We start from the raw sequence: 72,089 nt of genomic DNA, 5'->3' as shown, positions 1-72,089 counted from the left end.
CAATGTAGTCAGAATACTATTTAATGCACTTTGATATATTGGTTTGTAAGTAGTGCATAGTTTTGGGTTTAGTCTTGTTATACATGGATTATTATGTGGCTACATTATTTTGGGTAAAGAGGATTTTCCTTGAGTCAGTTTTGAAGATTGGGGGGCCCACTAATGCTTCAACAGCCAGACTATCCAGTGATACAGATGGACTACAGGTCTTGTGTGTTTTGCCATGTGGAAGGACTTTAAATAACGGACAATTCATAAAGCCAAGACTTTATTCTGGAATGCTGCTAATGTTGAAACTGATGACCCTTCTACTAGTATGTTGTTAAACCTAGTGTAACTCATGTTAGAAAATGTTGGCGTAACATTTTTTTTTTTTTTTTTAGTGGGGGAGGGTGTTGTCAGCCCATATGCTTTTAAGTATGTGCACCTCTGATCACAGTACATATATAGATATATTGCAGTTTATCGAATTGCAATATATCGAATTGCAATACTGCTTTTATTGTGAAGTGAGCGGTGTGAAGTGAGCGGTGTGAAGCGAGCGGAAGTCACTGGGTAAACCCGTGTGCGACTTCCTAGCTTTCTTTAAATACGTGGCCCACAGCGTTCTCAGGTGAGAATTGCTGGGCTGTAGTTGTCGGCTAAGGCTTCCAGACATGTAAGTGTTTCACTTTTTAATCTTTTGCACACTAAAAAACTTAATCCAAATTTAACTTAAAATCTACACTGTGTTTTTCATAGGGGACCGACCTGTGTGTACATCTGTGACATGAAAACGTGAAAAAAAAAAAAAAAAAAAGACAAAGAAGGAAGTGCCGGACTATTGTTCATTCTAAGGGTGCAACAGAGATAGTGTGAGCTTTGTGACACGGTGCTGCTGGAAGTTGTGATTGCTTTTAAGTGCATGGGAGCAAGCTTAACTTGGACACTTGCGATCTCTGATCCCAGACTGCATCAAGAACCATTAGCTAGCTGGATCTTGGTCCAGATTTTTATTTAATTTTTTTGTCAGAAATACAAAAACATAGTATTACTTTGTTTTTACTTTTTATGTAGGTATAAGCTGATAATTTTTCTTGATTTACTATAAGAATTATGTTGCATTCACTGTACCTCTGGTTTACAGCACATTCAGAAGCTTGAGTCTACAGGCTGTTGCATTTTGCACCTTTCTGTCCTTAAAAGCATTTGTTATATCTGAGCGTTCTTAAGAATATGACATAAATTTAATGTGGTCCAGCAGTGGCCATGTGTAGAAAGTGGAAGTGAAGTCACCCGGCCACCGACCACACTGATCAGGTTGAGCTCTGGCGATTGACTCAACCACTACTTAATATTCCAATTCTTTGTGTTAAAGAAATCTCCTTGGTGTCTTTCACAGTATGTTTTGGCTCACTGTCCATCTGTACTGTGAAGCCCGATCCAGTACACTTTGCTGCATTTGGCAGAAAATGATTAAAAAGTAAGTCCCTGTATAAATAACTCATCTACTTCTGTCTGCTGTCACATCATCAGTAAACACCAGTGACTAAGAGCCATTGGAAGCCATGCATGGCCATGTCATTTGACTGTTTCCAACCCTACTACTCCATACTTTTTTCTTGCTATTCCAAAACTTGTCTGTCTTCTTTAGATTAGGCCTGTCTAACATCGCCTTCCTTTTCTCGAGGCGGATTCAGGGCTTGTACCTTGTGGTGGACCCTCTGTATTTGTTCTCATTAAATGTTCTGGTTAATCCAGATCAAATCCGACCCTCGAGAGCTACCCCCCTGCCGATTTTAGTGATTACCTGATACAACACACTTGATTCAAATGAAAAGGTTCTCCAGCAACTTGTCATCTTCTGCACCTGCCTGGTAATGAGCCATTGATTTGGATCAGGTGTGCTGCAGCGGGGAAACACTAAAACCAGCAGGATGGTATCTCTCAAAGGCTGGAGTTGGTGTTCCCTGATCTAGAAAGTGATACAACGTGAGTGTTCTTCATTAAGGTGAAAGTTGTGATCAGGCTTTTCTCCACCACATGGAAAGGACTTGTGATCCCCCACCGCTAATGTTTCTGATGGGATCCAGGCCTTTTTGAGTTTTCAAGCTTACCAGTAAACATTTGTACCACCTCTTTGCTGGATTTCTTATTTCAACCAAAAAATGGTCTGCTTTACTTGCCAGAAATCAGCTTCCACCTCCATATGCTACACTGGAATCACCTCCAGACATTTTACCTGCTTGACCAATTGTGGATAAACCAGAAAGTAGCTCATATAACCCATGAAATGGCACTAGTGTCAACTGTCCAATTACCATTGGTCCCTTGAAAAGAAGTGCTACATTTTGAAGAGCTGCAATTTATCAACCTTATCTAATTTGTTCTTTTTATCTCACTTAGTTGCACCGTTGCCGTGGAGATTATCTCTCTGACATGTGGCAACGCAACAATAAAAGAAACTTAAACTCTTCTGTATACAAAAGTATTTTCAAGTCAAACGTGAGGCGTTCTGTCTGACAGCTAAAGCTGAGCTAAAAGTGGCTCTGCAGCAGGAGAATGATCCAAAAAAAACACAGCAGCAGATCTACAAGCAGAAACAAAATCATGGATGTGCTGCAACAGCCAAGAAAAAGTCTGAAAAAGTTGTCCATAAATAAATGTTGCAAACTGGAGCAACACTGTAAACCTTGTAGGAGGAGGAAAACTTACAGAAAATGATTATCTTACCTCTTGCTGCCACTTGGTGTCACCAGTCTTCCATGTTTCCTGCTAAGAGGAGCTTTGAGGTTAACTGTGGAGAAAAGTGTTCATCTGCCACGTTGAATTGGTGTGGATTATATAGGATCACTGGTTTCTGTTTAAAATTAAATTATGATACATGAATAATAAAACTTGTCAAAGTTCCCACCAGTGCACAATAAACAGTATTTCCTTGCACTGATCTGTAGCATTAGGATTGGTGTTTCTTTTTTCTGTAATCATAAATCACTCCATTTCAATAGATACTTTATGGGTCAACATTAGCATGAGTCACATCACACCAGCATCATGAAAGTTTCCTCTTATGGGTCAGTTCAACAGTTAAAGTTTGCATTCTGGGTTTTTTTTTCAGTTGTGAGGAACGTCTTGCTTCTATTATGTAGACTTTAACCTGCTTTAAAAGAAATACCTCCATGTTATTTATGCATGTTTATCCTCTAAAACAGGGCTGTCTGGCTCCGGTTCTCCTGTGGCTGCAGGTTTGTTGGTGTTTTCCTGCTCTTACACACCTGATTGTGCAGCACTTACTGGAATCATTTAATTTGAGCAAAGTGTGTGGGAGTAAGGAAACAATGAAAACCTGCAGAAGTGCAGCCCTTGTGGTCATGCTTCCTGTTAGAACACTGAAGTATCAAAGCTGGAAGTGTGTTTGCATGCACACTGGCACTTGGTTTACATGGGTTTTTGAAACAACATTTAGCCCTTTAATGCATGTATTAATAAAAAAAATTTAAAAAAAAAAAAAACAAAACAAAAAAAAAAAAGCCACATTTTTTAAAAATCCAGTATTTTGTCTCTACAGACACATGCAATGCAGTTTAAAAATAACATTTTTAAGGGATATTTACTATTTATTACCATGCATTATGTCAAAATTATTAGAATCTTCTGCTTTCTGGTATTTGTTAGAAGACAAGGATCAAGTTGTCAATGACACTTTTTATTTTAATGTCTTCTTTAAAAATAGTCATAAAATAAAACATAATCATAATTATATATTATAAATATGATATAAAAATGTAACAGTATAATTTTCTTTTCCTATTTATCACAAAGGCAGACTTGAGTTATTACAATGTATACATTTATGTTCAATAATGTCATATAGTTATTTATTCTTCAGTGAGCGGTAATGTATTGGCTGACTGAAGTGGTTCATTAATAAATATAACATCTTAATTCATGAATATGCAAGAAAAAAACTTATATACATATATGTATAACCAGGATTCTAGTACAAAAGATTATCTAGTTTCCCATGACTCAAATAATCTGTAGGATAAATCCTTGTTTGCCAACAAACAAAAAGTGAGAATAAATATATGAGCTAATCAAGTTTAGTTCATTCACCCAAAAAATTCAGTCTTGAAATGAGTAAACTACAACTGTGCCACCCTTTTGTCTAATTGTCTCATTTTGCTTTCATTTCCATTATTTTTCCACTTTTTGAGTCAAATCTCAGCGTACAGGCGTGATAGACGTGAGTAGCAGCCTTGCATCTAAAAATAAACTTCAGTAAAACTGACAGCCATGCACCTCATTAACAGTGATTTGATGGAATGAAGTTCTGAAGGCTCTCCAGTACCGTACAGTAAGCCATTTGGGAGATGTGATATGATCTCCCAGTCTGTCAGAAAGGAAACCATCAGTAAATATTTAATCAGCAATTCGGTTCGCTTTTCAAATATTCATGAAATCTAATCAACCTAATCACGGTTTGATCGTTATTTCACGGCATAATGAAACTCCCCGCGTGTACAGTCAAGCGTGGCCAAGGTGGCTGACTTTACGGCGTTGTAACCATTACACACACACACGCACACACACACACATGCAATGCAGTTTACAATAAGCTGACGAAAGAAGAACCGAGAGAGAATTTGCACAAACTAATGTTGTGTCAGAGAAGTTTAGAAATTTTCCGTGAATGCATTTAAATAAATAAAGGATGAAAGAAAAGAGAAAAATGAAAATAAAGAACCTGCAGCTGTATGACAAACTTTATTAAACATTCTGAGCGTATACAGATTGTTTTCTTAGAAAATTCAGTCTGTGTCTGTGGGGATTGGCCCAGTCAGGCTCCCACCTTCGCCTGCCCCCTGGCTCACATGACCTTGCACCTGACCTTGAAATCCTTGCTGGTGGTGACCTTTGACTTTACGGGCCTGGCCGAGTCACTGTTGCTCAAGCAGCCTGGCCCCAGGATGGTCCCCTGGTTTCTTTTTTCCATTGAGTTCTTTGAGTCACTCAGTTTTACCCTTCCTCTGAGACCATTGTGTTGTGGGAGACCCTTCCAGTAGCTGATGCACCATCCTTTGGTTGTCCATCATGTCCAATGATCACAATCCTGCCTCTGCTATTTATGAGTCTTGCCGTGGCTTTAGAGTCCATTCCATGATCCACACTGAACAGGTGGATCCACAGACTGAAGGTGTAGATGCAAGTCTTGCTCCGTCAATCACCACAGTCCTCCTCAAGTCCACACCTGCTGGCTGAGACTTTGCCAGGTGGAGCAGCAGTGTCTTCCAGCTGAGTTGGGTTCAGTATGCGTTTATTCATCGGGGTTTTTAGTTGGTCTTTATTATTGCCAAGATGTAAATGGCTGTAGATTACTCTTCATGGCATTTTTTGGCATCCCGATGACATGGCCCAACGAGCATAGGTGGTGTTACGTGGCTGTGGCTTCCATGTACTATACAACACAGCCCTCAGGTCCATGGAGGGACTCAAACCCCTCCACCACTTTAAAACCCTACTATTGAATTCAACAGATTTTCTCACTTAGGAACACTTACCGACAGCTAATTCAGTATCCATCTTGCACTCTGTCTCTTCTCTGAGCTCACTCCAGCCAATAAAAGTCAGTGTGAGGTTAACTGCTGTCTTATCTCTTGCTTTGCCACTTTCTTTCTTTTGTTCTTACCTTACCTCTGATAATGTCCTCTTGGGTTGCTGATTCGACCACTGTGCTCATTTAAAATGGCCAGTGCGTTGATACCCAGTCGCTAGCATATGACATGGTACTGCAAAGCGAAGCATCAGATCGGAACACACCTGACTCAGACTCAGACAAAATCTTCACATGACTGCTAAAAACACATTGATTTGAATCAAGTGTGGTGCAGCAGGGACACTTGGAAAACCTGCAGCACACCGGTCCTCGAGGACCAAGATTGTGGATCCCTATGCTACAAGACAATAAGAGTATGCACAGTAAATGTCATTGTGCCGTTAGAATAAGCGAGAAGCAAAGACCTTTAAGGTCAGAAGATTATGTCGTGCTTCTTTAAGGTGGTGGTTCATAGAAGTACTACAGTCCAGTCCTCACTTATATTCACAAGATTTGGGTTGTGAGCAAAAGAATGAGACCACAACCAGAAGCAGCTGAAATGAGCTCCTTTTGGAAGGTGGTGTGAGAGATGGAGTGAGGAGCTTACGCATCTAGCAAGAGCTTAATGTGAATCTATTCTCCTTCTGTATCAAAAGGAGGTTTGAGCATCTGATTAGAATGACTCCCGGTCGTCTCCCTTTGGAGGTTTTCTTGACACATCCTACTAGAAAGACACAACAAGGCAGATCCAGGACCTGCTGAAGTGACCATGTGTCCTTTCTGGCCTGTTCTTATCTACGTGTTGCTTTTATGGCAGATTGATGTAATCTTAATTTCATCCTGCTGTGCATCTCTGGTGTGTTTTTGAATAACAATAAAGTAATCTAACTTTAAAAGACAAAAAAACCTGCCTGGACTGGAGGATCTGAACAGGCATGGTACTAAGGCAGGATGAGTAGACTATTCTCTGGGGAAGCTCAGATCTTTCATCGTGCAGGAAGTTGTTGGAGATCTAAAGCAGTCTGAGACAAGAGAGTGTAATGAGGTCTGCTGGCGGAGCATCGAATGCTGGAGACAGCACAGAACATAACTAAGACATCTGAGGCAGGAAGCAACAGGAGGTCACTGAACACGCTGCCCTCCATCATGGACAATCCATCCCAGCCCTCCACTCTATGACTCACTAAAAGGACAGCAGGGATTTATTCAGCTCTTACTAAAAAAAAAAAACACGAGAAAATCATTCCCATCTTTTACCATCTCATACTTTGCTCCTGTGTTACAGGTGAAGCCACCACTGCCACCACATCCGCTTCCAGTGTTTAACTTTACATTTATACATTTACACTTTACCATAGACTGTATATGAAAGATTGATGAAGCCTTCGGTGGTAAAAAGTGACGCCTAAGCGGAAGTGCAGAAAACTGCAGTCCCCCCTTCATCCACTAGGGGCTGCAAATCAGAGCAAATCCCCATAGACTCCCATGTTAAAAAGACCAACTTCACAGCAGAAATAAACACGTTTACAGCCTGGTACAAAAATCCAGTTTAGGTTTGACAAGTCAGGTTTAATTTCATGACAACTGTAGGGGGAGTAAATTTTTTTCTAACTCGCCCGTTTAAAACAAATTTAATCTCGAAGTTTGTCATATTTAGGGGCGTGTCCTTTTGATTGACAGGTACCCGATCTCCCGCTTCAAGTAAGAAGAATGTAAAACAACTGCGGTTTTTAGCCGGTTAACAACGTGACTTAGCTTTAGCCCGCTTACCTCCGTTAGCTGATTAGCTCCTGTTATCTCCCGGTTAGCTAGGTTAGCTCTTAGCTACAGGCAGCAGGGAGTTTGCTGGATGTCAATCATCCACCATGACGCTCACAGCCCTCCTCTCAGCTCCACCTCTTTGTCCACATTTGTATTGTCAGGGCGAGACGATGTGCATCCCTCTGTCAAGATGGCGATGGTAGGAACTGCCCACTGAGCTTTAATTCAGCTCTTCAGAAACCTACGGGAGATGTCACGCAGGCTCCGTCCATCTTTTTTATACAGTCTATGTACTTTATGTTTATTCTGTTGCACTAGGGTTATGATTAGGGTTAGGGTTGCACCACTACCTATACATACAGGTATTTTCACACCACGTCTGTACACAGCTGTGTTTTTTGCACAATGATGCATAATTTCTGCTGTACTTTACTGTTTTTAATGGACTATTCTGTGGCTTCATAAAGCATCTTCATATTTTACTCACCATTCAATCCTTTTTCCAGCTGTGGATGGAAAATCAAATAGTATTTTCATTTTGTTATTCATGCTGACTTAGTCAAGTCTTCTTTTACTTTGTGATAGGACATATCCTGCCTGTAGCCTGATAGCAGCTGTGATCGGCACAAAAAATGTTCAAATATCAACCTTTTAATAGTACAGGGAAAAAAAAGTCAATTCAGTCATTATGATTTGAAAGCTCCTGATGATTAATTATAGTAATTATGATCACATTTCATTGTAGACCAGTTCGGTAGATGTCTCATCTGCAAAAGGAGGACTTAAAACATTATCATCTGTGCCCTGTGTTACCTAAAAATCTCTCAATTGGCTTCTATTATTTATTTATTTTTTTTTCCTGTCTGTAAAGCGTCTTGAGATGGCATTGCTGTGATTTGACGCTATATAAATAAAGTTGAATTGAACTGAATCTCAATCTGTATTTTATAAATACATGAAACAGTCACAAATAAAGAGTATAAAAAATGCAAACTAAGATCATGTCATAGGCTGCACGGTGGCGCAGTGGTTAGCACTGTGGCCTCACAGCAAGAAGGTCGCTGGTTTGATCCTTGGCTGGTTTGGTCAGTGGCCTTTCTGTGTGGAGTTTGCATGTTCTCCCCCGTGTATGCGTGGGTTCTCTCCGGGTACTCCGGCTTCCTCCCACCTTCCAAAACACATGCATGATAGGTGAATTGGTCACTCTAAATTGCCCCTAGGAGTGAGTGTGAGCATGAGTGGTTGTTCGTCTCTCTGTGTGTGGCCCTGCGATGGACTGGCGAGCTGTCCAGGGTGTACCCTGCCTGTCGCCCAAAGCCAGCTGGGATAGGCTCCAGCTTCCCCGCAACCCTGAATTGGAATAAGCGGTTCAGAAAATGAATGAATGAATGAGATCATGTCATGCTCACATATGGCTGACCCACAAACATGTAGGAACTGATAATAGTGCAGCAATAAGAAGATAATCCCTCACTGGCTTTGCAGCCAATGAGCACTGCTTTAACTGGACAGCACAAACAATAGCAATCCCAAATATTAAGTCCATCATGCAGATTGATATTAGTTTGTTTCAGTGCTATTTTAATGACAACAATGTAATGGGTCAGATGTATGCAAGGCTATAAATTGTACTGGGATTGTTTCATCTTTCTCCAAATAAAAACATCATAAGAACAAATTGAAACATGCTATCATCTCTTAAAACAAGATATACTGGGATTAAAAACACAGTTTAAAATCATGCAAATGAACGACGGGCTGGAAGACCGCAAGAACTGAGGCGCCAGATGAGAAAGCAGGTAGTAAACCTGCTAACAGGAAAAAGTTTCTGAGATGATTCAGAAATGCATCTTCATTATTCTGTGCATGCAGAAAAATCCTCCTTGCAGTCCAAGCTGTCTGACAGAGCTTCAGAAAATGCCCCTCAAGGCTGCAGCACCTCTTTACAGAGGAACACTGAGATGGATCTAATGTACAGTATAATGCTTGGCCCGAGGAGCGCACAGGGGAACCGCTGTGTCCTATTTGCTGGGATGTTGAGCTCATTTTGGAGAGCACTTTATTCTCCCTGCCCTGTGGGATCTTAGCCACAGGCTGAAATACAGTACAATCTGTAAAATCTGTTTTTCATCAGACACAGTAATAGCCTCTCTGTTGTGTCTGCTTGATGCTGAAGTATCACACCTACTTTATCTCACCTTATCAGCTTGAATGTCTGGAAACGGCAGGAGGAGATGCAATACATGTTATTATTTTTGTCACATTACATCAAATGGTTGCAGACATCATGAAGCTGCAGGTGCTTCTTTTTCACAGATGTGTGGACACTTTGTAGTGTTATTACCAGCTCTCCGCCATCCCCTCGGCATTGTAATGAGATGCACATGTTAGAGCTTTCAGGCTGTCTTTTTATATTTTACATTTCCCTTGAGTCCTGAAACGGCAAAAAAGTTAACTAGTTTGAGACAAATGTAATAATAACTTGTAAAAGTTTTTTTAAATGAATGCTTAGAGGATCTTAAAAAGTAGGACCCACATTCATCAGTATGCCTCCAGTCCTCTCTAGCCCTGAGGCTAGATTTTTTTTCCCCAGTGCAAAGAATTAAGGAGGACAATTTAATCCAGAATCTTAAAAAAACTGTAGTCATATATCTTAAATGACATCATCCCCGGTGCAAAAAAGTCTCTTAAATCCACAAAACTGTTCCTTTAAAATCAAAGTTGGTTAATATTTTATGTCTCTTTTTTAATATGAATTAAAATAAATTTCTTTCAATGATTCTCTTTTTTTTTTCTTGTCTAGAAGTTTTACAGTTGTCTTTGAAGTGACTTGAACTATCAAATTGTTGGTTTTAATTAAAACATAGACATGTTGTTTGCATTCAGTAGAGTAAATACTTCAGTTTCACCTCTTCTAAAGATAGCCTGACTCATTAGCTCTACTATTAAGTGGATGCTATAGTCCCAGAGCTTGTTTGCTGTGGCAGAAAACATTTGGGATATATATCTGGTCTTTTGCAGCAAGTTCCAACTAGTGTCTGGTCTAGGTCAGAATACAAATTAAGATTAAATAAAATGTAATCCAAGTTGCTTGTTTTAGGCTGTGGGCAATTCAAAACTATGAGATAATATTTTGATTCAATCATATTAGGTCATGAGAGTAAAAAGCAGTTCACCCAAATGATATAACCTCTGAGGAAACCATGGCTGCTTAGCAAACATGGCTGTCCACTCAGTCATGTAGCTGTTAAGCAGGGGGTGTATTGTTTTTAAAATCGTATTAGCATGTAAAGCTAACCTTAGCTTAGCTTGTTTGCATGCTAACTCTATTTGGTTACAGCCATAGACTGTATGGAGCCTCCGTGACGTCATTCGTAGGTTTCTAAAGAGCTGAATGGAAGTTTGGTGGGCAATTCCCATCGCCATCTTGGCAACTCCGACCTGCCTCCAGATAAATGCTAACTGAGCTTACCCTGAGCTAACGAGCTAATGGAGGTAGGTAGACTAAAGTCACGCCGGTTGTGCTACACCACAGGTGTCCAATCTTGGTTCTTGGGGGGCTGCTGTCCTGCAGGTTGTCCTGCTGTGAAGTTTTGTCTTTTTAACACAGGAGTTTATGGGGATTATTTACCTTTTGGAGCCCCTAATGAATGAGGGGGGAACTGCAACTTTGGCACTTTCGCGTTGGCTTCACTGAACCAAATATATTTCTTTCAATGATTCTTTCTTTTTTTTTTTTTTTTGTTGTCTAGAAGTATTACAATTGTCTTTGGAGTAACTTGAACTCTCAAATTGTTGCTTTTAATTAAAACATAGAGACATTGTTGTTTGCATTCAGTAGACTAAATACTTCATACTACCTTCAGAGGTAGGTAGACCAAAGTCACGCCGGTTGTGCTACACCATGAGTGTCAAAACTTGGTTCTTATGGGCTGCTGTCCTGCTTGGAAGTTTTGTCTTTTTAAGATGGGAGTTTATGGGGATTAACTCTCTTTTGGAGCCCCAAGTGGATGAGGGGGGAACTGCATTTTTGGCACTTTGGCGTTGGTTTCACTGAACCACTGGTGGTTAAAACATTGGTCTAAAACATTGGCTATTTAAGGTGTACTCTGAAGTGGGAAAATACTTTAGATGAACATTATTAGTTTATGAAAGAAACAAGAACTTCCAAAAAGAAAAGGTCTCTTCTGGAGCTGAACATGAGTTTGAAACACAAGCGCAATTTTCCATTTCACTCAAACCACAAATGAGCCACATGGTGGAGCTTGACTTGGCGATCACCAGAGTCAATTAGATTCATCAACTGTGAAATGTGATGATAAGAAGAGTAAAATAATGGCAGGAAGCACAGAAGCACACATGATTTCAATAGCTTACATGTAACCCTGTCTGATTATCAGTTTAGAGGATGTGATTGGCAGGGATTAAGTAGAGGAAAAGAAACAGTACATGGCAAGACTGTTATTTTGCATAATAATGGAATTTGCATAAACTATCATAAATACCATCAGGTTTAGTATCAGATGCTTGTTCTAATCAATAAGTAAAACAAAATTAGTTTTTCATAAATGAGCTTTGTTGTGGTTCAAAGTACATTATTCATGTTTTTAATACTGAAACATACATTTCTGTCACTTCTCTTTATTTTCTTCTCTTCACTTACATTATTTTAAAATTTGTTTCCCCAATTTTCATCCTGTATTTGAAATATATGAAAAGTTCAAATTTACCCTAAGAAGAAAGAAATAGCAAGGGAAACAGATGAGGAGGATTACTTTGACGAAGAGAAAATTATAACATGATAAAATTATAACATGGCAACTTCTAGAAGACACCCTTATATTGTCATGATTTAGTTTTTGTAGCAGTTACTGAATAAGGGTAAAAAATTATAAAACAATTACAGTTTATGTAGTACAACATTCTTAAAATTGTGTGTGTGTGTGTGTGTGTGTGTGTGTGTGTGTGTGTGTGTGTGTGTGTGTGTGTGTGTGTGTGTGTGTGCGTGTGTGTGTGTGTATATAATGATATACATGTGATCTCTGTTCTATGTTTGATTATCTTTTGCTGGCATCTACATATGCAGTTTGAGAATGCAATAAAAATGTTCTTCAGGGGAAAATAAAGTGTCTTGCATCATATCAGAGCTCATAATGTTATATAACTTTCTTTTATATCACACTGTATCCTATCACGCTGTAAATAAATCCACATACACATTTCCCACTGGGAATAGTTAAACTGGTGCAGCGGCCTCAACAGGAGCATATTTAACACAGAAGCAGATAAACTTCATACTGTGACAATAATTAGAGAAATTATTGAAAAAAACAATCAATAAATTAGAACCATTACTCATTACATTTAATTTCCAGATTAGGGGATTTCTGGGTGATTTATTTATTTTACTCACATTTTTATTTAATTTTAGGCCTTTTTTTCTACTGTTTTACTTTCATCAAGGCAAAGAAAGTTTATTTGTACATCACATCTAATGTACAAGGCAACTGAAAGTGCTTTGTACATTAAAGCATTACAGCAGGGTGCAGAAAACATTAAAAAAGTATATTAAAGAGACATTAAAGAAATTAAATAAAGAGTGAGAGCTAAAATGCATAAAATAAAAGTTACACACTGAAATCCTGATGAGTCATCAGTCCTTTAATCCTCCAGATGTTTAAGTGATAAAAGGCGACTTCACAAGTTTTTTATGTTACTTCTACATACATATGCAATGACACTTTTATTGTTTATTAGTGACATACTGGGCGACAGCAAGGGGCGGGGACCCTGGCGGTCCGATCCCCGGCTGCAGAAGCTGGCTCTAGGGACGTGGAACGTCACCTCTCTGGTGGGGAAGGAGCCTGAGCTTGTGTGCGAGGTTGAGCGGTTCTGGCTAGATATAGTTGGACTCACCTCGACGCATGGCTTGGGCTCTGGAACCAGTACCCTCGAAAGGGGCTGGACTTTCTTCCACTCTGGAGTTGCTCATGGTGGGAGGCGCCGAGCAGGTGTGGGCATTCTCATCAGCCCCCGGCTTGGTGCCTGCATGTTGGGGTTTACCCCGGTGGATGAAAGGGTAGTTTCCGCCTCCGGGTGGGGGGACGGGTCCTGACTGTTGTCTGTGCTTATGAACCGAACAGCAGTTCAGAGTACCCACCCTTTCTGGAGTCCTTGGAGGGAGTGCTGGAGGGTGCTCCTTCTGGGGACTCCATTGTTCTGCTGGGGGACTTCAATGCTGACGTGGGCAATGACAGTGAGACCTTAATACAGATTAAGGGGAGTGATTGGGAGGCATGGTCCCCCCCCCCCTCCCACCCCCTGTGAACCCAAATGGTGTTTTGTTATTGGACTTCTGTGCTCATCATGGATTGTCCATAACGAACACCATGTTCCAACATAAGAGTGTCCATATGTACACCTGGCATCAGGATTCCCTGGGCTGCAGTTCGATGATCGATTTTGTAGTCATATAGTCGGACCTGCGGTCACATGCCTTGGAAACTCGGGTGAAGAGGGGGGCGGAGCTGTCAACTGATCACCACCTGGTGGTGAGTTGGCTCAGATGGTGGGGGAGGAAGCCGGTCAGATCTGGCAGGCCCAAACGTGTTGTGAGGGTCTGCTGGGAACGTCTGGCTGAGTCCCCCGTCTGAGCGAGCTTTAACTCCCACCTTCAGCAGAGCTTCAACCATGTCCCGAGTGAGGCGGGGGACATTGAGTCCGAATGGGCTGTGTTCCGTGCCTCTATTGCTGAGGTGGTCAGCCGGAGCTGTGGCTGTAAGGTCGTTGGTGCCTGTCATGGCGTTAATCCAAGGACTAGTTGGTGGACACCAGCAGTGAGGAATGCCGTCAAGCTGAAGAAGGAGTCCTATCGGCCCTTCTTGGCCTGTGGGACTCTGGAAGCAGCATATAGGTAGCAACAGGTTAAGTGGATAATGTGGTTGGGGAGAGAGAAGTTTGGACTTCCCTGCATAGATATGTAAGTCGCTTTGGATAAAAGCGTCTGCTATATAACTGTAGAATAATAAACTGCTGCCCCGCAACCCGACCCCGGATAAGCGGTAGAACATGGATGGATGGATAGTGATATTTAGAATTTATCATGGTTTATTATTTATTTTAAAGTATTCAATTAAATATTTATCAAATTATATATAATCTGTCTAATCTGTATTATGTAAATTTTCAACAAAATATAACTGTATCATTTTCTTTTAATATTTATCACAAAGGCAAACTTGCAGAACTATATGATGTTAAATTATATCACATAGTTATTTAGTCTCCAATGAGTGGAAACATATTGGATGACTCACAAACATCCACTGAAGTGGTTTATTTACAAAAATACCATCCTCATTCATCAATATGCAAGTAAAAAAAGCTTGTAAATAGGTGTCCACTACATGGCCACTATGCATGACATGGTTAATCTAATAGCTAAAACTTCAGGTCTGAGTCCAGGGCTACACCAAGACTTCTGGCTTTGTTGTTGATTGTGAACTTAGCCTTTATAAAGACAGTGTAGATGCATATTGAATGCCTAATCTTCTGCTTCTTTCTGCTTTCCATAGTTATTTGCAGCCCACAGAGTGGAAGCAGGAATCATTCCACTCAAGCGAGTCATTCGCTTTGTGTCCTGCTGTTGCTGAAACAATTCAGCAGGAACGTCTTTCTAACCTATATTTTACATTTTTACTGTTTCATTCCTCTGTTAGTGAGAACGTGTTAATGAACGATTGCTGTATCCATAACTACCACATGTGGCACCTTTTACTTTGGCAGAGTTTTGCCAATTTTAATCTATTAAAATCCATTTCATGAGTTTGGATGAGTAATTTCACATAGACGACACAGACACGTGTTAACATGTTATAACACATACTCTTCAGGTGGAGTTTTTGATGGAGGACTTTTCAGGACTTTTCAACTAAGCCTGTCAATCAACTGTCTCGCAGCACGTTGGCATAGCGGTTAGCACTGTGGCCTCACAGGAAGAGGGTCAGAGGTTCAAGCCTCAGCTTTGAACAGCTTGTGTGTGGAGTTTGCTTGTTAACCCCTCACACCTACAAGACATGTATGTTTGGTTAATTGCTATGGTTAAATGATAATCTATCACATGTAAGTCACTTTGGATAGAAACTGATCAGTGCTGTTTGTAGAAGCAGAACATGCAGAACCTTTCAAGAAGTGGGAAGTTTAACACACTTACTTTCAGTTATAACCATAGACTCTGAGCTTTCTGTAGCTAAGAGCTAACCAAGCTAACCCGGAGATAACAGGAGCTAACCAGCTAACGGAGGTAAGCGGGCTAAAGCTTGGTCACGTTGTTAACTGGCTAAAAACTGCCGTTGTTCTACGTTCTTCTGACTTGAAGCGGGCGATCGGGTACCTGTCAATCAAAAGGACACGCCCCTAAATAAGTGCAGCTGTACATGTTCTGTCTTTCCTGTCGTCTCCACCTCAACCAGTCGAGGCAGATGGCTGCCCTCCCTGAGCCGGGTTCTGCCGGAGGTTTTCTTCCTGTTAAAAGGGAGTGTTTTTCCTTCCCACTGTCGCCTCGTGCAGCTCAGGATCGGGGATTGGATTGAAGTCATGATTTGATGCAATCAGTTGGTTTCTATTATAGGCCGTGTATGAATTGGCTTGAAATGATGTGTATGTAAAGTGTCCTGTGACAACATTGTAGTGAAGTGGCGCTATACAAATACAGCTGAATTGAACTGAATTAAATATGACGAATTTCAAGATTAAATTACTTTTAAACGGGGGAGTTAGATAAAACTTCACTCCCCCCACAGTTGTCATGAAGGTAAACCTGACCTGTTAAACTGAAAATGGATTTTTGTACCAGGCTGCAAACATTTTTTTTTTTTCTGCTGTGAAGTTGGACTTTTTAACATGGGAGTCTATGGGGATTCACTCTGTTTTGGAGCCCCTAGTGGATAAAGGGGGGAACTGCAATTTTTAGCACTTCCGCACAGGCTTCAGTTTTAACCGGACGAGGTTGCCACTTGGTTATAACAGACCTAATTAAATATCTGTGTCTCAGCTTCCGTTTTGTAGCTCGTTTCTGTGTGGGATCTTTTTCCTTTTTCTGTCTCGTGTCTGGTTGGTGACCTCGCTGGCAGATCTGCTGGAGTTTGACCTAATTTGTCTGATCACTGAATCTTCCCTCAACGTAGGTAAGGTAGAAAAAACAATGCTGGACTTCAGGCCGAACCCTCCCCCTCTGCAGCCTCTCTTCATCAAAGGGACCGAGGTGGAGAGGACTGACAGCTTCAGATTCCTGGGACTGCAGGTAACATCTGACCACAGCTGGACCGCCAACACTGCTGTCAGTCAAAACATCTCAGCAACGACTGCATTTCATCAGGCTGCTCAGGAAAGCAGGACTCAGCTGTCGTCCTCTCACCCAGACCAACAGAGGACTGATATGAGCGTCCTCACCACAGGCATCGCTGTGTGGTATGCTAACACCACACAGACAGAGAGGAGGGCCCTTCAAAGGGTTATAAAGGCTGCAGAGAGGATTATTGGGACTGAATGTCCTTCTCTGGACACAGCGTACTCACAAAGCTGTCAAAGAGCAGCAGAGAATCATCAGAGACTCTCCATACGCAGCCTGCTGAAGCATAAACTCTGCACATAGACTGTCAGACAGAATGGATGCTGTTGTTACACACAAACTGATGTACAATATGTAATTAATCACTGCAATATGCAGGAATTATTCACTCATTTCCTCGTAGTGGTTCCTGCTCCTTCAATTTGGATCTGAAGCTGCCCACCACGATCCCATTGTGAATTGTCTTTTATTTCAATGAACTTTATTATTTTATCCCAATATTCCCAGAGTCCTGACCGAATGTAGGAAGCAAAGCTGGGAATTTGTTACAATCTGACATGAAAATGTCATTTCACACCTGCGGTTGTATTTTACTGTCCAGACAGGGAGAAGCTCATGAACAGTTCCTGGGTTTTTAATTCTTTCTAAACTAATTATGTAAAAATTGATAATCTATTAATTGCAAATCTACAGGGTTTTATTTTTTCTGGATTCTAAGACACACTGCTGACCTCCAGACCTGGTCGTCCTTGAAAGAGAGCATCTGATCTGAATGGGATTTTTTTTAACCTGGTTAAATAAAATCAAATGAGAATAAATAAATAATATTCTGTATTGTTGGAGCTAGATGTTGTTTTGTCTGTACAAACAGGTTTCTCTTGTAACTCAGACTGCATGTCACAGTGGGACCACCTGAATAAATAAAGGTTAAATAAAACAAAGTACGCGGCAGACATGCATGTACTTTCTGGGAAATATTTTCCATCTATAATTCCCACCACCGATGTCCTTACTGACCTGTGTTCACCTTTCACCTGCATTCACGTTTTACTAAGAAACTAATGTTAACATCTTATTCTGTTCTCACCTTTAAAATTTATTTTTACAACCTAATTTATTACGTTTTATAGGGTTTTTTTTTATTCTTGACACTTCAGATGATATTTCTTTTATATTTCTTTTTGTTTTTTTTCATAGTGTACATTAACTTGCTGAAGAGAGCATTATGAGAAATGTAATGTACATGCACACACAGAGCAAATAAAATTTCCTTCAGCTTTTGTTTTCAGTCTGTTGTGAGTTCATGGGGTACGGTTACATGGTGTTTTTATTTTTATTCAGAATTAATTATTCAGAATTAACGCATTCTCCTACGAGTTTACATGAAAATAATAATTCGTAATGAAGGTTTACATGAAACACGTCATAAGTTAATTCCTCTTTAGAGCGGCGGGTTGGAAAGGGTTCTGATTGGACAGAGGGTACATGTGACGTATGTAAACCAGAAATAAAAAGTTAGCTCCCTGCTTCTCGTCTTTTCAGTCTCAACTTGTAAAAACGACATAATTAACTTTTATCATGAATTAAACAGGAATTAAAACTCCCATGTAAACACATGGATGGTGGATTTAAAGCGTTTCTAAGATGCAGACTGCAGAAGTTTGTCGTGCTTCAGTTTCAGAAGTGTTTGATGCTGCTGTTCATTCTCTCTGTTCTGAGTGTCTCAGATGTCTTCTGCTCGGTGAGAAGGAAGAGATAAAAATATTATTTCAGACTGTATCTTGTGCTTGTTGGGAGGAAACTGTGTTTGAGGCTTCATTATTAATACCAATCAAGACTAAAAAGTTCTCAATTTGTTGGAGAATGGTGTGAAAATCAAAGCACAGCTGCGATTCAGAGGCTTCCAGACACACCTTTAGCTGCAGTGACTTAAAGCAACGACTTTCTGTAGGACAGTCCGTGTGTTTACATGAGAGTTTTAATTCCTGTTTAAGTTTGAATAAAGTTAATTTCACTTTTAACTGATTAAAAACCACCATGTAAAAAATTAATTCCAAATGCAAATTTCTATTGGGAATTAAACTTAATTCCGATGTAATTTTCTGGTTTGTTTTTTTTTGTTTTTGTTTTTGTTTTGTTTTTTTTGTTTGTTTTTTTATTTATTTATTTATTTTAAAAAAAATTAAATTAAAAAAAAAAAAAAAGTTTCTGGTTTATTCGCATTTTAATTCCGAACTATTCAATTCCTCTGTCATGTAAACCTTCATTCCGCTCTAAGTTAATTCTGGTCGTTCTGAGCATGCTCGTTACCTTGTCCTGTCCCGATGACGCGCGTTGTTTTACCTCCCGTGTTCGGTGGTCTATCTTTCTTCTCCGTCTCAGTTGCTGCAGAAAGTGAAGTAGTATGCTCGTGTTGAGCTGCTACTTCACTTCTATAATAAAAATAGTGGTGAAACTGGTACTTATGTAGTTTTTTACAAGTTACGACTGAAAAGATCATTTTATCATCAGCTTCTAAGACTGCTGTAGAGGAATTTGGCTCCACTCTTCTTTTCAGCGTTGTTTCATTTACTGTCAGTTTGTTAATCACTCCGTGTTTTCTATTGGTTTGTCAGGCTCCTCTCACAACAACCCCTGAGAAAAAATCCAAAAGCCAAAGTTTGAGCAGAACCCAGAAGAAGTGTTTGACAGCTGCTGCTGATGTGTTTAGTTTGGCCAAACTTCTCTACTTTGGTCTCATCTGTCCAAAGAAGGTTGTTCCTTGTGGTTTCTTTGGGTGTAGCTTTGCAAAGCTACGCCATGCTATCATGTTTTAGAGTGAACAATCTTCCCCTGCAACCCTGGACTGTCATAAACTTTAATAATTAGCATGTCTGGAGGGTCTGAAATGAGTTTTCAGTTTCTTTGGGCATTGCATGATGTGACTCTAGGCTGAACTTGCCAGGACATCCACTCCAGACCAGATCTTTCTCTCTGCAGAATGTTGAACCTCAGCAGTTGTTTATCTCAGATCATTGCTGATGTCTTTCCTCCTTGGCATAGTGTTAACACACACGTGAATACTGCAAGGCAGCAGTCTGATGAAACTGCTTCTATAGAGGTGATTAAATGCATTTAATCTGGCTGCTACTTAACCTCTTCATTTAAATGGAAGCAGTGAGGGTAGACTTCATTATTCACATGCTGCTCCTGCATTTCTTCACTCCAATAAAGAGGTAATTATCCATAACTCCTGCAGATATTTATGTTGAGATGTGCAGTTCCGACATTAATTCAGAGCCTCAGCACTTCTTTTTTTTTTTTTTGCACATTAAGTGTTTATATTTGTAAAAATGTGCATTGCATTGTTGCGCTGATGCTGAATCCCAGCCTGAACTCCGAGAAGCTCTTCCCCTCTTCATGATGTCACAGCTTCAGCAGCTGCCTGCCTCCTAAAGCCAGCAGCAGGGGGGAGAAGTCAGTCACTGCGTGGGGCTTTCTGCTGCTGCTGCTGCTGCTGAACTGCACTCCCAGGCTTTCCTTCACACAGGCTGAGGAAAAGAAGCAGAACGGGGAAAACTGCTGGGCAATCTCTGAATGTCACCAGTTTATGGGACCTGCAGCTGGAACATGGAGCGCTCAGAGTGTGACATGAAGGGAAAGTCCAAGAGGAAGAGAAGGAGAAGGTGCAAAGGCAAAGGTTGGTGCAGCTGTTGTGGAGGGTTGTGTGTGACACTAAAACTGGCTGGTTTTTATCAACTTCATTACTTCATGAGTTAGTAAACATATCATGTAGACACTTGTGTGTCTTTTGAGTCTTTATTGCAGACATGATGTACACCTGTAGAGCTGGTCTGAAGTTGTGTGTCCGCTGCATTGCATCACTGCACAAGGTGCATAAAAGAGTATTATGTTTGTACTTTGGTGTCTTTTGAAGGGGTTTTATTGTCATTTAGAAACAGAACCCGCCTGAATGAGTCAAACCTCAGTGGCAGAGCTAACTAACTGTAACGCAACTTCAGTCTGAACTTCAGTCTGAAATAAATTAAATCCAAACTAAAATGTTATTAAAACAACCAGTTTTTCTGACTGCTGGTAAACTGAATAGTTTCTAGTAGTTTGAGTGTCAGATAGCCTGGTCTAATGTGGTCTTGGTTTGGTTTTTACATCTCTAACATGCGAGATAATCTCTCATCATCTTTAAGAACAATTGATCTAATAGACAAATTAACCGAGACAAATCCTAACAGTGACTCAGATGCTATAACTCTAGATTCATATGTCTACATGAGCGATGCAAACAAAAAGAAAGAGGAATATCAAGAGTGAGAAATAAAACTCTTTACATTACAGATCTGTTGGCATTTAGCTGGATGAATTGTTGGACTAATGTGGATGACTGGATTTGTTTTAACTGGAATATATTTGGACTTTATTTTGTCATGAATTGGTACGATACAAATAAAGTTTAACTGAACTGATTGTGAAAGGAGACAAGACGAGCTCTTCCTGGGATCTTTAGTTTCTGGAAGTGTTTGCAAGTGAGGAATTGGTGACAGAACAATTGATGTTATGGGTTATATTATATAATTTTAATTTAGATCCTTAATGACGGTGCTTTCTAAGCCATTGGGTCCCAACATGCAGAAGCCGTGATCGCCCTGAAAATGTGCTTAATGGTGAGATTCTCACCATAAATGATTTATTCTTGCTGAATCCTGAATGAATCCAAAGTGAAATTTAAATTTACAACATAAAGCCTTTTTTTTCCCAAATATGGACGAATCATCAGCTCTGTGATGTTCTCAGACACACTTATTAACTACATGTTGCAGGAAAAATCACCGATCTGAGCAACATGTTCTGGTTAAGATAAATACCAGACTCTCTGTGCTTTCAAGCAACTGGTCCCAGTTTCAAAGCGAGACAACGTCACTCCGCCAACGTTTTGGAGATTTGATCTTAAGAGTTGACGGTCAAGCCGTCAGGCTCCATAAAAGTCTACGTTCTCTCAATAACAAATCAAATCAAAGATACTTTATTCATCCCCAAGGTGGAATTCAACGTTTTGGGACATGGACACAAGTTTACATAAATCTAGCAAATGTGAATTTAAATTGGTTGCTAAGTAACATAAAGGCACAACAATAATCAGGTTTGAGTGTGAATGAATCGACTTGGTTTCTGTTCAGCAGCTGGAAAGATGGACTTGTAACACCGTGTCTTCTATACTGTACTTTATACTATCACAGTATCCCTGCTTTACTTTCTGAAGCTTATTGGCAGTATTTTGTTTTCTTTTGTTTATTGTAATATAACCTGTGTATCAGCATTGGATGGTTGGGGATCATTTGGGGTTTTCTTCATTTTACAGCTTTATTTAAACATAAGTAATATAGCAGCCTGGTGTTCAGGCAAGCTTAGCCTTTACCCACCAATGACGTCATGGTTCGTGAAGAAAATTGAGAAGAGACTTTTTTGAGGTTCCAAACCGACTTTTTTTTTTTTTAGTTTGCATCCAGTTTGTTTCTTGCATTAAAAACTAGCAGGATACATCAAATCAGAGAAGGACTGGAGGCAAGGAATAAAGCCAGAAAAAATAAAATAAACAGTTCAAAGACAGAATAATATAACTCACACACTCACAAACACTCCTGACTAAAATGCCGAAGTGTCCTGGGGCAAGACACTGAACCCCAAGCTGGCCTCCGATGTGCCTATCGGGGTATGAGTGTGTTGTATGAGTGTGTGTGTGTGAATGGGTGAATGTGACAAGTAGTGTAAAGCGCTTTGATTGGTCTGCATGACTAGAAAAGTCCTACAAGTCCATTTACTATTTAGTCCTTTCATTTTAACCTTCTTGTATTCTTAGCATTGCCTGTTGATAAAGAAGCTCTCTGTAATGTGCTGTTGGAGCAGCTGATGCATACCTGATCAGTTCCCGTTGTGTCAGGTATCAGTAGAATCCACCAGCTTGGATGCACACTTTCACTCCTGCTGAAAACTTAAAGTGAATCTAACATCCAGGATAACTTTGCACAGAAGGACTCCAGCAGAGTCTGTGTTTCATGTGAGACCGCAGCATGAACCAGCAGCCTAAACACCAGGAAAGACTTTTAACAGAACTGAACTCTAATTCTCTGATGTCGAAGGAGCTTTTTCTACAAGATAGCATAGATTTCTGAACCGGATTTCACAGCATTTTGTCCAGAAGTTTCCCTCCAAATCACAACATATGGCAGCACTGAACCACTTAACAACGGCCTTTGGGTGTATTATCCGTGGAACTTGACCGTCTGTACAACAGTTCATCCAAATCCATTCTATAGCTGCCCAGATCTTTAATATAGATCCGCAGGGAGTTTTCCACTGAGCCGCACGGCTAACAAAGCTAAACCTGGGAGAAGCCTCTGCAAAATAAACAGAAATAGTGGTGAAACTTGCATTTTGCATCACAATATCAATCTAAAGGTGTCACACAAACTGCAAAAAGTGGATCAAATTGTTAATGTTAACAACCTGAACAAAAGACGTTTTAGGTTCAACAAGGGGAATAAATGTCTGACAAATCTAAAACTGCTGAATGTTCTGTCTCTTTTTACTGTCTGTCATGCATAAACGTAATGTCTCATCACAATACAAGCACTAGTAATCATAATTACAGTCGTCAGGGCAACAGGTCAGGCTGCCAGGATTAAACAGCCATTGTTCTGCAAATGTTAATCCTCGGTAAATGCGGCAGATTACTCCATGATGGCCGTGGTATTAAATCTAGTGGTTATTCAAAGTGCGCTAAGCCTATTCCACTTTCGTTAATGACACACTGGCCTTTTTGTACATGAGTGCTGGAGTGAAAGCGTGTCCTCTTTGGAAAATAAAGGCTTCTGGAAAATCATAACTTAGCGTACCGTTAAATCCGACCCATTGTGTTTTTTTTTTTTTTAATTTAAATTTTTTGGACCAGCAAGTACTCGACTGATGCAGCCACAGTCTCCAACAACGGGTTGTGTTTTAATGCCAGCTGTCATTTCAGAAAGAGGGGGAGGCATCTTCTCTTGCTAAAACAGCAGCGTCAGTTCACAGCAGAACAAAGTGAAAAGCAGAGTTTAAAGATGACAAAGTTACGTAGTGCTGCTTTAAGTCCAGAGCAGCACGACTTCTGAGTCTGGCTGGAGGTAAACCAACAACAGAGACGAGGATTTAGAGCTTCACAGTCACAATTAATGCTGTTAGTCCACCATGTTGCCACAGAGCAAACAAATTATGTCAGATTTCATCAGATTAAATCTTGTGTGCAAGTATGATTAATCTTTATTCCCATAAGAAACGTTAAACTAGTTATTATTTCTGATAATAAAAGACAAAGCAACACGTTTTACACTTTCAGAGAAGTTGAAACTGTCTCACTAATGAAAACCTCCTGCTTATTCTTGTAACTTGATTTGATTCAATCATATCTGACATGAACTGATTTATAATAATATTTTGAATCAAACCCATGAATAAAAATCATGTGATATGATCCTTTGTATGTAACATGTAACATTGGATGGGGAAAGTAGTTTTTACTGACATTGTTTGATTAATTTTTTTCTTTTTTGTTCATTATGTTGAATTAAATTAGGCTTCCTGCCCCCCATCCTCCAAAAAAGAGGAAAAAAATATTAAAAGCATGTTTTTTTCAAATAAAAAATATTGTCTTTATCATAAAAATCCAGAACAATAAAATACTGTCTGAACACCTATTGTTGCAATAAATCAATACTCTTCTCTTTTTTCTTATTTTCTTTCATTTTTACTTTTACTCTCATTTATTAATATATCAATTTAAATGTATTTACTATCATTTAAGTTTATATTTTTACATAACTAATTATTTTTATTAATTTGTCGTTATTGAATAATGCACCTAAGGTTTTTCAGTCTTTTTGTTATTTTTTCATTATTTTTTACTGTATTTATTTTGACTTTATATAAATAAATAAATTCAGGCATGAAGGGGTTTAGCGTTGATAATCTTTTTTAATCTGTTGTCTTTGAAACTCAACAGATTACTGAAGAAATGTGGCAGGAAAAAATGAAAGCATGAGTTGTCTTGATGAGTTACGAACAAGTTCATGGAAAACAGAAGCTGCTGGAATCATTTCGTACAGATGAGCAGATAAACTTGTGTTGCTTTCCGTCAAAATAAATTTGCCATTTGGCTGTAAAAATCCCCTTCTGTTTGGTCAAATTAACAAACTGTCATTTGTTGGCTGCAAAGTCTCAGAGAAATGATTTGATTGTCCTGCTTTGAGTGAGGATTATGATTCTCCAACATGGAGCAAACAGCTGCTGTCTGTTGTGGCTCAGTCAGGTTTTTTTTTTTATTTCTGTCTTTCTGTGCTTGGACATTTTTGTATATTGGATGCATTTTGGATAAGTGAGCTCCATTGTGCCGTCAAACCTAGTGGGGCATGTCAGTGCGCAATTTCATTGATGGATTCTGCAATCGCCACACTTCTCAGGGGCTCTGGCTGCATGAAAACATTAGCAATATGGTTTGTGTGCCCATTTAACTTAATTGCAGGAAGAGTGAGGCCTCTTGTTTTATCTGCAGCTCAGAGAGGAAATGCTGCTGCAAAGATTTGGTCCTGCTGGGGTTGATGGTGCTGTTAAAAGTTTGCATCAAGGAGTAATATCTCTCTCGCTCTGGATAACAGTTGAATGAAATTAAGATTTCACATGCAAGAATTACAGCTCTGTGAGCTCAAATAGCAAAACTAAAGAAAAGGAAAAAAACAAACAAACTTTGTGATGTTTTTAATTAAATCCTGATCTGTGTTATAGGAAGTCCTTTATAATGTTTTCAGATCTGTTACAGCAGCAGAGCTTGTTGTATTTATATCATATAGACTGTCCAGTCTTTTTCTTTTACACCTATTCAATCATTTGTTGATACAAATATCTCATCAGCCAATCACATGGCAGCATGTCAACTCATGTTGTTACGTAGACGTGGTGAAGACGACTTGCTGAATCAATCTGAGCATCAGAATGAGGAATAAATTTTTATTTAAGTGACTTTGAACATGGCATGGTGGTTGGTTTGAGTATTTACTGTGATTTTCACACACAACCATCTTCAGGGTTTCCAGAGAAGGTCTGAAGAAGAGAAAATATGCAGTGAGCTTAAGTCATCTGGACCAAAGTATCTATTACTATTTTCCATTGTAGATAAGATTCTCCATCACGTCCAACCTTGAAGCAGAGGGTGTCCATCACCAGAAGACCACAGTTAAGAACAGGAAAGTCAGGCTACATACAGTCACACAGACTTACCAAAACTGGACAATAGAAGAAAAACATTGCTGGTCTGATGAGTCTCCATTTCAGCTCAAACATCATGAAAGCCTTGGATCTGAAAGCTAACCTGAGTTTTCATGGGGCCTTTTAGCAGGATTTCATTATGATGTACTGTCTGGTAATGTGGAGGAACCCAACAGATAGAACCTGGCTGAGATATACAGTCACTGTATGCAGTTTCTCTGTCAAGAAACAGCTGTATTGTGCTGCAGAAAGCATCTGCTGTGAGTAGGACATGAACCGACGTGGGAACTTTTGATTCCATTGGATTTCAAGTCCAACACCACTCGACCATCACGGCCATGCTTCAGGTAAATCAGAATTGTTTGCAGGTGTCACCATGTGTTATTGTATGATTTTTTTTTTAATGTGTCCTCCCTGGAGACGACAGATGAAAAGTAGCCGAAAGCTAACTCAGGTACGATGCATCAAATTACAGCATTTATGACAGCTAATAAATAAAGAAAATCTTCCAAAACTAGAACTGTTGAGACATGGTGAATGCACTTAATCAGTGGTAGAAAGTTGTCTTTGACGTCGTCCACCATAAACTTGGTCAGACTCGTCCCGGATAAGAAATCATGTTAAACTTATCTGTCTGCTAATGCCAATGTTAATGTCAATTTTATTTATACAACACATTCAAACAGCCTCAGCATCCAAAGTGCTTTACATAAATGATAAAGAAAGTTAAAATTAAATATTAAAACTTTACAAACACTAAAACACAAGGACAAAACATGAACACACATAAAAGGTCCAATTCTGTAGCCACGATCAGCCAAAGCAAAAAAAAGTGCTTTCAAGCCTAGATTTCAAATTAGACAAACTATCGGCAGACTGCACAGTCGAAGGCAGTCCGTTACACAACTGCAAAGGCTCTGTCTCTTCTTGTTTTCAAGTTTCAACGTGGAACCTCCAAGACCATCCGATTGGCATATGAGCATCACTGTGCAATAAAGTAACCAGTCCAAAGAACTTAGGAGCCAATTAATGGAATATCACCCAGAAAAGAGACATAGAAAAGAACACAAAGATGAACTTTCAGTAAAAAGCTGCCACTACAAGGAATAACACAGTCTAACGACACCAGGAAACCAGAAAGCCCAACCATCTAAAACAAGCATGAAAGTTATCCACAGGATAACTTTCATAAAACCAGTGATCTGGACAGAGACGAACATAAACCAGTATCACTCCAGAACATGTGACAGTGGTGAAAGTTAAATAACACTGAGGTATGAGGCTCCAAACTCCACCACAAGTGTTTATTAACATTAAATAAGATACTCATGGCAATACATGACTAAAGCATCAACAACATGGCAAACGTCTCAAACCAACAGATGATGAAATAAAAACTCCACCATCCACGCTGCAAAAAGTTGCAGTTTCACAACACACACCAATACTGCAGTTTCCTTTGTTACCTACAGAGAAGTAGCTTTAGTTTCAGTGTGTCGACGTTACAGATGAATTATAAAATAAAACTATTCTCAATCAAACCTTTGTTCTATGGTTCGGTGTCGTGTAAGTACTGCTTTATGTAGCGGTGTCCTCAAACAGTGACGCCTTCCTTCCTCACTATAGTCATTAGCTAACCATGTATTTATATGCAAACATGTAAAACAAGATTAGCATCGACATAGTTTTGGCAGCATTGTGTAAACAAAGGAGTTAACAGCACAGATGTGATGTAAGCCATGCAGATGGAGGTGCATAATCTGGTACGAAAAGCCAACAATGCTGGTTATCCTGTCGGCACATAAACGGCAGAACTGCATCATCTGTTCCTAAAATTTTGTTACAATTCCCCAAAAACTGTATTTGCATGTGGATGAAAAGTGCAAACAAGGAAAGCAACTGTGTTTTCATCATAATTACAGGTTAACAGTAACAATGGATTGGATTTATAGCATTTTACACTGTAGAAAACAAGTAGAAAAATGTATGAACGCATGTTAGAAAACATATGTAGGCACTGATTTGGCTTTGCAATTAAGCCATTGAAAAACTCTGAGTCATGATCAAAAGTCAAAGCAGATACATCTAAAACGACAAAACATTGAAATGATTCACAGACAGTTAACAATAATATAAAAACGAGAGCTAATCTTTCAAACTGATAAAGCAGAACAGCAGGCGAGCACATTAGAAGTTGAAGTAAAGTCATTGTGAGCAGCCAACGGTCTGCCTAAGATTACGGCTGTCGTTGTTATTATCTCTCATTGCACATTACCATATGTTTCAGGCAGTAATTTCATCACTCATTTTCAAATAATGATCATCTGCCTGTTGATCTGAAGGCAGACGCTCAGGCTTTGTTGCTTGAATGTGATTTGATGAGACGATGCTCTGAACTATATTTAGAACTAAGGAAAGCTTTGTGGTCTCTGCTCACTGTGCAGGGGAGGAAAATCATATCTGATGCAATTTGAGATCACAAACACTCCACTGCTGCGGTTATGAATTAGACAACATATGCAAATGAATGGAGTTTAAACCCTTTGTGCAAAATTTGTTGAAGTTTATCTCAATGTTTTAGAGTTAAGATGATGACGTGCTAATAAGACTAGTAAGCCTGGATGTCTCTGCATCACAGCTGAACACGGACAGAGATGATTGGAAACCTATTTACAGTAAAACTAACTTCAATCAGGGTAACTGTGGTTCGGATTTCCTTTATCTTTTCTTCCAAAAGAACCTGAGAAAAGCCAACTTAGTTTATTTAGTTTTCAATTCTTCCATGAGGCTGTAGTTGGAAGTGTGTTGGAGGTCTCTTAATTTAGAGGAAGATGGAAAAACTTGATATTTGAAGCAAACAAGGTAAGAGATGTGGATGTTCAGCAGTTAACTTGTATGATGCTACTATTGAAGTAACACTTTATAACTAGCCAGTCAGTAATGCAACCATCAACACCAGCAGAAGAGGGTGGTACAACAGCTTCTGTGTTGCAGATTCGCTGTGAGCAGGATTTGAACCTACGAGGGGAAACCCCATTGGATTTCGAGTCCAACGCCTTAACCTCTCGGCCATCACAGCTTGATGAGGCAATAAATCACCCATTCATTGGAATCAGGGGTGTTTCTGGAGGGAAACCTGTAATACCTGCAGGATGACTCAATGTGACAGATGTTCAATCCATCTGATGCTACTTGCATCCGTTGCTGGATTGACTGTCTCTTAGACCCACCAGTTGAGAAATTATTGGATATACCCATGTTAAAGGACGGTCTTTCTCCCACCATCCCACCTGCCGAGCTCCCTCAGACACAGACTGCTGCATCCAAAGTGTGAAGGAGTTATTGCAGGTCCTTGATTCCTACAGCCGTTGAACTAGAAACCAGCACAAACGCACTCTATAAAAGCCAATTGAACTTATTTGTTCTAATTTAGTTGTTCTTTTTGTTATTCTTACATAATATCAAAATGTACACCAGGTTTTCTGGAGGGAATCTATGTGGACTTTACATGTTCTCAGATTGTTGGTGGCCAAATACCAAATACATGCATGTCTCGGCAGGAGTGAGTTCAGGTCTGATTGAACATTTTTCTCTTAGTGTTGGTTCTGTGATGGACTGAGAACAGTTCCAGCTCTCTCGCATCCCTGCTTTTGAATAAGCTGTTGTCGTTGAGACACGTGACAGGACATGCTGGATAACACCCTGCCGCTGTGTGAAAGTGTGAAAACATCTAGCTGAAAGGATGCTAATGCAGATGAGGGAAAGGTAATGTCGCACTCCTGCTCTGTTGATGATTTCTATACTTTGACATAGATGGCTCCTTTCATTCCCTGTTCAAACCACTTGTCTCCACAAAAAAAAGCACTTTTTACCATCGAGATGCAGGAAAACAGCTGAATCCTTGACTGATGAGTAGGCTCTCATATGGGGAGTAGTTGTATGGTTTCCTCAGTGTAGAGTTAATTACAGTCATCTCTACATGCACCAGGTTTTCTTAATATGAACCAGTTACTGATTGTACCATACGCAAGGAAACGCGATGGGATTTAGAGTCCTATAACTAAAGCTGACTTGTTTGCCTTCACATGGAACTGAACCACCTTAACCACTCAGACATCACAGCTCCATACAACTACCATAAAAATACGTAAATACATTTTCAGTCTCAGTGGATAAAAACATAATAATGATAATAGCAATGAGGTATTCCGTGAAGAATTAAATTCAGAAAGTTTCAATATTTCTTTGCCCTTGAGGAAAGACTTTCCACATTACAAGTAAATGAAACCACTTGCCATTAATTATGCTTAGCAAATGAGATTATCCACAGCTGTCAGACCACACATACAGTCAACTGGTTCTTCTTACTCCTCATCCCTGCTTTGCCTTATCTCATTCCTTCATTGAATAAGGTTCATTACAGTATGGATTAGAAAGAATCTTCTGTTCTAAAATTTGATTTAAAGAATGCAATGTACAAAATAATAAATAACACTGAGGTACAGTTTCTTACCCCATTGCTATGAATCAGCTGTTGCTGTATTGTTGCACAATTTCTGCACAAGAAACAAATGTAAATATAACTAAATAGTCTTTTCTCTGCATGGGGTTTCTTAAATCAACACTAATGTAAAAGATGCCTTAGGTGTGCCAGATGCTCATATGTTGCATCTCGCTCAATGACAGTTTGACAGCATTCAGCTCTTCACATTGCATGCAGCTGCACTGATGTCAGAACGATGCCTCAATGTGCAGCTAAAAGCACATAAATGCAGCTGTGGCGGTCGAGAGGTTAAGGCGTTGGATTTGAAATCCAATGGGGTGTACCCCGCGCAGGTTCAAACCCTGCTCACAGCGAATAGTTATAATGTTTACTGGTACAGGCATGTATCAAATGTAATATACAAGTGAGAATGCAACATCCAGAAATCTAACAATATTCAAGAATGTCATCTTTCTGGTTATTGGTTGAGTATAGAAACAGCCATCTGCAATGCAATGAGAGTAAATAATACAACATGATGCATAATAGGTGCGTGAATTGACACTAACATGTATTTATATTTATATTATTTTATTTAAGGATGTTTTAAAGAAAGCATAAAAAAGATATGTTTTAAAGAAGTTTCACATACCCCCTGGAATGCCTTGAAGTACGCCCAGGGGTATCTGTACCCACATTTGAGAAACAGTATTCTAGACCAGGTCCTCGAGGACCGGTGTCCTGCAAGTTTTCAAAGTGTTCCTGCTGGAACAGCAGACTCAGAAAAGCTCTGCTAAATACATATTGATTTGAATCAGGTGTAGTGCAGCAGGGACACTTGGAAAACCAGCAGGATACTGGTTGTCAAAGACCAGGATTGGGGATCCCTGCCCTGGACCACTGTCAAACTCCAATACACCAGTATTGTCTCCATGCTCCAACAAGCTGCTGAATTGTGTGTTGGTAGAGACATAGAGTGGCTTATTGCCAATTAAGCTTTTGGACTAAACACACTCCCAGGAGCACATAAATCAGTCTTTCCTACACTGTGAGGAGGACTTGAACCTACAAGGGGACACCCCATTGGATTTCTAATCCAACACCTTATCTGCTCAGCCATCACAGCTGCAAAGCGACACATTGTACCACATAATGTTCTGTCATATTCAGCAATCCAGGTCCGCCATTGCAGCTTTAGAGGTCAGGATCCATCTGCATTCCTTCTGCAGTCCCCTTCCTTTTTATTGGAATTTTACCCAGAATAAGTTTGCTTTTATTGCTTTGGGTTTTTTTCCTTTATTGTTTTAATATTTAGTATTTGTTCAGCAGTAGTTGTTAAAAAGTGCGAATGAATTTGGCTGGGTTTGCATCTTGGAAGGTCTTGTAGGTTTTCTTTGTTCATGAAGACATTTCCTCACAGTCTAACAGCTCAGTGATGAACAGCAGTAGCAGAGCAGGCAAACATTTCGTGTCTGAAAGACACCAGTCTGAAAGGATCAGAGCCGCTGCTCCCTGCTTTAAACCATCACTTTAAACCATCACTTATAAAAGTTAGAACATTTCCTAAATGATAAGTTCCTAACAAACCATCTCTGCTGTCTAAAGGATCCAAGGCTATGCAAGGTAAACTGTATCCTAAAAAACTCTGGACCAACGAGCTGCAAAATTTGTGTTAATTGGTAGCTTTATAGATGCAGGATATAAGGAGAAATAAACATGCCCTGCCAAAGCGGATACGTTGCACTTATCGCTGTGAGTAGGATTTGAACCTACGAGGGGAAACCCCATTGGATTTCGAATCCAACGCCTTAACCTCTCGGCCATCACAGCCTGAAAGCTGCCACTACTGTACCACATTCAGACAATGTACGGTGCACTGTTGTCTGTATGAACGCATTACTGAAATGACTTCATCAATATCGGATGTCTTATTTTCAGATAGTCCTCCCTTAACCCAATGGTTTAATCAATATCAGGTTATTATAGGAAGTGGACAGCAACAATTCAACACTACACCAATTAGAGACGACTGATTATGTAAATGTTGCCTCACAAAGGTCACACATGCTACTTGGAAGCTACTTATCACTGAGTAAGACTTGAATCTATGAAGGGAAACCCCACCGGAGTTTAAGTACAACTCTGTAACTACACAGCCATCTCAGCTTGATGAGTGTTGTTCATCACGCCAGATTGGATTATGTCCTCCTCGGTCCTCCAGGTCGTGATGATCCAAAGGGAATATTTAATTTTCTTGGTTCATGAAGGCATCTCTCCTCTGGATTAAACGACTGCTTTAGTTACACATGTATGACTGGTTATTTGCAGGTGCTTAAAATATTATAGGGTCACAAGCAGAGATGTATAACCCAGGTGCCATAAAGTAGAAGTCCTGCCATGTTTTTGGATCTACCTGTGCATTTAGAACAGGTGTTTTCACTAAAAGGCTCATCTACCTGCCGTGGAGCTGAGCCAATTAAATTCAGCTGGTTTAGAGACTGCTTGGAACAGCTGCTGCTGGACGGATCACACCTGGATTATCTGTGGGAAATTAGCATTAGAGTACGGCATCTTCAGTGTGAGACTATGATAAACTGAACCTTTAAACAGTAAGTCTAAATGTGACATGATCAAAGTTTGAGTAAAGCGCAGCGTGACAGCAAACCAAACAAAAATGAACATTTTCTGATTCTCCGCCCAGTTGAACCAAAACCTCCTGACAATCCTGTGAACATGTCCTAAAACAAAATATTATTATTTAGGTTATAGTTTTACTCATACATCCATTTAAATTTAGTTGTGTGTAACATTGTGGCAACCTGTCCTGCTAGTGTGTTAAAACTGTCCTTGACTGCATGATGGATGCTTGCTACGCAGCTAACAACTAAAACATTGACTCAAATAACCTGTTTGAAACACAACTAAACAAACAAATAAACATGATATGATTGATGCGTTAAGCTTTTACCTCAAACTGAACATATGCAAAGTGGATCAGATGATTCCCAACTTCACCCTGATTGGACTAACTGCATGCTTTACAACTAAACATGTTGTTTTTACTGCTTTTTTTTTAACTTATCGTTCCAAATTTATACCCCAGCTCTGCATATTGATCTTAAACCCAGTTTGTAACAGAAAATATGGTTAACCTCTGCTCAAACGAAAAGTAAGGGTGTGTGTTAATGATATGAAGTGAAATCAAGTGAGAGTTGACAGAACAATGAGCTCTACGAAGACAAACAGTTTAATCTTTTTCCATCCTAACATAAATTGACCTGTTAGCCAGGAGGATCATTACAACATATCCAGCCTCCACCTGCCTTCAGCGACTCAGGACTCACATCATTACATTCACATCTCGTCACACAGCTCTCCCTCATATCAACCCACTACTTAATGGATCACACGCCTAATATACTGTAACTGCAAGGTGCAAGGTTAATGCAGGATAGTTTAGAGCGTACCCTTCATTATTCTAATGACTTTTAGTGTTCATTCCAAAGCCCTGCAGAATTAGCAGTGACCAGGAGTAAAGCCAGGCAAAACTATTTATCTACCCAAGAAAAACCATCAGATTTCCAACTGATTCAAGTTGTTTAAGGCCATTTTTCAAAACCAAAGTGCTCAGTTTCACATCATTTATTATTCAGCACTGCTTCCTGTATTCGTGTTTACACTAGGTTTTGTACTAATGGCTCATTTTGTGTTGCCTGAAATTAAATTAGAACTGTTTAATTCCACATTTCTACCAAAAATGTCAACAATGGCAAAATAATACAAGCAATGTTCAGGTATACGTGTTGTACAGTCTTAAAACTGACTGATATGTAACATTTATGGTGTTGTCAGGTAGTTATTAATATTTCAAACACAATAAAACATCCACCGCTGCTCATATTTCTGTGTTTATATGTGTGGGGGATATTCTGGCCCACAAGCGAAGCTGTTAAATGGTGGCAGGGAACCAGATAAATCTAAATGGAAATAAATGGGGTCACTAGTTCAGCGGCCCGCAGGTGATCTATTACGATGGCTGTGCTCCAGGTGTTTCCATGAGTCTAAAACCAAAAGATGTGGATGGTGTGGCACGCTTGAGCCGATAGAAAAGCTCTGCACGGATACACATTTACATATTCTTACATTATTTTCCCACATTCTAACAAACAAAATGTAAAAACTTTGAAATAAATTTGATTTTTCAAAGACTAATATAATATCCATTACGTTTAACATAAAGAGAAATAAAAATATTCCTTCTAGACATGCTGTTGTATAATTATTACCTATAATAATTACCTAATTATTGATATTTTTTATTTTGGTTAGCACCATATTCATTTACAATCATAGCAAACATCAAAAAGTCTGGTTCAACCTTTTTGCATAAATTCCTGAAAACTTCAGTAAGAAAATCAGGAGGGTTAAAAGATCCAAAGATAGGAAACAAGTTAGATTTTTAGAGTTTTACATTTATTTTACAGTTTGAAGTGGAGGTATGAGTTCAGCAGCATGTTTTCTCTTTCCTTCTGTTGAGGTGCACACGGCTGGAAAAGTAAAGGAAATTATTTGCAGTAACTGTAAAGTTTTTTGGGGTTTTTTGCATAAACAGTAATTTAGCTTTGAGAATTGGTGTTTTATTTGCTTATTTGAGTCAGTATCAGCTCCGCATTTGAGTCAGTTGTGAAGCCAAACTAAACTTTAGTGCATTTATTTCAAAGCAACACTATTAAACTTGCCGACCTTAAACCTCTGAGCTTCTGGCTTGTTTTGTTGGCACTCTGACAGCCATGATGCACATTCCTGCACCGTTCTGGAAAACTGCATTTCACAACCCGGAGCATCAGCTTTGTTTTGCTTTACGGTTCTGTGTCACACACCAGCAGCTGGGAACAGCTGGCTACTCTGGACGCTCACCATGGCTGATTCAGAAAAGAGAAAAAGAACGAGTCCTCACCGGCACCTGGCTTTGGCATCGAGGCTACCGCCTTCCCACGGTGGCTTTGTTTGGGCAGTCTGGTTCTGCCAGGTTCCCAGGCAGGGCTCTCATAGGGGTGGCTCCATGACATGTGGGGGTCTGGCTGTCTACTCAGCCTGCACCTCGGTGCTTAGCGCCTGCTGCTTGCCATCACCCTGTGCTGCATGGCAGCTCAGCTCTGCAGCACCTCTGTGGCTCCCTGTCTTGGCTCTCCTGGGCTCTGTACCCTGTGGGTTTCTTTACTCTGTGGGTCTCAGGCCCCCCTCCCAGCCTTCCTCTTTCGGTGCTGGAAGCACATGGTTCACCTCTGTAGCAGGGCTACACTTATATATGCATACACGCTGAGGTTCTCCTGGCTGTGTGCCTAAACTTCTCACCCTGCAGGTGCTCTTGATGATTATCTGTAGCCCTCTGTCATGGACATTGTACGATGCTCTTTGTTTGCTTGATGTGTTGACATATATCTGCTATTTGCTTATTTTTATTTATAAATTCTTTTTTTATTTTTTGGAACTGATATTGTTTATATTGTTTTTGTAATCACTGTCATGGTTGTGACAGCCTGGTTTGTTTCCTTTTTAGTAGTATATAATAATCAGGGTGCGATTTGTCGGGGTGGATGAGGGGGATTTACCCCCCCCTCTGCTTTTGACATCCCCCCCTCTGGTCATTAATTTTTTATCCCGGGGGGGGGGATAGACTAAGTTCCAGTCTTTGGTCGAGGCAGTCAAAAAGATATACATGGGGAAAAGGTCAAACAAAGCTGAGAAAGATAATGAAAGATAATGTGTTGCCAGTTATTTTATAAAAAAAAAAAAAAAAAAAAGATTTTTCAAAATGTCCCCCCCTGTGTTTTTTTCATAAATCGCACACTGATAATAATAAATAGTATAAACTAGATTTAGACTGTTGAGCAGGAAAATCCAGCTGGAATTCATCTCTGCATGTCATCATCATCATCATCATCATCATCATCATCTGCATCCCCCTCATGGACAATCCATGTACGTTCTGCATGTGAACAATTTGCCTTTTTTCCTCCTTTCTCCTGGACAATCCAGTGATAATTCCTGTTTACATATAGTTGCACATGTAACTGCTGGAATGTTTGCACTTTCTGTTTGCACACTATCTCAACCATTTAGCACAACTAAGTTTGCACATATCTGCAAATATGTACATAAAATATAGACTATATTTTTCATAGTGTAAATTCTTTAAGATTGTTTATTTCCATTGTACTTTACACAATTCTCTTTGACTTATTATTATTATCTATTTTATTTTTGTTTCATACATCCTGCTTTTTACACTCATGGCATCCAGTGTGAGCAGCAAAGTTAGAATTTCATTGTACAGGAAAACACGTTTCAAACTGTGCACATGACAAGAAAGCTTTTAATCTTTAATCTCCATTTTAAATCCAACCTCAGCAGATTCAGACTGTTCAGATACATGCATTTTTATTTTTTAATATTAAAAATAAACAACTAAATTAAAAGTAAAAAGGAAAGGAATTCCATGGTTTACGTTACCAGCATTCATCAAGGCTTCGAACTATAAATCAGATTTTTTTTTTTTTATCTAAAGTCAAACAGCTGTGCTGAGCCAAAGTAAAACTTATTGAATTGAAACCTCTGGATATTTCCTGCATGACAGCCAGACTTCACCACCATCACCTTTCTGTCACCCCTGCTAGCTCTGACCCGCCTCTCTGTTTGTTTTCAATCTGTTCATTTGGTGGGAACTCTAACGGCCATCTTGGCCTCATGCATTAGATTTGCTTCTATCACCATATTTCTTTGTGGTTTACCTCTCTCCAGTTTATTACTTCTGTTGTTGCAAGTAAATATATAAACATGCAGCTAAAGAAACTAACTGGGCTCGCCTCATTAACAGAAAATAAAAGTGGCAGTAACATGTGGACTGTCAGTGATTTCATGTGTTTCTGCTGTTTTCCAGTCTGGAGCAACACGTTATCAACCTTCATCGCTCCCATACATCACTGGGATTCTGCAGCATCATCAGCTGAGGATGCAGACAGTTCTAGTGAGAATTGTTTTGTTCTTTGATTGCACATAACATACATATCAGGGATGTATACATGTATTTGTTTTATTTTATTATGTGATTATTACAATAACCATAATTTGCATTACAGGTGACTTACTGGGCTCCTTCAAGAAACATCTGTATTACACTGATAACATTTTAAAATCTGTTGACACTTTGTCTGCTGTCTTTCAGCAGCAGAGCAACGTTTACAGGACAAAAACAACATCAACAAAAGATATTTTTGCTATTTTAGCACAACTTTTTTTACAGTGAAGTGGCGACAAAATGTTGTAACGGTCCATTTTGTGAAGATGTGAGAAACATCTAGTGAATGTTTTGCTTCTGTAATTAAGCCCTTGAAAGTGTTTATCAGTAAACTAAAAGTGATAAACGTTACTTTACATTATATTACTTTCATGTGGTGCAGTAACCTTTCAGAACAAACCTCAGTGATGCAACTAGTTTAACTATTTTGGAATCTTCAAAATGTAGTAGTAATAAAATCAAAAACATTAAATTTTAGTTCTGAAGCACTTTCATACAGAAGTAGCACAAAGTGCTTTTAAAAAACAGCAATATTTGAATATTGAAAATAGTATAAAACAAATTAAATGCGCACTTACTCTTATTTTCTCTCTTAAACACACACACACACACACACACACACACACACACACACACAAAGCAGCTTTCTGTTGCTAAAACAATCCTAAACTATAAAGTTCCCCTTGACATTAACATGATACCTCTTTATGTTTAGTGTTATTCAGAAAATATCAACAAGCTAACAAGGAATTATATATCATATGTCTTGTATGTCTTTCTAAGAGCTTGTAGAAATAAATTTCTAGTTCATTATGGAAGTCATAGACATAACAACCAAGTCAATATAAGGCCTGGAGTTAATTACAAGAACTGACACGAAACAGGTTATCAGAGAAGATAAGCTAGCACAGCAACTAATCCAGTTAGCTTTAGCATGCTAGTAAGTAACGAAAGTGGTTCCCAGCCTCTCCATGCACCTGGCCACTTTATATATGGTAACGCCCAGAAGAGGCTCCATCTGATCCAGTGGGTGACCAGCATACAACGCTATTTCTTAGCCTCTCCAATGCTAACGCAGCATTTGCTATGGCTGGGTGCACAGTTTCCAGTACAGGTTTATTACTGGTCTGGTTTTCTTATCGTGCCATATTTTTCTGATACCACATGACCTGTTGCTTTATACATTCCCAATATTGTAAAGACATTCAAACGGACTGGTGTGAAACCACATCATCCATTATCAATGTGCTGTCAATAAAAACTGATTTCTGCACAAACCTTCTGCATCATGTCCTGCCTGCTGCGTGCCAAATGTAGACACTTCTGCAGGGTATTTAGTAATAATGTGTCTTAAATAGGAGAGTCTCTGTTATGAGACGGATGTTAGTATAACACTAATGAGAGTGAAGGTCTTGCACTCATAATATTCTCCAGTTTTCCATGTGGGAACAGATTAATTACCTGAGGAATGGCTGGTTTATCTATTGTAGGGGTAATTAAGCAGGTGCTTCTACTAATGTTCCTGACTTTAGAGCCTTTGCATGTTGATTAGCCAACCTGACGAACTCTTGTTAGTATTTCTTGTCATGATTTTGCTCTCCCAACAGGTACCAGTAGTTTGGAGGTGAAAGAGAATCAGGATGAAAAAAAACAGCTGGAGCTTCTACAAAAGTATCATCCATCAACCTTTCGTGCAACTTTTCCCAGACAAAGGCCAAGAGCCCCGAAGAGGAAGCAAGACGGAAAAGACCGTCTTCTCCAGCAAAGCCATGCGGCTTGTAAAAGAGCAGCCTGGGCAGTAACTCAGAAGAACGCGCTGGTACAGCTGAATGAGTTAAGACCAGGTCTGCATTACGAGATTGTGTCAAAAACTGGTCCACTGCATGCCCCGGTGTTTTCTGTAGGTGTGGATGTTAATGGTTTCCACTTTGAGGGTCGAGGATCTACAAAAAAGCAGGCCAAGCTAAGAGCAGCAGAGCTGGCTCTGAAGTCATTCATCCAGTTCCCGAATGCCTCCCAGGTTCACGCCACCATGGAGAGCTTCACCAGCACACCTATGGATTTTACTGCCGACCAACTGGACCTCCCTGATACAATCTTCAAAGAGTTTGAACCATCACTGCATGAAAACTGTGATCTTCTACACTGCACCGCAACAAAGAAGGAGGTTTTCTCCAGCATCTACAGTCACAGATGGCTGGTTCGATTCTCGTTGGACTTGGTTTCCTCCAGCAATCCAAAGAGAAGAGACCTTAGCGCCTCACTTTTGGAGTGCCTCAGTCCGGTGGCCCTGCTAAATGAGCTGCGACCGGGACTCAGGTACATGTGTCTGACAGAAAGAGTTCACGGCAGGCCGGTGAGGAATTTTATCATGGTGCTCCGACTGGAAGGGAGGGTGTTTGAAGGCTGTGGTCACAGTAAAAGACTGGCTAAGACACAGGCAGCAGCAACAGCCCTGGAGTCACTGTACAACATAAGTCTGGGACCAGAGAAGAGGATGATGGGCCTCCAGGGCAGTAGGACCAAAAATCAGCTACCTCAGGTGAGTTTTTTCTACTTCTAAAGAAATCCAACATATGCAAATGTAAATGTGCTGGAAATAGCTTTTTAAAACCTGAGTTTGAAGCAAGGAGATGAGCTGCTTCACTGCATTTAATTACCAGCTGCTGCCGAACAGGATGGATCTGAGCTTTGCGAGCTCAAAACCGTTTTTCTGCTTCTCGCTACTCTACTGTAAGAGTCTTTCTTCTTCTTCTCAGTGAAACACTTTCCTCTAACTGCAATTTCTTCTTTTGTCCTCCACTTGTCTGAGTTCTTTATGCACTTCACTTCTCTTTGAGAGTAACCTTGCAGGTGCAAATATATTAAAGAGCAGACAGCCTTAACTCTGGTCAAATCAATGACTGATTTGTAGACATCAATTTAGGATCAAGCTGTGCACGAGTCTGAGTGTGAATCAGGTGTGTTGCAGCAGGGAAACTTCTAAAACCTGCAGGACACCAGCCCTCGAGAATCAGGATTGAGGATCCCTGTGATGGAGGACGTGAAACTGACTTCATGTGTCAGATGCCAAATTCTATTACTAGTTTTTAAAAGGTTATTTTGTCCATGCACAGACAGAGTGGTGTGTCTATGCTGCAAGATCAGCACTGAAAGTCATGTTTCTCTTCATGTTACTAAATAGATATGTCAACTGTATGGTCAAAAACTACATGTTTTATTGGTTTACTACATGGTTTTAAAAGTAAAACTTATTTTTATTAATAAGATTAATCATAAAACCGACTAAAATAAATACAGCTGAATGTACACAGTGACTTGTTTACACAACGTTTCAATGCAAACCTGCTAATTTTTTTCCTTTGCATATTCCAAAAAAATGCATTTACACATCCGTGGAGCGAAAACCATCTCCATGCAGACTGAAGACACAAAACAGACTGAAGATAATGTAATGTGCATGCTTGGGCTGAGTTTTAGCTGTACACAGGCAAAGTGCACAAATGCAAAATGACATTTATCAATCCTCAAAAGATTCCAGCTCATGTTTACAAGAATCTTTTAGGAAAATTTCACTTTGGCGCTCGTTCTCAAACCTTTTTGGTTTGTCCTCCCAAAGCCCTGCAAACTGGGCCTATCATTAGGATTCAAACTGGACTTTTAATCGGACTATCGTCATTGTCACAATGTAGTCATGTAGTTACTGAATGTGTTACTTCTACCTAGGAAATTAAAACGTACATGTTTGATTAATAAGCTGTTTTTAAGAGAACTATATATCCAGCAACCTCTTCATGTAGCCCCGCTTACTAGGGTTACTTACATAGTAGCATTCCAACAATGCCTCGTTCACATCTCGTGTCCAGTGCCATCTAGTGTGTGTTCCAGTAGGGAATAGCACTAAGGGTCTTGCCTAAGGACCCAACTGGATGATGTACCCTTCTGTTCTCTATGAAGCTATGTAATACCTGGCACTATGTGTTGTGTTTCCCACACAAGAGTCAGACACTCCACCAACTGAGTTTTCCAGCTGCTTTGAACTATTCAGCAGCATAAGGCAGTAGTGATCGATGTATCCATTCACAATGATGGAAATTTCAGGAAAAAGTAAAAAATGAGAAACAGGAGAAGTACCAAGGCCTCAAGGAAGAACTGGAGAAGGCCTGGAGGGTGAAAGCAACATTAGTACCCATAGTGATGGGAGCACTGGGGGCCGTGACCCCCACACTGGAGAAGTGGCTCCAACAGATACCTGGTGAGACATCAGACATCAGACATCTTTGTCTAGAAGAGATCAGTCCGAGGAACAGCTAAGAAACTGCGTAGGACCCTCAAGCTCCCAGGACTCTGGTAGAAGACCCGAGATTGAGATCAATAGCCATCTGCCGTACCCAGAGACACATTTTACTCAGTGCCAGCTTCATGCCACGACACTTTTTGCCCGTCATCCCTTCGATGTTCCCCTGAACAGTCTGAATAAATGGGTCTGAGGTGCAGTGTGCACGCTGTGTGCTGTGCATCAGTATGGCCATCATGTCCTGAGGTCTGAGAGCTCGGTGGTGTCCTGCATGATCGTCTGTGGCATCTAAACAACTTCATTACGTCTCAGAGCCTGCAAGATTGTCCTCAACGTCTTTTGCTGTCATGCTTTATGAATACAAGCAGATCTGTCTCCCCAGATCAGCTCCTGGGAGCAGAGGGGGGGGGGGGGGATGTTGTTCAAATATGCAGAGGATAATGGAGAGAGACAGACATGTAGATATTTTATTACACCCTGAGGGAGATTTAGGACAGAATTTGCAGACCGATGAAGTGATGAGAGTTTGAGACAGAAAAAAATAAGAGTTTAATGCTCTGAGTTTTTACTAAGCTGCAGGCTTATACACCAAATCGTAATGAGGGAATTTTAAGCAGAACCTTCCCTCTTCCTCTGTGTGTGGAGGCAGATTTTTTTTTTCCCAGCAACTCCAACTCATCATTTAGCATCAGCTCTGCCTCCCCTCCTTCAATAAGAACTGTCTGTCAGGCTGCGCGACGCATTAATGAACATTATTACAGCACATTAGGGATGAAGGAGGAGCGGCAGCGGACCAAGGAGATGGAGGTGGAGCAGGAAGGTGGTGTGAAGAGCATAATAATCTGACAGATAATTGTTTAACACACTCATTACACACGACCTTGTGCCTCTGTCTTCCTGCAAACATTTAGCATGAGAGGATGGCGGCGGGTTATTTAAAGTTTAGGTTGTTTATCATGTTAAAACATAAAACTTGCATCTCATCCAAACACATATAAGTTAAACAATTATCCTTAAAACAAACTGCTTTATTTTATGGATAATCATATTCAAATCAGAGTAGCTCAGAGCTTTAAAGGATTTGAAGCTTTCATATGTCACCAGGCACCTCATTATGTAGCCCTGTTCAGCTGATTATTAATACAGATATCTAATCAGCCAATCATGTGGCAGCATCTCAACCCATGTAGTCATGCAGATGTGGTGAAGACGGCTTGCAAAGTTAAAACTGAGCATCAGAACGAGGAAGAAAAGGGATTTAAGTGACTGAATGTGGCATGTTGATGGTCTGAGTGTTTCAGAAACCGCTGATCTGCTGGGATTTTCACACATCTGTCGGGTTTACCGAGACAATCTGGACCAAAATGTCTGGTTGATCTCAGAGGTCAGAGCAGAATGGTCAGGCGACAGAAAGCTGCACTTATAAGCAGTCAAATAAGCTCTGGTTCCAACCAAAGTATGCAGAACATCATGTCTGAAGACACAACACGTCCAGCCTGGAAGCAGATGTTCTCCAGCAGCAGAAGACCACAGCGGGTTCCCTCCTGTCAGTAAGAACAGGAAACTGAGGCTACAATTCACACAGACTCACCAGAACTGGACAATAGAAGATGGAGAAACGTTGCTGGTCTGATGAGTCTCCAGTTCAGCTCCACATTCACATGGTAGGATCAGAATCTGCTGGAAACATCATGACAACGTGGATCCATCCTGCCGTCAGGATCAACGCTTCAGGCTGCTGCTGGTGTGATGCAGTCTTCAGGTAGTCTCTGGGTGATGGCATAGAAAGATATTAATCACTACATTTGTCTTGCTCATGTAATCAGAGGTTGTAGCTTCAAATAACTGGTTTTAGTGGGATGATGCAGTGGAAGCTGGGAGTAACTGGAGTCTGCTTACATATGGGTTTCTGCACACTCTAAAGCATGAGCTGTTTCAGGTCAGCTTCATGCACATTTTTGTCTCCCCAAATAAGCCTGTTCTTGTCCTGTCCAAGTTTTCAGATGGTAAATCTGGTCTGAACATATGAGAAATATCTGATCAGAAGGATCTGTACCTGCTCAGTCCAGATCAAATCAGTCCACAACAGATGGGAACATTTATACCTCTTTTTAATCACTTGTACACATGCTCACACAATGATTTAGATTTTTTTTTTTTTTTTTTTATAAAGAAAAGGTAGCTAACTACCTGCCCAATGACATTATAATTCCTATTTATTTGAAGCAGAAGCAACAGAAGCAAAACATGTGTGTCCAAAAGATCCACTGGCTCTTGGTGACTGGATAATGATAAATTATTCTCAAAATAAACAAAAGTAACATTATAAAAAAAAAAAAAAAACGTAATAAGAAAGACAAATGCTTATTATGCTTCCAGTGCTGAGTCTAATATTTCTTCTTCTGCAGTTCTTTGCTGAATCGATCTACCATATGGTGAGAGAGAAATACTCCCAGCTGACCGACAGCTGTAGCTCTACCTCGCTCGCCCGTCACAAGGTGCTGGCGGGGATAGTCATGACCAGAGGTGAGTGGTAGAACCACAACACTGAACACTATGATTAAATAAAGCAAGGAAAGAGTCAGTACATGAAAACATCTGTTGCGCCTTTGGTCCATCTTTCAGGGGAAAAGTAATCTGGTTCTATGATTTATCACTGTAAATTCATACAATCTAAATAGATAGAATCTGGCATGTAGGTTTTAACATGTAGAGCTTTATACGGTTTGGTTTTAAAATATAAAGCTTTACATGGTTAAGCACCCATTTATATCAGAGAACACGTTCCTGAGGTCATGTGACCAGGAGCTGCTGGTCCTGCAGTTAATAGGTACAGGTACTTATATAATGGGTGCGATATTTGCCTTGATTACACATCAAAACAAGACATGATGTCATTATTTGTAACTTCCTGGTAGATTTGTGGACAAAATCTGAAATATAACCATATATATATATATATATATATATATATATATATATATATATATATATATATATATATATATATATATATATATATATATATATATATGTATGTATATATATGTATGTATATATATATATGTGTGTGTGTGTGTGTGTATATATATATACCGTTTCTTGCAATTAGATGTCAGAATTATTGTAGTGTGAAAAGGTGAGAAGTGTCCACCAGGGGGCAGAAGCGCAAAAATAAATCAGGGTTTTTACTTAAAAATGCTGCTGAAGTGTTTCAGCTGTATATATAACTATGATACATGAATTGTTAATTTGCTCAGTAGTTTTCAGATTAAGTTTGCCTAAATAAATGTAAAATGTTTGTATTTTTCTGAATTAACTTTAAACATACAAACTTATTTTCAAATTATTTCTTGTCTTGTGTCTCTGAGTTAAATCTTCTTTTTTAAAAAAACAAAAAAATTCTGCTACATCTTATTTGTCTCCCTGCAGGATTTGACCTCAGATCAGCCCAGGTTGTGTCTCTGGCCACAGGGACTAAATGTTTGGACCTTCACAATATCAGTGACCACGGATGTACGCTCAGTGATTGCCATGCTGAGGTCATCAGCCGAAGAGCGCTGGTTCGATTCCTTTATTCCCAACTGGAACTGCTGCTTTGGTACAATTAATCTTTTTTCCCTGTTTTGCTTGGTTGTTATGTGGATGTAAACATGTATTTTGTTAGGATTTTATATTGAAATATAGTGTGTTAGCTCAGTTTTCTTTTTTTAAGTTAAGGCCTTATTGTTGATTGATTCTGGATGAAAATTACATTAAAAGACAATAATTTAAATAGTTTTGGGCAGATTTGAACCTGCAAATTTGATTCAGTCTAACTTGTGGTTTTTTGTTGTCCTAATTGCTGGTAAATTCTTCCCTTTAGAAGTTTATCCTCTACTTTTCCTTTAAATTTTTGAGATTCACATTCAAAACTTACAACTAAAAATGTTTAGTTCTCAGGTGATTTTTAGGCACAAATAAAGTTTTTGTTTAATTTTTTATGTTTTTTGTCATTTTAAAAATTTTTTTCCTTTTTTATTTAAATAATTTTTAAAAGTAAACAACTACAAATTGCCGTTTAATATGGTTTCAGATATGAATCCACTTGGATTTTGACCTACCGATGTCACTTTATATCATTTTTTGTTTAATTTTACCGTTAAAAATCTAACTTTTTTATATCTGAGATTGGTGTTTCTTGTGTGTATGATATTTTAAACCGTTTTGTTTTTTTTTAGGATTAAATATTGTTATGTTTAACTCAGGGACAAACAAGGGAAGACATGAGAGAATCCCAAGCAGCAACCTCCAGCAGTTCCCCCCTCATCCACTAGCAGGGTCGTATTAAATGTGCACAGGCCACTGGGCTCAGAGTGTTCCAGGGGCCCCTTTCCCCACCGCAACATTGTGAAAATTGTGAATGATCCACTGTGAAACAACATTTCTAACATCTCTCAGCCAGTGGTACCAATAGCAATACACTAGAAACTGTGGTGTAACTATCTGGCTTTTATATACATTTTGTTTCCTGTCCAAACTGCCGATGTTTGCCCTACGTGGAGCCCACATGGCCCCCAAGTGGGCGTGGGCCCCTGGGCCTGTGCCCTTAATGCCCGGCCTTGTCAACTAGGGGCTCCAAAACACAGCAAATCCCCATAGACTCCCATGTTAAAAAGACAAACTTCACAACAGAAATAAACATGTTTACAGCCTGGCACATAAACAAAATTTTATGTTTAATACGTCAGGTTTGCCTTCATGAAAACTGTGGAGTTAGGTTTTGTGGGTTTTTTTTTTTTTTCAAATAACTCATCTGTTAAGAAGTAATGTCATCTTGAAATTCATTTCCAGCATATTTAGGGGTTTGTCCTTTTATTTACAGGTACCAGTTTTTACAGTTGCAAGAATGTAGAACAACCGCAGTTTTTAGCTGGTTAATAGCGAGACTTAGCTTTAGCCCACGTACCTCCGTTAGCTGGTTAGCTCCTGTTATCTCCGGTTTAGCTCGGTAAGCTCTAAGCTACAAGAAGGTTGGGGTATAATAGATGTCAATCTTCCGCCCCCCTTTAGCTCCACCTCTTTGACCATTTTTGTATCTTCCGGAAGAGACGACACGCATGACGCTGCAAATATGGCGACGGTAGAAACCGCCCGCCGAGCTTCATTTTAGCTTTTCAGAAACCTACAGATGACGTTCCTTAGACTCTGTCCATCTTTTATATACAGTCTTTGGGGAATTTCCATAAAAAATATATTTTAGTATCGTACTGGACCAATGTAAAACTTAACCAAACTTAATAAAGCATAACAACACAAAAGGTAGGCCCGAATGGTTAGATAGATTTCAAAACCAACCTAATTTCTTTCTATTTCTACAAAAAAAAAAAAAAAATTTGATTCTCACTTTTTTTTTTTCTCTCTCAAAAATCATCTTTGGTTTGAAATCTAACGCATTTGATTGGATAATAAAGAAACAAATTTCTCTCCATAGCTGTGTCCAATATGTCATCAGCACCAAAGCACCAAAATACCCCAAAACATTTGGTCTGGGTCATCGTGACATGTTTAATGAGGAAGCTGGTTGATGAAACTGGAAATTTGATGAGTTAATATGAAGTTAGAAGTGCCAAATTCAACATAATATTACATCAAAACCATCTCTGTTGTTTGTGTCACATGTTGGAAAGTATATATTATCTTATCAAATCAAATCAAACTTTATTTCTTGAGCACTTTTCATGCCATGGGCAACACAAAGTGCTTTATAGGATAAAATCAAGTCATAAGGATTAAAACAAACAGTGGATGAAAAGGCATTTAAAAATAATCGACACAAGCTCTTTCCACACACTCACACACACACACACAAGGACATAGAGCAAAGAACCCCCCCACACCCACCCACATTCCCCGAAAAACATCATTCCCTGAATACTGTCTCTTTAACTGAATTCTGGTTAAAAAAAACAACTAAAAACATTAAGTAAGTGATAAAAATTCTGACTTGGTGCTGATGTGAGGAAACAATACCTCGGGATCCATCCACACCAGGAGCCAGTCCCCCGCATGCTCATAGGGGCCGCTGCCACAGCAACCGCACAACTCCCAGGCAGCAACGGGGCCACCCCGACACCGTAAAGCTGCAGTGGTGGACCCCACGCCGCCCAAACAGCAGCGGTCATCATGAAAACAGCCCCCAGACCAAACAGGCAGGGCCCCCAGCGTGCTGGATCCCCATAAGGAAAACACTGGAGTTAAAACCAGAAGATGAATAACCTTAAGAAGCAGTAAGAAATAAGAGCAACAATAAAAGAAAATTCAATTCAATTCAACTTTATTTATATAGCGTCAAATCACAGCAATGCCATCTCAAGACGCTTTACAGACAGAGGGGAAAACATAATGAAGGCCAATTCATAATAGCCTATATAAGGAAACCAACAGATTGAGTTGAGTCCAACTCAATCTCCCATCCTGAGCAAGCATACTGGCAACAGTGGGAAGGAAAAAAACTCCCTTTTAACAGGAAGGAAACCTCCGGCAGAACCCGGCTCAGGACAGGCAGCCATCTGCCTCTGCTGTGTGGGGGGAAGAGGACAGAAAGACAACAGACAACAGGAACTGCTACTCCCGGCCAGGGAGACCTGCTGAGACAGGAGACATACATGTTAATGATGCAACACTGTTATGGGTGGGGGGGGGATAAAAGAGAGCGATAAAGAGAAAAAGAAAGAAGCTCAGTGTATCAGGAAATGTCCCTCAGCAGTCTAAACCTATAGCAGCATAACTAAGGGATGCTAACCATCCCTAGCTATAGGACTTATCAAAAAGATAAGTCTTCAGCCTAGTCTTAAAGGTGGGGAGGGTGTCTGCTTCCCTAACACTAACTGGGAGCTTATTCCATAAGAGATGGGCCTGATAACCAAAGGCTCTGCCTCCTGCTCGGCTCTTTGAGACTCTAGGAACCACAAGTAAGCCTGCAGTCTGCGAACGAAGTACTCTGCTTGGTATATAAGGAACTATGAGGTCTTTGATATATAGTGGTGCCTGGTTGTGGAGGGCTTTATATGTAAGGAGAAGGATTTTAAATTCTATTCTAGATTCAACAGACAGCCAATGAAGAGAGGCTAAAACTGGAGAAATATGATCTCTCATGCTGGTTCTGGTCAGGACTCTGGCTGCAGAATTCTGGATCAGCTGAAGGATTTTCAGGGCATATTTAGGACAGCCCAGTAATAGAGAGTTACAGTAATCTAGTCCCGAAGTAACAAAAGCATGAACCAGTTTTTCTGCATCACTCTGAGACAGAATGTCCCTAATTTTGGCTATATTACGTAAATGAAAGAAGGCTGTTTTAGTAACCTGCTTAACATGTGGGCCAAAGGACAGGTCAGGGTCAAATATTACTCCAAGGTTTCTCACTGTAGCACTGGAAGCTAAAGTAATGCCATCCAGGTTCATTACAAAACCGGAAAATTTAGCTCTGAGTTTTTCAGATCCAGCGAGACTTACTTCAGTCTTATCTGAGTTTAAGAGGAGAAAATTTCTAGACATCCAAGTCTTTATGTCTATGAGACAATTTTGTAGCCTATTGGGCCGATTTGTTTCATCTGATTTAAAGGATAAGTATAGTTGAGTATCATCTGCATAACAATGAAAGTTTATTCCATGTTGTCTAATAATTTTGCCTAAAGGGAGCATATATAGCGTGAAGAGTATTGGTCCAAGTACAGAACCTTGAGGAACTCCATGACTTACTGTAGTTTGTGAGGAGGACCTGATATTTACATGGAAAAACTGAAGTCTATCAGATAAATATGATTTAAACCAGCTTAACGCTGTACCTGTAATTCCAATCACTTGTTCTAGTCTTTGTAACAGAATGTTATGATCGACTGTATCAAATGCAGCACTAAGATCAAGCAAGATAAGTACGGACACAAGTCCTTTGTCTGAGGCCATAAGAAGGTCATTAGTAACTTTCACCAATGCCGTCTCAGTGCTATGATGAGCTCTAAATCCTGACTGAAACTCTTCGCATAAATTATTTCTGCTTAGGTGGGCATGTAGCTGAGCTGAAACTATTTTCTCCAGAATTTTGGACATAAACGGGAGATTAAAATATACATATATATGTAGAAGGACTTCACAATAATGTATCAAAAATAAGAAATCTAATAAAACAATTTAAAAATAAATAAATTAATAAACGAAGTAAATTAAGATAAGTAAATAAAGTAAAATAAAATTCAGTTAAATGCTAAGCTAAAAAGGTGTGTCTTCAGCCTCTTCTTAAAAACATCAACAGTCTCCGCGGCCCTGAGGCTCTCTGGCAGGCTGTTCCACAGTCGAGGACCATAACAATGGAAAGAGGTCTCACCGTATGTCTTAGTTCTGACTTTAGGAACCACTAAAAGGCCAGTACCAGAGGACCTCAGGGTCCGCGAAGGCTCATAATTAAAAAGAAGGTCGGATAAATAAGAAGGCCCAAAACCATTTAGACATTTATAAACAAGTAAAAGAATCTTAAAATCAATCCTGAAGTGCACAGGAAGCCAATGCAGCGATTTTAAAACTGGTGTAACGTGTTCCCGCCCTCTGGTCCTTGTCAGAACTCGTGCCGCTGAATTCTTTAGTAATTGTAGGCTGGAAAGAGACTTTTTAGGAAGACCAGAGAGCAGGACGTGACAGTAATTTAATCTACTGGAAATAAAAGCATGCATCAGCACATCTGTGCTGGCAAGAGAGAGAAATGGGCGGACTCTGGCAATATTTTTAGATGATAAAAACCTGTTTTTGTTACATTTTTTATGTGTTTATGTCTCTTGCATCTCTGAAGTAAGCCTGCAGAGGATGAAGAACGGTCCATCTTTGTACCACAGAAAGGCTGCAATGGTGGCTTTCGGCTAGAAGACGGCATTTTCTTCCACATGTATGTCGGCTCGTCGCCGTGTGGAGATGCTCGGCTCAACTGCCCCTATGAGACCACAGCTGCATGTGAGACAAACATGCTTAAATCATCGTGGTTGTGTTAATGAAGGACATTCCTGGACTTGTGTGATGGACATGAGAGTAAAGTCACATCCAGTAGAGTCCACTTCAAGTTACTGATAACTCAGCCCTGAACTGGTTCTCCTTTTCTGTCAGATCCCAGCAGGAGGTTTCGCTGTCATCTCAGGATGAAGGTGAATGGCGGCGAAGGGACGCTGCCTGTCATGGCACAGAGAGCCAATCAGAAACTGGACTGTGTTTCGCCGAGTAAGCCTTTAGTCACCATGTCCTGCACGGATAAAATAGCAAAGTAAGTTTGATTGATAGTCATCGTTCATCATGTTCGCAGCCTGTGGATCATCTGTGGTGATAGATGCTCTGTAAAACTGAAATTAAGGCTGTTGTACAAACATTTCCAAACAAATTCATTCATTTCACTGAAGGAATTAAATGTCAGTGTCTTTACTGACCTACTGAACTGTATTCAGAAAATTAACACAAATCAAGGCTTTGTCCGTGTGAACATGCTTCTGCAAAACTGAGGTCTTTCTCCCAACATTTCCCCCGAAATTAATCACATTTATACCGCACACTGATATGATCAGGAGTCACCAAGACAATCTGAAACCAACCAGAGGAATTACTAAAAAATATAGATTTCTTCTGATTAATTCAAGAAACCACCCAAAAATGGCAGAAAATCTCCTTTGGGCTGATAGCAAATAGATGGATGAGCAGAAAACCTCTACAAAGCAGCAGGAAGCAAAATTCACTGCAAAACAAACAGGACTGAGTTATTTAGGACAGAGAAAAACAGACAAAGGAGATCAGAAAAACACAGAAACCCCAACTGGAAACCAGTAAACAAACACTGTGACACATCAGGATAGAAATCTAACACTGAAAGACACCAACAGGAAGTCTGACATGATAGCTAAGCTTTTTTCCTTCTTGTTTTGCACTTTAGATTTTTTTTTATCCTGTAAAAGTATTTGCAGTTGAAGATCCATCAAACTGCCATCGCAGCTCCTCCCCTCTGATTTACAGCCTGCTTGTCTCGACAGGTGGAGCGCCGTTGGCCTCCAGGGGGCCCTTCTGTCTCACCTGGTGGAACCGGTTTACCTGCACAGCCTGACAGTTGGCACGCTCAGCCACACGGGTCACCTGGGAAGAGCCATGGCTCGCCGCCTGGCTTCTGTCAAGCATCTGCCTTTTCCTTACCGACGGAAGCAGCTGCTGCTCGGCTGTAGGTCCAAACACACCTCTGATGTGACGATTGTAATCAGTGTAGAAACAGTCTGCTCCAACTAAGCTTTTGTATTTGTACTTTTACCATGAAAGTGTGTAAAAATGACATCATAAGACTTCAGTTGAGTCATTGTCTGCAGTGTGAGGTGAATATAAATATTAATGACAGCAGCAGGAGTTTCAGCTGAGGGTGTTTTTCTCAAAGAGTTTAGTGTGAAAAGTTTCTGTAATTTGGCTGTTTGGTCTTTAAGCAGCTGTTTTAATATTAATGTGCACATAATCTTCTAGAGTATAGAAAGGAAAACTTCTCAGTCTGACAGTTTATGTATCAGCGACAACAAAGTTTCCCTCCGCCTCCATGCAGGTCTGAGCAGCAGGGAGGTTCGGCCAGCAGGGAGGGCGCCCAGCGTGAGCTTGAACTGGAGCTGTGGTGACAGAGGTCTGGAGGAGGTCTGCGCCGCCACAGGAAGAAGGAAGGACTCGGGGACGCCGTCGAGGCTCTGCAGGAGCTCCCTGTTCACCCACTGGCTGAAGCTGCAGATGCAGGTAAAGCTTCCAGGAAGCTGAGATCACACACAGTTTACAGCTTCATGCAGGAATACCTTTCATCCAGACCTTCATTTAGACAGAGTAATAAACTCTTAAGTTGGTTGTTGGATGGCATGATCAATATTAAAAAGATGATAATAATTAAACAAATCTTTCACTCCAGAGCAAAATTTATTTCATCATAACACAAAGAGTTAATCAGACATTATTTCAGCCAAACTACTCCACCTCCTGAAATCGCTTCCTGATTACCCTCCTTCTTCCTGATCTCAAACACAGCAGCTCCACTCTGTCCACATATGTCCTTGTTCCCTCCCCTTCACATCTGCTGGTGGATGAGGGGTGGAACCAACAAGTTAGGACATGAACAAGCTGATAGGCTCATTTCTCTAAACGATCGCGTGATTTTTAGATCAGAGCTCAGACAAGTTTCAGGTTTGAGGAAGTGAAACTAACACAGTCGCTGTTACTGAGAGGTGAAATGGCGGAAAAAGGAGTGAAGCTGGATCGAGAATCTTTCTCTTGTTCCGTCTGTCTGAATCTACTGAAGGATCCGGTGGCTATTCCCTGTGGACACAGCTTCTGCATGGACTGTATTAAAAGCTTCTGGGATGAAAAGGAAGAAAAAATCTACAGCTGCCCTCAATGCAGGAAGACCTTCAAACCGAGACCTGTCCTGGTGAAAAACATCATGTTAGCAGAGTTAGTGGGGCAGCTGAAGAAGACTGGACTCCAAGCTGCTCCTGCTGATCACTGCTATGCTGGACCTGAAGATGTGGCCTGTGATTTCTGCTCTGGAAGAAAACTGAAAGCCATCAAGTCCTGTTTATTCTGTCTGGCCTCTTACTGTGAGAAACACCTTCAGCCTCATTATGATGTGGTTCCATTCATGAAACACCAGCTGGTGGAGCCCTCCAAGAACCTCCAGCAGAACATCTGCTCTCGTCATGATGAGGCAATGAAGATGTTCTGCCGTACTGATCGGAAGTGTATCTGTTATCTCTGCTCTGTGGATGATCATAGAGGCCACAACACGGTCTCAGCTGCAGCAGAAAGGACTGAGAGGCAGAGAGAGCTGGAGGTGAGTCGACAAGAAATCCAGCAGAGAATCCAGGACAGAGAGAAAGATGTGAAGCTGCTTCAACAGGAGGTGGAGGCCATCAATCACTCTGCTGATACAACAGTAAAGGACAGTGAGAAGATCTTCACTCAGCTGATCCATCTCATCCAGAAAAGAAGCTATGATGTGAAGCAGCAGATCAGATCCCAGCAGGAAACTGAAGTGAGGCGAGTCAAAGAGCTTCAGGAGAAGCTGGAGCAGGAGATCACTGAGCTGAAGAGGAGAGACGCTGAGCTGAAGCAGCTCTCACACACAGAGGATCACACCCAGTTTCTACACAACTACCCCTCACTGTCAGCACTCAGTGAGTCTACACACTCATCCAGCATCAATATCCGTCCTCTCACACACTTTGAGGATGTGACAGCAGCTGTGTCAGAGCTCAGAGATAAACTACAGGACATCCTGACAGACAGATGGACAGACATCTCACTGGCAGTCACTGATCCAGATGTTTTACTGCCACAACCAGAACCAAAGACCAGAGATGGACTCTTAAGATGTTCATGTGAAATCACACTGGATCCAAACACAGCAAACACACAGCTGTTACTGTCAGAGGAGAACAGAAAGGTGACATTTGTGTATCAACATCAGTCTTATTCTAGTCATCCAGACAGATTCACTGGATGGTGTCAGGTTCTGAGTAGAGAGAGTCTGACTGGACGTTGTTACTGGGAGGTGGAAATGGGAGGATATGTTTCTGTAGCAGTCGCATACAAGGATATCAGCAGAGCAGGAAGTGGGAATGAATGTAAATTTGGACATAATGATAAATCTTGGTTATTATATTGGGACCAATACAGTTTTAAATTTTACTACAACAACATCGGTACCTCCATCTTGGAGGATTGGAACAAAGACAGTTATGAGTTTTACTACAACAAGATCAGAACCTCCATCTCAGGTCCTCGGTCCTCCAGAGTAGGAGTGTACCTGGATCACAGAGCAGGTATTCTGTCCTTCTACAGCGTCTCTGAAACCAGGACTCTCCTCCACAGAGTCCAGACCACATTCACTCAGCCGCTCTATGCTGGACTCTGGATCTGTTCCAATTCTGGAAGTGCGAAGTTTTGTTCACCTGTTTAGACAAAAGTAACTGAAGCTTCAGAGGAATTTATAAGAATTTTGTGTCATTGTTCTTCTGTTTTAACTGTTTTTTCTTCTCATTTATATGTCTGTAATTTCAGCTTTTTGTACTTTTTGTACCTAATTTCTTCTGTGGGATGTTTTTTCCATCAAAGATCATGTTTATGGACTCAGTCAGAAAGACCATTTATTAACCAGGATGAAAATATGGATATAAATACTTCTTATGTGACGACATTTAGATAAGTCCTGACATGTTAAATAACAGTGTGTCAGTGTGAGCTGGAGCTGATTTCATGGGTTGTGTTTTCTTCATCATCTTCTTCATCATCTTGTGTTGATTCACACTGAGACTCATCAGATGTAAAGTTTGAATTTTCAGTCTGAAACAAACATGTTGACTCATTTTAAGCTTCAGTACATAATAACTGATGCTTTATGGAGATTTATATTGTATATTCTTTGTAATGACATTCTCTGTCAGATAGATCATGTGTGAGATACTGAACATGTAACTCTTTTAGTTTTATCATTTATTCTGCATGTTGATAATATATACATATATATATATGTTGCGGTGAGTGTATTTTATGTTTTCTATGGTGTCTCAGCCAGAAAATCTGTGGGGAAATATGCTTTCAATTTACTTTTTCTGCTTAAATAAAGATTATTGTGACCAATATGTCAATTCTGATTGTACAACTGGTACACAAACCAACATGTATCCATATTTACCTCCATAAACGCAGCGTGCTGCATGTGACATTATGTCTTCTTCTCAGCACATTGGTTAGCTCAGGGCCGTAGGCTGTTCCCACTGGAGTCTGATGGTCACATTTACATTATAATGTCTAAGACCACCTGAAAAATATCACATGTCAGCAAATAATCAGATCCAGGGTTACGATCTGCAGTGTGAACATCATTATTTTAACTATCTACAAAACATTTTTATATTGTTGAAACATGTAGATTAAAAAAGACCCATATAATGAAATATTTAATTTAAAGAAAACAAAAGTGAAAACAAAAACAAATAAATAAATATGAATGAATATAATTTTTTATAAATAATTATGAATACTATGGCTTCAAACTTGTAAACTAAGTCCATAAAACACGTGATTAACCTACAAACTAAACCACAATTATGTCCTGAAAAACAGTATAGATGTGTCAGAATAAAATAATCATTTGTACTTGTAAGTAGTTCAGAAACTGTTTTTGCCCAAAGCAGGTCAACATGAAACTATTTTACAAACAATAAAACACTGCTAAATTATTCCTGAATGTCTTTCTCTGAAAAGGAACCTCTAGAGAATCATGGTAATTTCCAGCTCTGACACTTGTCCTTCTCTGTTGTGTGTTAATAAGTTTATCTACATATTTAGGGGAGACTGGGTATGTGGAACATGGAATGAGATGTAACGCCACCATTTCCACCACTGAGAGATGAGATAAGAGTTATATGATCATGTCAGTGTTTACCCGCTTCCCTCTCAGTCCCTCATGGTGGTTGTCAAGGCTAGAAACAGATATGTGTACATTTTATTCAAGGAAAGTAACAAGGAAAGTCTTTTTTTTTAACCAGTATTAAACTGTGTTTACTCCTGACAATTTCAGATGAGATAAAATTATTTAAAGTCAATTAAATTGTACTTTCTTTTACTAAAAGAAGAAACATTTTCTTCCTGTTAATTTCAAACCAATATGCTAACACAGTTAGCTAAACAATGGCTAACAGGGGTCGAGTGGGTAGTAAGATATATTTATATTAGATAATGTGGTGGTACCATCCCCTGACATAAAACTATGAATAATTTCTCGATTGTATTCATTTCAAAGCATTTTTTTTAAAAGAAAGTTTTATAAATGTAGCTGAAAAGTTCAGTGAGTTACAGGTGTTGAAGCAGAAAACGTTGCAACAGCAGCTGGTTTCTCTATAAAAAGCTGGAACATAAATGGTTGCTCAGCATGATGTCCTAGAATACCTGTATACTGTATTTTTCTATGGCATAAACCCTGTTCATGCCTTTCTTTCTCAGATAAATGGACCTATTTCAGGTGCAGTGACATATTCTGTTTCCAAGATGGCTGCCGGACGCTACCAGAAGGCGGTTCAGCAGTTTGGCAGCGCTCTGCAGGGTGGAGGTCTAGGAACATGGATCAGGAAACCTCAAAAACTTGTGAAGTGAGAGTAAAAGGCTGAATACAGACTCTCAGAGTGAAGTTTATGTCTATTTCTTCTTCAGGAATGTGTGTGGACGTTGTGTTTCGATGAGCAGGTGATCATAAGGCATGTGGAAATCAATCAATCATCATTCAGCAGAAGATCAACTTGTCCTCCGTCTGTTTTTATTGACAAACTCTACAGTCCCACATAAAGCTGATCTGTTAACAGTTTCAAATGAAGAGTTGTCGATGCTTTAGCTGCTTCTGTGTAAACAGCATTAGATCATGACGCTATTAATCCTTTATTTTTATATTTGATGACCCATGCAGCCTTTTACTCAACAACTGAGTAGTGGTCCAGAAAGAACAAAATATTCCCACCTTCCCAAAGTGTTCTCATAATGTCTGCAGTCTGAACCCAACCTGAAGCTGCCAACACGAACGCTGACCTTCATCAGAAGCAACAACTGGAAACAGACGACTTTACTTGGAGCGAAGCAGCTTTTTATCTCTACAGTGTTATGTATTAGCACATTAGTGTGTTTCTTCTCCTTAAACTTTATTTTTCATGTTAAATCCTCCATGTTTAATGTTCCTCTCCCTCATGTATTTATGAGCTGTGTGTTTATATGGCTCAGCAGTGTGATGGCACACTGCCACCAACAGGAATTTTGTGGTTTTACAGCTTTGACTGAGGAAAGATGTGTCATGTTGATTCCTCCCTTTATACCATCTCCATGTATTCTTTTAGCATTTATACCTATTCATAAATATCCCTGATGATTTTTCTTGTCACTTTGTGTTTATTTATGTAAAAATTGAGTCTAAAATGTTCATTATTGGATGTTCAGACTGAATGTATACTATATTGTTCACAACTATTTTTAAATCACATTAAATAAAATTCTTGTTTGTGTTATTTAATTTTCTGTTTGAGTTTTCTAAAAGTTTAAATTTGATGATCCAGATCTTCAGTATCTCTTCGGTTTAACATGAACAATCTGGACAGAAGTCATGGTTTCCTTTACTTCACAATTTGTTTCACAGCCTTTTGTTTCAATCGCTGCAGTCAGATGTTTGATGTAACTGTCAGTGAGATATTGGTACCTGTCTACAGGTGTTTTGCCCCTCTCATCAGCAAACTGCTCCAGATTCTATATGTCTTCATCTTCATGTCCCTTATCCAGGGTCGGGTCGCGGGGGCAGCAGCCTAAGCAGGGAAGCCCAGACTTCCTTCTCTCCAGCCACATTTGCCAACGCTGCGGGGGGGATCCCGAGGCATTCCCAAGCCAGCCGAGAGATACAATCCCTCCGGCATGTCCTGGGTCTTCCCCAGGGTCTCCTACCAGAGGGACGTGCCTAGAAGACCTCACCAGGGATGTGTTCAGGAGGCATACTGACCAGATGCCCGAGCCACCTCTACTAGCTCCTCTCGATGCGGAGGAGCAGCGGCTCTACTCTGAGCCCCTCTCGGACGACCGGGCTCCTCACCCTATCTCTAAGGGTGAGCCCGGCCAACCTGCGGAGAAAACTCATTTCAGCCGCCTGTATATGAGATCTCGTTCTTTCGGTCACGACCCACAGCTCATGACCGTAGGTGAGGGTAGGAACGTAGATCGACTGGTAAATCGAGAGCTTCGCCTTCTGGATCAGCTCTTTCTTCACCACAACAGACCGGCGCGGAGTCTGCATTACCCCGTGGTAAGGTCACCCATGGCAAACAGGTGTCTTGGGGAGGGACCAGACCAAGTACGGCTCACAGACCTCTATTAAAACAACAAACTTGGGCACAAATGTTCCCTTGCCTGGATTGCAGGTTTCCGGGGCCCCCCTCTGCAGCCAGCCCTGGGGGTGGGGCACGAGGGCGAGCATCTGGTGGCCGGGCCTTTGCCCATGGGGCCCAGTCGGGCTCAGCCCGAAAGGGTTACATGGGCCCCACCTCCTGTGGGCTCACCACCTGCGGGAAGAGCCGTAGGGGTCGGGTGCAATGTGAGCTGGGCGGCAGCAAGAGTTCCAATTAACATATATTTGAGAAAGCATACTTCTCCAACTTCAATCGAAACTACTGTGAGTCCGCATTACTGCAGACGCCGCACCGATCCGTCTGTCGAGCTCGTGCTCCATCCTTCCCTCACTCGTGAACAAGACCCCGAGATATTTAACCTCCTCCACTTGAGGCACAATCTCACTCCCGACCCGGAGAGGACAATCCACCCCTATTCCGGCTGAGGACCATGGTCTCACATTTGGTGGTGCTGATTCTCATCCCAGCCGCTTCACACTCTGCCACGAATTGCTCAAGTGAGAGCTGGAGATCACAACCAGATGAAGCCAACAGGATCACGTCATCTGCAAAAGGCAGGGACCCAATCCTGAGGCCACCAAGCCGGATCCCCTCAACACCTCGGCTGCGCCTAGAAATTCTGTCCATATAAGTTATGAACAGAATCAGTGATAAAGGGCAGCCTTGGCGGAGTCCAACCCTCATCGGCAATGTGGACCAAGCTCTGACACCTGTCGTACAGGGACCGGACAGCTCGTACAAAGGGGTCCAGTATTCCATACTCACGGAGTACCCCCCACAGGAGCCCCCGGGGTACATGGTCGAACGCCTTCTCCAGGTCCACAAAGCACATGTAGACTGGTTGGGCAAGCTCCCATGCCCCCCCAGAACCCCAAAGAGGGTATAGAGCTGGTCCACTGTTCCATGACCAGGACAAAAACCACACTGCTCATCCTCAATCCGAGATTTGACTCTCCGGCAGACCCTCCTCTCCAGGACCCCTGAATAGACCTTACCAGAGAGGCTGAGGAGTGTGATTCCCCTGTAATTGGAACAGACTCTCCGGTCCCCCTTCTTAAAAAAGGGGGACCACCACCCCAGTCTGCCAGTCCAGTGGCAATGTCCCCGATGTCCACGCGATGTTGCAGAGGCGTGTCAGCCAGGACAGCCCCACAGCATCTAGAGCCTTAAGGAACTCCGGACGGATCTCATCCACCCCCGGGGCCTTGCCGCCAAGGAGCTTTTTGACTACCTCAGCAACTTCAGCCCCAGAGATAGGAGAGTCCACCCCTGAGTCCCCCAGCTCTGCTTTCTCATTGGAAGACATGTTGGTAATGTTGAGGAGGTCTTCGAAGTATTCCCTCCACCAACCCACAAGGTCCCGAGTTGAAGTCAGCAGCTCCCCATCTCCACTGTACACAGTGTTGACAGAGCACTGCTTCCCCCTCCTGAGCCGCCGGATGGTGGACCAGAATCGCCTCGAAGCCGTCCGGAAGTCTTTCTCCATGGCCTCGCCGAACTCCTCCCATGCCTGAGTTTTTGCCTTGGCAACAGCCGAAGCCGCATGCCGCTTATCCTCTCCGTACCCATCAGCTGCCTCCAGAGTCCCACAGGCCAAGAAGGCCCGATAGGACTCCTTCTTCAGCTTGACGGCATCCCTCACCGCTGGTGTCCACCAAGATTCCTGGGATTACCGCCATGACAGGCACCAACGACCTTACAGCCACAGCTCCGGCTGGCCACCTCAACAATAGAGGCACAGAGCACAGCCCATTCGGACTCAATGTCCCCTGCCTCATTCAGGACATGTTTGAAGCTCTCCTGAAGGTGGGAGTTGAAGCTTGCTCTGACGGGGGACTCAGCCAGACGTTCCCAGCAGACCCTCACAACACATTTGGGCCTGCCAGATCTGACCGGCTTCCTCCCCCACCATCTGAGTCAACTCACCACCAGGTGGTGATCAGTTGACAGCTCCGCCCCCCTCTTCACCCGAGTTTCCAAGGCATGGCCACAGGTCTGATGATACGACTACTAAATCGATCATCGAACTGCGGCTCAGGGAGTCCTGATGCCAGGTGTACATATGGACACTCTTATCTTCAAACATGGTGTTCATTATGGACGATCCATGTCGTGCACAGAAGTCCAATAACTCCAATAATGCCTCCCAATAACTCCTCTCAAGGTCTCACTGTCGTTGCCCACGTGAGCATTGAAGCCCCCCAGCAGAACAAAAGAGTCCCCAGAAAGAGTACCCTCCAGCACTCCCTCCAAGAACTCCAGAACCGGAGCGTACTCTGAACTGCTGTTCGGTGCATAAGCACAGACAACAGTCAGAACCCATCCCCCCACACGAAGGTGGAGGGAAACTACCCTTTCGTTGGGATAAACCCCAACGTGCATGCACCAAGCTGTCTAATGAGAATGCCCTCACCATGAGCAACTCCAGAGTGGAAGAAAGTCCAGCCCCTCTTGAGGGTACTGGTTCCAGAGCCCAAGCCATACATCGAGGTGAGTCCAACTATGTCTAGCTGGAACCACTCAATCTCACGCACAAGCTCAGGCTCCTTCCCCACCAGAGAGATGACATTCCACGTCCCTAGAGCCAGTTTCTGCAGCCGCGGATCAGACCGCCAAGGTCCCCACCTTTTGCTGCCACCTAGCTCACATTGCACCTGACCCCTACGGCTCCTCCCGCAGATGGTGAGCCCACGGTAGGTGGGGCCCATGTAACCCTTTCAGGCTGAGCCCGACCGGGCCCCATGGGCAAAGGCCCAGCCACCAGACACTCGCTCTTGTGCCCCACCCCCAGGCCTGGATCCAGAGAGGGGCCCCGGTGACCCGCGTTCGGGCAAGGGAACATCTTCGGCCATGGTTGTAGTCATCATAGAGGTCTTTGAGCTGTATTTGGTCTGGTCCCTCCCATAGACACCTGTTTGCTATGGGTGATCCTACCAGGGGCATAAAGCCCCCGACAACAAAGTTGCTAGGATCTTCAGGACACAAAACACTCCACCATGATACAGTGATGGCTCGGGGACAGGAAAGATGCTAAGCTTAGACAAAACAACCATTGGAGTCAAGATCTGAGTTCTTGAGGCAACACCCCTCACCGTGGCCTGTCAAACCAAATATTGCAAGTCAGGATATTTCTAGAGATTATAAAATCTGCGTTCTGTGGCCAGATTTCTGACAGCACTACTGCTCTGTTGCCCATCCCGCACCAGTTCAGCAACCTCAAGGATTTGCTGGGTTGCTGCCCACAGCTTGCTCTAAGAAAGGCATAGAGTGACAGCCTTCCCATAGAAGTAGAACACCTGAAGGCTGATAAACATGTTCACTCTGATGGTCATCTTCTAAAACTTTCACCTGGGCAGGATCAATAAATGGGGCTTATAAAAGTTGGTGGTCAGCTGTAATATGATCCAAGGTAGCCTTCATCCAACTGTACTTGATGAAAAACATCACATCAACAAAGTCATTATCAAGACCTACAACAAGCAGAAACATCATTCAGGCACAGAGAGTCCTTGCAGAGATACGCAGGCACTATTGGATTTGGAGGGGCCAACAGTCAGTGTAAAAGCTCCAGCACAAAATCTTTGTTTTGTCCTTAACTTGTTAAGTTACTTGCCATCCCACAAGAAGAAGACCCCTAGCTGGCCTAGCAGACAAAAATCTGCTACTCAGATTTGGGGGCAGCTGTTTAAAAGGCCAGGTTGTTCTTGCACCCCTCTTGGCAAGTTTTATTAATATGGTTTAGCTAGACTCCTTAGAGAGTCAGGTCCTGCCTCACGTGAAGGAGTTTAAATATCTTGAGGGTCTTGTTCATGAGTGAGGGAAGGATGGAGCGTGAGATCGACAGGCGGATCGGTGCAGTGTCTGCAGACATGCGGACTCTGCGCCGGCCTGTTGTGGTGAAGAGGGAGATGAACCAGAAGGCAAAGCTCTCGATTTACCAGTCAATCTACGTTCCTACCCTCAGCTATGGTCATGAGCTGTGGGTCGTGACCATAAGAACGAGATCTCATATACAGGCAACTGAAATGAGTTTCCTCTGCACGGTGGCCGGGCTCTCCCTTAGAGATAGGGTGAGGAGCTCGGTCATCCGGGAAGGGCTCAGAGTAGAGCCACTGCTCCTCTGCATTGAGAGGAACCAGTTCAGGTGGCTCGGGCATCTGGTCAGGATGCCTCCTGGACGCTTCCCTGGTGAGGTGTTCCGAGCACGTCCCTCTGGGAGTAGACCCCAGAGAAGACCCAGGACACGCTGGAGGGATTATATCTGGGCTTCCCAGCTTAGGCTGCTGCCCCTGCGACCTGACCCCAGATAAGCGGCAGAAGATGGATGGATGATTTAGCTTCAATGAGGTACGACCACTCTACTTTTACGAAAAAGAAACACAGGACATGTTTCTTCCCCAAGTTGTTTCATTATTTGTGCGTACATTAACAAAAAGCACTTAAATTCCAACTGAATAAACCTTTACAAGGAAAAATCAGCCTGGTTATTTCTTTTGAAAGAAAGGACCTGCAGTGGAGACATATACCTGCAGGTTTTGTGAAACAGGGAAAGGGCGTGGACTGAAACCACGGTGTTTAAAATCTGAAACCCATACATCAGCAACCTGAAACCCTGATCATGTAAAAGAATTCAAAACTTGTTATTCTCATATAAAGAGTTACAGATCTGCTGGTGGATGATGGGTGGAACCAACAAGTTGGGACATGAAAGAGCTGACAGGCTCCGTTCTCTGAACTATCACATGATTTGTAGATCAGAGCTCAGAACCAGTTTCAGGTTTGAAGAAGTAAAACAAACATAGTCGCCGTTACTGAGAGGTGAAATGGAGCAGAAAAGACTGAAGCTGGATCGAAAATCTTTTTCTTGTTCCATCTGTCTGGATCTACAGAAGAATCCAGTGACTATTCCCTGTGGACACAGCTACTGCATAAACTGTATTAAATCCCGCTGGGATGGAGAGGATCAGAATAGAATCTACAGCTGCCCTCAGCGTAGGAAAACTTTCACACCACAACCTTTCGAGGAGAAAAACATCATGTTAGCTGATTTAACAGAAGAGCTGAAGAAGACTGCGGTCACTTTTAACCGCAGGAGGTTGCCGCTTGTGTGGAACAAGCAACAGCGAGTTTCAGAGTTTTAGGAAGCAAATTGAGGGAGAAAAGCTTAAAAAATCTTTAGTAAAGTAGAGATCCTCAAAATAATGCTACATGGCTACCTTGCATAAGTCACAATTTTCATAAAATCTTGTTCCTCTCAAGATGTTACGAGACTTGAGGCTAATGCGCTCAGCACTGTTCAAAGGGGAAAAAAAACACCAATCGCAACTGTTGTTTGTCGAAGCTCACAAATATTGCTTTTATTCTGTGAAAAAATGTAATGGAAAATGCACGGTCTTACCTGGGCCTCCCTCTGGAGTCAGCTGGACGTGTCTTTGTCCATGGGGGCCCAGTTGGGCTCAGTTCAAACGGGGACATGGACCCCTGTTCTATTGTGGCCCATAGCTCATGGGAGGAGCAATGGAGGTTGGGTACAACCTGAGTTAGACAATGAGTTGGCCATTGTCCATAGGCAAGAACCCAGGCATTTCCATCCTTGGTGGCAGAAACGAGCTCTGGGAAGTCTAGGCTTTTCTGCTTCGGCAGCCCAACACTGGAATGCCTGTGTGGGTGCGGGGGGGGGGGGGGGGGGGGGGGGTCTTGTGCCCCGGGAGCGCAGCTGGTGCACTGGGATGCAGCCTGGCCTCCACTCAGCGGCTGTCTGGGGATCCTGGCTCTCCATTGGTGTGGGCTGGACCCTCTGCCCGCGGGGGGTTGGGGGTTGCCTTCGGGCTCTTGGGGCCCTGGGGCCCACGCTCTATCTGCCCCAGGGGGCCGGTTCCCTCCGGTCTCGGCCCGCTGGGGCCTGTTCCCCCTGACCGCAGGGGACTCCGGCTGGGGCTCCCCTCGACTGCCTCCCGGGTGGGTTCATAGCTGGCTTCAGGGTGGGGTGGATGCCGGTCACCTGGGTCTCGGGGTCCTCCTGGCCTGCTTCTTGCCTTTGTGTGGGCGGGGTCACATTGGCATGATCACTCTTCTCTGAACACGTTCCACTCTGCATGTTCTGCATGTGGCACAGTCTCTGAGTTGTGTGCAGGATTATTCACTAACAGCAGCTAGTTTTCTTTGTCTCTCATTAATATTTAACATGATAGTTTATGGTGCTCTTGACACTTGAGTCTAGTCCTCTGCAGGGGGAATAAGAATCTAAGATTGGCCTGTTTGTGTCTATGTGTGTGAATGTGGAGGTACATGTGTCTATATAGGCAAATGTGTATGGGTGTATATGCGTATGTTTATGCAAATGTCAGTTTTTTCTTTCCCATCTCTCTCTTTTCCTCTCTCTCTACGAGGTGTTTTTTTCCTCTTTCCCTTTGTCTTTCTGTTGCTCCTATCCTCTCTGGTCTGGTCCAGCAGTAGAAACTCTGTATTACAATCATGGAAAATAAATAAAGATATAAAATAAAAATCCAGAAAATCAAGGGGGTCATCATACCAGTAATGCTCCCCTTGGCAAAGTACATTTGCTCAGCAGAACACAGCATCCAGACTATCATTCTACTTGCTTAAATGCTGGACAAGACACACACACAAAAAAAAGACTTGGATGTTTTAAAAAATTTTTGCACCTAAATGATAAAAAGACAGAGGTAATGTTTTTCCGACCTAAGGATGTCTCGTATTGATCTGGATCCTTTAAGTCCATATTTGAGACAGACGGCAACAAACCTGGGTGTGAAAATTGACAGTGACCTTAAATTTTATGTGCGAGTCAAATCAGTTGTGAAGTCCAGCTTTTTTTCATTTGAGACAATTGGCAAGTTAAACCTCTGCTGTCTTTGTGCCACTTTGAGATTTTAATTGATGCTTTTATGACTAATCATTTAGACTATTGTAACACACTTTATGTTGGTCTCAGCTAGTCGTTACTGACTCGCCTTCAGTTGGTTCAAAACGCTGCTGTTCAGCTCTTAACTGGTACTAACAAAAGAGAGCACATCATTCCAGTTTTATCTTCACTTCTATGGCTCCCAGTTCGTTTTAGAATTGATATTAAAATCTTTCTTTATGTTTTTAAATGTCTTCATGGCCTTGCTCCCCTCTATCTGGCTGACCTGCTTCGTCCGTATGTTCCTTCCAGTTGTCTCCTGTCAGCAGATCAACTCATGTTAACTGTCTCAAAGACAAAGAAGAAGTCGAGAGGTGACCATGCTTTTTTCGCTGTTGCTCCTAAGCTGTGGAATGAGCTGCCTTTGAACATCAGACAAACCACCTCATTGCCAGCTTTTAAATCCTCTTTTAAAACACATTTTCTCTTTGGCTTTTATATCAGTTAGAGAGGCTGGTTATTTTATTTTATTTTATTGTTTTCTGCTCTTACTGTTTTTGTATTTTGTGTTTAATTTATGGATTCTACGCATTTTAAATTGTCCTGTGTTTTAACTATTTTATGTGGATATGTGTGTGTTCAGCACTTTGGCCAATCTTGATTGCTTTGAAAGTGCTCTATAAATATAAGTTGACTTGAGTTGATGAAGTAATTAATTCCTTTTTTCTTTTTTATTTGATGACCCATGCAGCCTTTAACTCTAAAACTGAGTAGTGGTCCAGAAATGACAAAGTATTCCCACCTTCCCAAAGTGTTCTCATAATGTCTGCAGTCTGAACACAACCAGAAGCTTCCAACACAAACTCTGACCTTCATCAGAAGCAAGAACATGAAAGAGTAAAGTAGCTTTTTATTGCTATAATGTCACATATAAACACATTAGTGTGTTTCTTCTCCTTAAACTTTGTTTTTCATGTTAAATCCTCCATGTTTAATGTTCCTCCCCCTCATGTATTTATGAGCTGTGTGTGTGTGTGTGTGTGTGTGTGTGTGTGAGGCTCAGCAGTGTGAGGCTCAGCAGTGTGATGGCACACTGCCACCTACAGGAAGTTTGTGGTTTTACAGCTTTGACTGAGGAAAGATGTGTCATGTTGATTCCTCCCTTTATATCATCTCCATGTATTCTTTTAGCATTTATACCTATTCATAAATATCCCTGATGATTTTTCTTGTCACTTTGTGTTTATTTATGTAAAAATTGAGTCTAAAATGTTCTTTTTAAGATGTTCAGACTGAATGTACTCTATATTGTTCACAACTATTTTTTAAATCACATTAAATAAAATTCTTATTTGTTATTTAATTTTCAGTTTGTGTTTTCTGAAAGCTTAAATCTGATTATCCAGATCTCCAGGAGCTCTTCAGCTTTAAGTTAACTTCATAATTAGTTTCTCAACCTTTTGTTTCGATCACTGCAGTCAGATGATTGATGTAATTCTCAGTGAGACTTTGGTACCTGTCTGCAGGTCTTCTGTTCCACTCATCAGCAAACTGCTCTGGATGTCTCAGCTGTTAAAGGGTTTCTTCTCCAGACTGAATGTTTCAGCTCCTTTCACATGATGTTCAACAGGATTTTATTCAGGGTTTATAGAAAGGCGCTTTACAACATTACAATCTTTTCTTCATAGCCAGTCTTGGCTGGTTCTGTGTGTGATTTGCCTCATTATCCAGAGAGAAGATCAATGAGCTGCAACTAAGAACAAGCGTTCAGATTCTGGGCGGCACATTTTGCCCCAGAAACCCTTCATTGTCTTCAGATTTAATTTCTGTCCTGAACAATTTCAAGATACTGAGCCAGAAGCAGCAAAGCATCTCCAGATCAGAACCGAGTCTCCTCCATGTTTCACAGCAGCTACAGTCTTCTTCTCTTTCCATGATGCATTTTGTTGTCTGTCAACATGATGCTGCTCCAACTGATGCTGCATAGCTGACTGAACTTTCCACAACAGGCTGATGGAAGATATGAACCTTCCTTTAGAGCTCAACTTCCTCCAGAAGAAGAGTCTCCTCTGTCCTTTCCTCTGGATGCTTCTGTGTTGTATTTCCAGTCTAATTGATTGCCCAGCTGAGCTCCAAGGTATTTATGTTTAGATTAGACATGTAAAGGATGAAAAGCTTTTTCCAAGACAATAAAGGAAGGTACGACTTCATAGATTTGAAAGGATGAAGGAAAATATTTACTGGAAGCACTGGGTTTTTAAAGTTTCTAACAGATGAGACATTTTGTTGGTGGGAAGATAAAATGTGGAGCTTTTAGACCTGTTTTAGAGGACATACAGGTCAAACAGATATTATCTCAAGCCGATATGAAGATACATGAAGCAGTACAAGAAATATCTGGAAGAAATCTGCCTCTGGAAAGGAACATTTTATTTTTTGGACTGACGTCCAGTGGGCAGCCAATGAGAGCCCAACTGTGAAGACAAGGATGGACGTCTTGATGGACATTTCCATGACAGGAATGTCCATCATGATGAGCAGTAGATGTGAATGACCTGTTTGTTTCACAATGGAGGAATGGAGGAACATATTCAACGTCACAAGCTGGACTTTGACTCCACCAACCAGAGACGATACACTGTGTTTCACAGCAATCACATCTCACTCCCCATCTTTTCATCTTCTTTTCTTTCCATCTTAATTTCTGTTTATTCTGGAAAAACATCCGTCATGCGGATTCTCTGTGAATATCAATGGACTCATGTTGAACTGGTTGCTGAATGTCTATGCAAAGTAAATGAAACCTAACTTTATTAAAGTCTCCACCCTGGTACGTGCAGTTCCTTATCACATGATGGGAGCTCTGAAAGAGACAAACCAGTAATAAACAACAGAATATGGGTGTGTGTGATGACTGTCAGCAATCTTTCATGTGACCAGAGGGGAGGAGTAAGGGAGCCAGAGCTCCTTTGAATTGTTCTCTGATGCCACCTGGAGAGATTCACCGAAGAAAATCTTAGATATCTGCAGACAAAAGCTCAGGTTAATTAAATTTGTAAAATATATTTATTTAATAAAACTCTCTTATCAGCCTTTACATACCCATGAACCTCAGTGACATCCTGTTGTTAATGCACATGGTTTAACAACAGCGATCCACGCTTTGCAGCTCTAACAGCTTCATTCTTCCAGAAGGTCCGACACTGATGTTGAACGAGAAGGTTTGGCTCACAGTCTCTGCTTTAATTCACCCTAACAGTGTTCACTCTGTTCAAGAGTCAAGTTCTTCCACACCGAACTTACTCATCTACGTGTTCATGGACCTCGCTTTGTGCACTAGTGTGCAGTCTTCTTGGAACAGGGAGGAACCTTCCCTAAACCGTTCCCACAAGGTGTGGAACATGAACCTGTCCAAAACCTCTTGGTGGGCTGAAACATTCAGGGTTCCTTTCACTGGAACTAAGAGGCCCAGCCAGCTGCTGAAGAACAAACCTTAACATCATCAGCAAAAAACAAAAGAAGAATTATCCTCACAACCACCAAACCCAGACATCAGATTGCCAGATGGAGACGCAGGATTCATCATTCCAGAGGACATATCTCCTCTGCTCTAGAGTTCAGTGGTGGCAGGTCTGACAGCTCTGGATCTGATGCCTTCAACTTGGTGATGTCCGATCTGGATGCAGCAGCTCAGCCATGGAAACACACTCCATGGAGCTCACACTGTTCTGCAGTGTATACAACACTGAAAAATGGCCCTGAAACTTGGAAGTAGTCTCACCAAAACAGGCAAATCATCTCTGTTGGTTCAGCTGCTGCTGGATCGATTCAGATACTGAGTGTTTTTTCTGTTTGCGCTGTCATGTCCCCACCTCCAACCCCACCAAATCTTCCAGGTCATGTCTTTGTAATTGTGATTTTAGAACTTGTAAAAGTCTTTTGAGCCAAGGTGAAACCAGGTGGGTCCAAAGTCAGTCCTGGAGCACCGCTGTCCTGCAGCTTTTCAGTTTATTCCTGCTTTAGGAAGATTAAAATTAAACGGATCATACTGCCTATGAAGTTCTGCATACTGACTCAGCTATTTGAGTCAGGTGTGTTGGAGCAGAGAGACACAGATATTCTGGAGGACTGTGGGTCTATGGGATGGCGCATTCATGTCGTGTTTTAAAACTGGAACAATCAGTTTAGCAATAAAAACTGAAAAGTCTTGATCAATGAGCAGGAGTTCATTGGTTTTAATGTCAGTTCAAATTTGATTAAATTCCTGAAATACATCAGCAACTTCAAACCTTGATCATTTCAAGTTATCCAGAATTAAATCAAGATTAAAATGATTGTTAAAATCATACAAAAAGTGAATCAGATGTTATTTCAGTGAAACCACTCCTTCTGAAATCACTTCCAGATTACCTCCTCTTTCCTGATCTCAAACACAGCAGCTCCACATATGTCCTTGTTCCCTCCCCTTCACATCTGCTGGTGGATGAGGGGTGGAACCAACATGTGGGGAGGTGAAAGAGCTGATAGACGTCATTCTCTGAACAATCACATGATTTGTAGATCAGAGCTCAGATAAGTTTCAGGTTTGAGGAAGTGAAACTAACACAGTCGCTGTTACTGAGAGGTGAAATGGCGGAAAAAGGAGTGAAGCTGGATCGAGAATCTTTCTCTTGTTCCGTCTGTCTGAATCTACTGAAGGATCCGGTGGCTATTCCCTGTGGACACAGCTACTGCATGGACTGTATTAAAAGCTTCTGGGATGGAGAGGATCAGAAGGGAATCTACAGCTGCCCTCAATGCAGGAAGACCTTCATATCGAGACTTGTCCTGGAGAAAAACATCATATTGGCAGCTTTAGTGGAGCAGCTGAAGAAGACCTTCACTGATCACTGCTATGCTGGACCTGAAGATGTGGCCTGTGATGTCTGCTCTGGAAGAAAACTGAAAGCCATCAAGTCCTGTTTATTCTGTCTGGCCTCTTACTGTGAGAAACACCTTCAGCCTCATTATGAATCACCTGCATTCAAGAAACACCAGCTGGTGGAGCCCTCCAAGAACCTCCAGCAGAACATCTGCTCTCGTCATGATGAGGTGATGAAGATGTTCTGCCGTACTGATCAGAAGTGTATCTGTCTGGTCTGCGTTGTGGATGAACATAAAGGCCACGACACGGTCTCAGCTGCAGCAGAAAGGACTGAGAGGCAGAGAGAGCTGGAGGTGAGTCGACAAGAAATCCAGCAGAGAATCCAGGACAGAGAGAAAGATGTGAAGCTGCTTCAACAGGAGGTGGAGGCCATCAATCACTCTGCTGATACAACAGTGGAGGACAGTGAGAAGATCTTCACTCAGCTGATCCGTCTCATCCAGAAAAGAAGCTCTGATGTGAAGCAGCAGATCAGATCCCAGCAGGAAACTGAAGTGAGGCGAGTCAAAGAGCTTCAGGAGAAGCTGGAGCAGGAGATCACTGAGCTGAAGAGGAGAGACGCTGAGCTGAAGCAGCTCTCACACACAGAGGATCACACCCAGTTTCTACACAACTACCCCTCACTGTCAGCACTCAGTGAGTCTACACACTCATCCAGCATCAATATCCATCCTCTCACACACTTTGAGGATGTGACAGCAGCTGTGTCAGAGCTCAGAGATAAACTACAGGACATCCTGACAGACAGATGGACAAACATCTCACTGGCAGTCACTGATCCAGATGTTTTACTGCCACAACCAGAACCAAAGAGCAGAGATGATTTCCTAAAATATTTATGTGAAATCACACTGGATCCAAACACAGCACACACACAGCTGTTACTGTCAGAGGAGAACAGAAAGGTGACAAGAATGGATATAAATCAGTCTTATTCTTATCATCCAGACAGATTCACTGGATGGTATCAGGTTCTGAGTAGAGAGAGTCTGACTGGACGTCGTTACTGGGAGGTGAAAATGAGAGGAAATGTTTCTGTAGCAGTCGCATACAAGAATATCAGCAGAGCAGGAGATGGGAATGAAAGTAGATTTGGAATGAATAAAAAATCTTGGTCTCTAGATTGGAACGAAGACAGTTATGATTTTTACTACAACGGTAATGATACCTCCATCTCAGGTCCTCGGTCCTCCAGAGTAGGAGTGTACCTGGATCACAGAGCAGGTGTTCTGTCCTTCTACAGAGTCTCAGGAACCATGACTCTCCTCCACAGAGTCCAGACCACATTCACTCAGCCGCTCTATGCTGGAGTTGAGATCAATTCTGATCCTGGAAGTGTGAAGTTTTGTTCACCTGTTTAGACAAAAGTAACTGAAGCTTCAGATGATTGTAGAATTATTTTGTTCATCTGTTTTAATTTTTTTCCTCACTGTATTTTCAGCTTTTTGTACCTAATTTCTTCTGTGGGATGTTTTTTTCCATCAAAGATCATGTTTATGGACTCAGTCAGAAAG

The 72,089-nt window shown here is 41.2% G+C and overlaps 3 protein-coding genes across 3 annotated transcripts; all 3 read left to right on the top strand.

The window, feature by feature from the left end:
* Positions 1 to 20,261: 20,261 nt before the first annotated feature.
* LOC306758119 (double-stranded RNA-specific editase B2-like) lies at positions 20,262 to 57,005 on the top strand (the record flags this gene model as incomplete). The annotated part of the gene is made up of 10 exons (XM_079243329.1): positions 20,262 to 20,364; positions 37,397 to 37,483; positions 39,142 to 40,076; positions 44,240 to 44,357; positions 45,264 to 45,432; positions 50,653 to 50,810; positions 50,961 to 51,114; positions 51,869 to 52,050; positions 52,417 to 52,598; positions 56,856 to 57,005. The coding sequence occupies 10 exons, from the start codon at positions 20,262 to 20,264 to the stop codon at positions 57,003 to 57,005; spliced, it is 2,238 nt and encodes a 745-aa protein (XP_079099455.1).
* LOC306758169 (tripartite motif-containing protein 16-like) lies at positions 53,068 to 54,887 on the top strand. Its single transcript, XM_079243395.1, has one exon. It carries the CDS (start codon positions 53,083 to 53,085, stop codon positions 54,808 to 54,810), a length of 1,728 nt encoding a protein of 575 aa, XP_079099521.1. The 5' UTR covers positions 53,068 to 53,082; the 3' UTR covers positions 54,811 to 54,887.
* A 13,242-nt stretch (positions 57,006 to 70,247) lies between the features above and the next one.
* Positions 70,248 to 71,936, top strand: LOC306758118 (tripartite motif-containing protein 16-like; the record flags this gene model as incomplete). Its single annotated transcript, XM_079243328.1, has 1 exon — positions 70,248 to 71,936. Exon 1 carries the CDS (start codon positions 70,281 to 70,283, stop codon positions 71,934 to 71,936), a length of 1,656 nt encoding a protein of 551 aa, XP_079099454.1. The 5' UTR covers positions 70,248 to 70,280.
* Positions 71,937 to 72,089: the final 153 nt, after the last annotated feature.

The sequence above is a fragment of the Telmatherina bonti genome (genome assembly GCF_933228915.1).
Source record: "Telmatherina bonti genome assembly, chromosome: 7".
Taxonomy (NCBI): Eukaryota; Metazoa; Chordata; class Actinopteri; order Atheriniformes; family Telmatherinidae; genus Telmatherina; species Telmatherina bonti.
The sequence above is the reverse complement of the archived record's forward strand: the minus strand, read 5'-3'. Positions and strand labels throughout refer to the sequence as shown.

Coding starts and splice junctions, on each gene's coding strand:
- LOC306758169 (XM_079243395.1), top strand. CDS start 53,083: ATGGCGGAAAAAGGAGTGAAGCTGGATCGAGAATCTTTCTCTTGTTCC.